Genomic DNA, 72,089 nt, shown 5'->3' with positions numbered 1-72,089 from the left:
ATAGTTGAGTAATTAGAACAATCAAGGCTAACAAGCTTGAACCACTCCCTGAATGGGGTATATTTGGGAAATGTTTGTAATGTCTTTTGGGGACTTACTGAATACTTGCTGAGAGCCTACTATGAAGATGCATGAGTTTAATGCAAGGAACTTTATGTGAGTTTTGTTGCTGGAAGTTTTATTGTGATTTTTTGACTCTGCTACTTAAGAGTAAATTTTGATTTTTTTCCCATTTTCCTGGCTTGTTTTTCTTTTGCTCATTGTGGATACAACAAAGGACTGGATAAGTCTGGACAGGACTGCACGCAGTTTGTTTTTCAACAAACCCGTAACACCTCTGAGTATTCCTCACCAAAGAAAGTCACAAACATGTACATAGGCTAAGTTGCATTCACCTCACTGGTTCGACTTTTAAAATATGACTGTCTGAATCCAACCCTACAATAAGATAGATCAACCATTATGATGCTATTGCATGAGAAAAGAACATTCATTATGGAACACAAAACTACAAGAAAAATTCTGTATCTTCTAGTAGCTTGTGCAACTCATGCTGATTTATGAACCTCCTGGAGTTTCTTTTCTTCCTTTGCACTTTCAAGTATGTTATAACTAACAGCTAATTTGCAAATAGTTGATACAAGAAAAAGAAACATGGAGAGGCAGACATTACATTTCCTTCATCTGAAGAAATTAGCACTGCTGAAACTGAAACTGAAACCAAAAGAAAATTCAACATACATAATCTATCATCTATACACATAATAAAAGTGAAAATCTGTATGTGTGTATGTGGCATGGTTGCCTGCTCACACAGACAGCCTCTGGCCTCCATAATCAGGCTATAGTTTCCAGTGCTGTGGAGCCATCAAGTCACTCCCTCTCAGGACATTGCAGGTTACAGAGAGCATGTTGCACCCCAAGGCAGCGTGAGCACTTGAAAACCAGACAAGAGCCAATATAACACACTATATCTTTATTAAAACAATTATAAATCCAAAGGAAATTATGTATAGAGTCTGAGTAAGGAATAGTTCTTTTTTGAAAGTCAATGATGGTTCCAAATGGGTGAAGGGAAAGGTCCGATATTATAATCCACAATGAGAGCTCAATAGCTCTCCCAAGGAAACAAAGTCCAGGAGTTAAAACAGGGAAACAAGGCTGGCAGAAAATCCACTGGAAATACTCTGTAACAATCAAGGCAGCAAAGTTGTCAAAGCTGATAACAGGAAACAGGAACAAGAATAACAACTGAAGTCAAGTCAAGGTCTACTCGAGAGTCGTGGCACGGCACTGCCCGACTGGAACTGGAAAACTTGTCTTGGGAACAGGAGCTGGAGACAGAGAAACCTCTCTCCAAGAAAGCAATGTTGACACCGCAAGGAAATCTACTAAGCAAAACACTTTTAACAGATTCTGGACTGTTCAGAATTTAGGGAGTATAAACTCCCAAAACTTTCCCAAGGGAACGCTAACCATTATCCCATCTATTTGCCAGTCTTTGGCTCCGACGGATTTCTTGTTTTGCAATTCTTTCTCTAATTACAACATCTCTACAATTAAAAACCCCGTTCCCAGGCGTCTCCTCAACATCTGGCTCTGTCTGCGAGGGAGGAATAGAAGAATCTTCTCCAATTAGCAAGTCTCCAGAGTTAATATCTTCAGGCACCTGCAGCTGTAAAGGCCTCTCCGAGAAGGGTGAAATGTCAGTAAAATCTTCAGCATCATCTGTGCCAAAGTGCATGTCCTGAAACACTGCAGGCCTTGGTGCCCTGGCTAGCTGGGATCTAACAGAGCATATCCTAGTGTTCCATTCTCTTGCCATTTCCATGACCCCACCCACTGCCTCTCCTTTAACCCTTTCCTACCCTTTCCTATGGCACACAGCAAACAGGGAAATTGATTAGCAACTGAACATACTGGAAGGTGTTGGGGAGAATTCACCATGATTTTAAGAGTTGTAGGTCCTAGGATGTATAGTTCATCTGCAATCTAAGATCATCTGAACCCCACCAACAATGAACCTCGAATTAACTTGGCACACAGACCCAATATGGCCAACTTTGAATACTGGCAGACTTTAGGAGTGATTGACCTTGGCATCAGAGAGTTATAGTTCACTCGTATTCAGAGAACACTGAACCCAGCAAGTGAGAGATCTGGACCAAACTTGGCACACAGACCCAACATGGCCAACTGTGAATACTGGCATGGTTTTGGGGTGATTGCCCTGGGAATCTAGGAGTTGTAGTTCACCCTTATCCAGAGAACACTGAACCCAGCAGATGATGGATCTGGACCACATTTGCCACACAAACCCAACATGGCCAACTGTGAATGCTGGGGGAGTTTTGGGAAGGTTGACCCAAGAGTTTTTGAAATTGTAGTTTACCCACATCCTTATGCATTTTCTAATGGGAGCATTTCCTAAAAAACAAAAGCAAAGACTGAGTTTTTTCTAAGAAATAGCGTAACATATGACCACACTTATATTACCTAACAACCAAAAACAAACAAGGTCCTTTTCAAATAACCCAAGTACCCAAGCTAGTAAACAATAAAAGTCCAATCCTCAAACTTCAAGAATATTTTTTTCATTTTGTTCAAAGATCACTAATTGTTTTAAAGACAATCTGCTACAATTACTCCACAGTATGTTGTCATTATTATACTGCCACGATTATGCATTATGCTCTTTCATATGATGAATTTGGATCTGAAGGTTGTGAAAGAGCCTGCATTGTGTTGCTACTGTAGGACACCCGACTCCACTATATATTTTTTTCTTTGCTCTGTGTCTCTGCATAGCAGCTAAGCATAATCAACGATGCCTCCGGGAATGCACTGAATAATTGTGCTAATTTAAAATTTAGTCAGCAAAGGACCTTAAAAAACTTGATACCTCTTGGTAATGATGCATCATTAGCACTTTTCATTCATTTATATTTTGTTGTGTTTAGGGACTTGGGTATTCAGGAGAAGAAAGGTAGCCTGACAAGAGTGTGATTGAATCAGGCCCCCTGATACTTGGAAGTGACAGAAGGTGAAGTACTCTAGCTGTAACTGACAACTACTTTAATGTGAATGACTTATAAATATTTACAACTCAAGAAGTAATTGATGAACCTATGCAGGACTCCTAAATAACATCAAGTTTTCTTATACACATATATAATTTTAATTCTATTTTTCAATTCAGTTAAGAGGACGAGTTGGTTTTTTTAAAGTCTGATATGGTATATCCTATGCTAAATATTTTTCTTCATATTCACATGAGAATAATTTGACTCTAGACAAGGTGAAGGCAGGTATTTGGCTTTATCCCCACTTCCATGGAAACCAGTAGATTCATCATGAACCTCAAGAAACTGTAGAAAATATTAAATCCAAGATAATTCTCAATGCACTTCACCCCATACACAACAAAATTGTCTTACAGCAAGCAAAGATGTGTTTATGGGCACTGTTTACTTTGGGTGCTTGTTTACGTTTACAGACTTTATACATCAATCAAAGCTGCTATCCAAAGACATTCATACTACCATATTATAGATAGTGGATAGGATACATACTGTGATGAGTACCTTTGACATCACGCCTCTCCTCATTCATGCAATTGCGCCAATTCAACAATCCATGGTCCTGTAATCATATTACCACATATCCTCTTAACCTTGCCTTCTTGCATTTCTGCTGTTCAATACATTTTTAATTTTTTAAAGAGCAATTTTGCAATTTCAGCAATGAAACACAAAAAATGCAAATATAACTGCCAGATATTAAATAGACATCTTAAGAATAATGAGAGGGAGGCTTTACAAGCAGCATGCTGGCACAGAAGTGGACTCGTTGCATCAAGATAGGTGATGGGAACATTTATGGATTTATAGGTATTGACATGATTTCCCATCAATAGCTAGGGATGGGTCTAGTTTCAGGGAGGAGGCAGTCCAGCAGTCCAGCTTCAATGGTTTGCTTGCCTCCTGCAATGATGTCTTTATATCTCCTTTGGAGAGCAATGAGTGGACTGGGAGCATCTGCTTCTGTATCACTGGTAAGGCTAAGTTATAGGAGACAAAATCTAATAGAAAGCAGCTGTGTATTGAATGTAAAATTCACACTAGACCCCAAGGAAACACTTTTTTTTTTACATTTTGAAGGATTTTGGTGTTTAACTACATGGAATGTTTCTACCTAGCCACTTAAAAATCCTAAGTATTGCTTGAGGCAAGTCCCTATAACCTTTGCCTCATGGAAGAAAATGCCTGGTACTTTGTTTCCAGCTCACTTCCTGACAAATACATTGCCACTTTTTTAAAAAGTGCATTGTGTTGATTTGAAAGGCAGACTAACGTAAAGAAAACACATCATTGTGATATTATGCAATGTAAAAAGCAGGATTAGGGGAAAATGTTGCTTTGATCTGATGTCAAAATGCATTAATTTTACAGAGTAGATGGAACTTCAGAGCAGTTGTTTGGAGATAGAGAAGAAAAGAGCAACTGCTTCTGTGTGTTTATGGGAAACCTATACAAACAATGCAGATGCCAGATGCTATACTCCACTTTCTGCCTGCATATACTGGATTGTCCAGGCATGGTAGTCTAGTCTACCATAACAACCACCTGTCAGGTTAGATAAAGGAGGGCCACTCATCTTGGGATTGTGATATAAACAGAATGACATTTTTACTCCTATACCAAGCAAGGCCAAAACAATTGTGACAATAGGGTTGTTGTATGTCTTTCGGGCTGTGTGGCCATGTTCCAGAAGCATTCTCTCCTGACGTTTCGCCCACATCTATGGCAGGCATCCTCAGAGGTTGTGAGGTAGCTCACAACCTCTGAGGATGCCTGCCATAGATGTGGGCGAAACGTCAGGAGAGAATGCTTCTGGAACATGGCCACACAGCCCGAAAGACATACAACAACCCTGTGATCCCGGCCATGAAAGCCTTCGACAACAAATTGTGACAATAGTCTTTCTTCTGATGATCACAGAATCAGACACTGGTGAGAGGGCGGTGGAACTATCATCTTCCTTGTGTCCCAACTGAATGGACCTCTGATTTCCAATACAGTGGGTGTTCTTAAAATGGGTTGGGGGATTCAGGCTGTTAAAACTGGCTACGATTGTGCAGGATAAGTGAATACGGAGCACTTGCAGATCCATAACTCTAAATCTGACTGATGGTTCCACTCCCCAATATAAGCAATCTCCAGCATGAAGAGAAATTACAACTGGGAACCTTTTCTAACTGTTCAAATGGGAAAGACTCACAGAAAGGGTTTGAAAACAGCAACCTGCTGTTTCCCATGTGACATTAGAAGAGAATCCTGTTGATCTCAGCAGCTGCTGCCTGGTAACTGGATAAGGTAAAGGTTTCCCCTAACATTAAGTCCAGTCATATCTGACTCTGGGGGTTGGTGCTCATCTCCATTTCTAAGCCAAAGAGCCGGCATTGTCCATAGACACCTCCAAGGTCATGTGGCCGGCATGACTGCATGGCGCGCTGTTACCTTCCCGCCGGAGTGGTACCTATTGGCATGTTTTTGAACTGCTAGGTTAGCAGAAGCTGGATCTAACAGCAGGCGCTCACTCCGCTCCCGGGATTTGAACCTGCGATCTTTCGGTCTGCAAGTTCAGCAGCTCAGTGCTTTAACACACTTCGCCACCTGGGTATTGGGGGGTTAATCCAGAATTCACTGTATAACAGTGGTTCTCAACCTGTGAGTCCCCAGATGTTTTTGGCCTTCAACTCCCAAAAATCCTAACAGCTGGTAAACTGGCTGGGATTTCTGGGAGTTGTAAACCAAAGACATCTAGGGACCCCAGGTTGAGAACCTCTGCTGTATAGCATTTTAACTATACTGCTTACACATATCTAAAGACCATACATGATTCTGACCTACATTTTTAAATATGCACAAACTTTATTCATCTCAAAAATGGGTACAAAACTTGAAATGTTAGAGAACTGTCAAGAGAACTGGATATACTGTTATAATCTGAAAATGTATTTTAAACAGAAGAAAATGTATAAGAATATATATGTGCTTCTGTGGGGGGTGGAGAGACACTTACAAGCCCATATAGAAAAAGGATAAAATAAGAATCCCAGGGGGAAACTGAAAAACCCAAGAGAATGAGACACATTTTCACACCCCTAATCCCAGGAGAGTCGGACCACATGCTCTACTAGATTGCAGATCAAAACCATATGTGTTTTAGTACTAAGTTCGGCTCATGGGAAGCCGTCATGTGGATGTGCATTTAAGATCTTGTGCAGGTGACCATCTAGCACAAAAGCAAGAAATTAAAATTGAAAATGGATGGGAAAGGCTCCTTTTACTGGAGGTACTCAGCAGCAGCACATACCAACTTTCCTTTTGGTTGCTCTGATAAAGTGCATAATAACCTATTCGCTTTGTGTGCCTAATTTTCCCGTTTCCGTTGATTTCTTCACTGTTTCTTTAATGTAACAATGAGAATTTAAATGACCACTGGGGCTGGAGTGGATACTCCTTTCTTTCCTGACCTGGTGGGTAATGAGATAGACAACACCCGGAGCCATTATCCCTTAGTGTGCTGAGTGGGAGTGCAGTTAACTTTGATAGCATAGAACTAAGTACATTTTTAATTGCAAGGGAAAAATGAGAATAACCCATTCCGTTTAACATTTTTACGGAGTAATTACACATAAAATTAGCTAACTATCAAAGTTCTTAGTTCCTCCCCCACTCTGCACATATCATATTAACTCAATATGTGCATGTTTCAGTTTTAATAAGATTTTAAACAAGCAGAACCAAGAAAATGTGCACTCTGCAGCTTTGGTGGCAGCTCTCTGTATATATATGTGTGTGTGTATTCTATATATATAGTTGATAAGTTTGTGGTGCTGATTTAGTAAATCAGGCCCCTAAGATTTTGCCTTTGTTTCTCCATGCTAGTAAAGCTACATCAAAATGATAATATCTTGTCTATTAAATTTTTTAAATTGCCTTTCAGTTTTTACACTGACAATGTTGCTGGAGTAGCTTTCTCACCATGTGGCTCATATTTCAGAATGTAAACAACTTTACTGGCATGATTGAGTGATAGTCGGTCTCCTAATTTTTAATCATAAATTGGCATAATCAAATAAAGGAGCTAAAGCATGCAAAGAAACATATTTTGGTCTTGTGTCGAATGGTAACCTGGTGCTGTTGAATTACCGAACTGTGTCTGTGAACTAATGAGAAAAAAATTCCCAAGGGAATCTTTAACCAATGCACTTGGAGAGCACCTTCGGGGCTCATTCCGTGTCTGTCACCTTCCCTGTCTCATTGACACGCGACTTCTTTGCCACCATTACACTGTGCAACCATTTCACTTTACACCTCACGATTAGAATATTAAAAGGAGAGAACGGTACACTACTTGTTCCAGATAGCAAGTATTGTTTTTGACACTTAAAATAGAAATTGTCACCAAGCTATCACAAGGACCTGAGTGCTTTCACCTTCTGTGGAACCTTCTAAATCTGGTGGTTTATTTTGCAGCTAATGAGCTACTTTCTGATTTTTATTTCCTCTTAATGGGGAAACTTCATTAGCAGGTCCCCATTTGGGAACAGATTTTGTTTTCTGTAGAGATTAATTGTTAGATTTTCTATATAAAACGGATTGGTCCAGTATTGTTTAATGTACAAGGAACCGCTCAGTGACCATTTATATATTCATGTAATCTCCATTTAAGAAGGGGAGAATTAAAGGGCAGGTGCCTGTTTGCTGAACAGGGAATGCTGTATAAGTCCCATTTATTGCCCTAAACAAATTGCTTGGAACATTTCATGCAAATCTTAGCAAATCTTTTAAAATATATATATATAAATATATTGTGTGAGATGTATAGAGAGAATGAGGCTTTGTTACAATGTTTCTATATATAGTGGACTCTTGGTATCCACTGAATTTTGGTTCCAGAAAATTTGTGTACGTTCAAGCTCTATGCCACGTTCAAGTGGCATAGTAAAATGGTGTCTCTTATGACAAAATGTTCACCATGGATAGTTGAATTTGTGGGTGCAAAATCTATGGTTACAGAGGGTCAACTGTATCTAGAGATGCCACCACTACATGAGCCAATAAATCACAAACTGATTATGTTATCAGGCCATATATTGCTGTTTAAAACTTTCTACATTACTTATAGAAAACGTTAAGTATATTTCAATTTAAACCATAATATAATCAATTTGTATCAGCACCTGCAGATGTCAGCATGCATGAGACAGTTCAGATTTTCCATTGGCCATTATTAAGAGATAACATATGAGCTCTTAGAAGCACCAGTGTTACCACCTCAGCAAAAACCTATACAGAGGTCTTGAATGTACTTTGGGCACATAGGCTTCAGTCACAGTTATGATGCATTCTGGACACTGTAGTTTAATGTGATAGACCAGCTCCCATCATTCATACATCTAATGTAGATAATCCCAGCTTCACTCCTGACATTATTGAGGACGACCCTTATCTAAAAGCCCAAAGAGCTATTTCAGTCCCTTCTACACTGCCATATAATCCAGTTCAAAGCAGATATTCTGGATTTTATATGGCAGTGTGGAAGGGGCTTACGTCAGTGTCAAAAGTGTTGAGCCAGACAGGCTAATGAGCTAAAACAGAAAGCTGCCCTAATTCTGCTTTACAACCTTTGGTTTACGGTCTGAGGATGGTCAATTATGACATTGCCATTGGGGTGAATGCAAACATTCAACACTTATGTGGACCTATTCATCTTTGCTTTGTTCATCCTCAACCTTTATATCTGCAACTACAAGCAATAATTGAAAAAGGGAGGGCCGTGTCTTATTTGTTGGCTGCTATGGTGCACATACAAAACAGCAAGCCAATGACAGTGTTGGAAATGTATACATGCTTCTGCACAGTCACAGTGTCGCCTACAAGGATCACTTGCACAGTATGAATTGACTCCACATAGCGATGGAAGCATTCAACTACACTAGCTTTTCTTAATTTTTTCCCCCAGGTTTGGCGATCATTTGATAATGGCATTTGTACACTGCTGATAAAATCTCCAGTCAGGGCTTTTGCTGGTGGCCAGTTCTCACAATACAGTATGAACCTCATATCCATGTGGGATACCTTCTTCAATTTGCAATGGAAGTAGGAAATGTTAGATGATTGTGATCCCTATTAAAATGAACATATTATTTTTGGAAGTTACCACAGAGTAGACTGGAGAACCTAGAAAATTCTAAGAGAGGATATATTTTACTGGATGTGGGTAAGTGCAACCATGGGTTTGGTCCTATGGGCAATGGGTTTGTACTATACTTTGATAAAATGAAGGTAGAAAAGAAGATGGGAGCTGAAGAAATGCTTAGAAAGCCACATGACATTGAAATCTAAGTAAATATTTGATACAATAGACCCCCCACTCCCACCCCCCATAAAAATACAAGCCCCATTCCCATTCCTAGCAATAAAAGTATAATAATAACAAATGCAACATTGCATGATTTATTTCCATTTCATAACACTACTGTCTGTCTACCTCACTCTACCCTGTGGTATGTGTGGTCCTGCCATATTCTGCTATAGGCTCTAGTTTTCTTCCTACAGGCTTCAGGCTGGGGCATGGTACCGAGATAGCCTTGGTCGCCTTAGTCTATGATCTTAGATCTATGCTGCAATCTGGACAGAGGGAGTGTGTCCCTGCTGGATCTGCTGGACCTCTCAGTGGCCTTCGATACCATCAATCACGGTATTCTTCTGGGGCGCCTTGCCGGGATGGGTCTCAGAGGTGCTGTTTTGCAGTGGCTCCGGTCCTTCCTAGAGGGTCACTCCCAGATGGTGTCACTGAGGGACACCTGCTCAATCCCACAGCCATTGACTTGTGGGTCCCCCATGTTGTTCAACATATACATGAAGCCGCTGGGAGAGATCATCTGGAGTTTCGGGGTGAGGGGTCATCTGTACACAGATGATGTCCAGCTCTGTCACTCCTTCCCACCTTTCACTAAGGAGGCTGTTCAGGTCCTGAACCGGTGTCTGGCAACTGTGTCGGACTGGATGAGGGCGAACAAATAGAAATTGAATCCAGACAAGACAGAGGTCCTCCTGGTCAGTCACAAGGCTCAACAGGGAATAGGGTTACAGCCTGTGTTGGATGGGGTCGCACTCCCTCTGAAGGCACAGGTTGGCAGTCTGGGTGTTCTCCTGGACTCATCGCTGAGCCTGGAACTCCAGGTCTCAGCGGTGGCCAGGGGAGCTTTCGCACAACTCAGACTTGTGTGCCAGCTGCACCCTGTCTGACTTGGCCATGGTGGTCCACGCTCTGGTTACATCCCATTTGGATTACTTCGAAGACGGCCCGGAAGCTCCAATCAGTACAATGGGCGGCAACCAGATTAATAACTGGGGCAGCATACAGGGAGTGTACCACCCCCCTGCTAAGTCAGCTCCACTGGCTGCCGATATGCTACCGAGCCCAATTCAAAGTGCTGGTCTTGACCTATAAAGCCCTAAATGGTTCTGGCCCAATTTACTTGACTGAATGTATCTCCTCATATGAGCCAGCTAGATCCCTAAGATCATCTGGAGAGGCCCTGCTCTTGGTCCCACCTGCCTCACAGGCGCGGCTGGTGGGAACGAGGGACAGGGCCTTCTCGTGGTGGCTCCCTGGCTGTGGAACACCCTCCCTGGAGATATCCGACAGGCTCCTATCCTTCTGGGTTTCAGAAGAGCCATAAAAACATGGTTGTGTGCCCAAGCTTTTGATGAGTAAATGATAAAGTTGACATGGCCTGATTTAAGGATGAAGCATGAGGATCTTGGATGTACTGAATTAATTATATATATGTTTTTAAGGTTTTTATAATGTATTGTAACAATGTCATTAACGGATCTATATGTATTGTTTTGCTTTTATGACTGTATTATTTGGGCATTAAATTTTGCCAATATTTTTAAGCTGCCCCAAGTCCCCTCAGCTGAAAAGGGCAGGGTATAAATGTTGTAAATAAATAAATAAATAAAGACATAGGAAATGCGCCACATTCCATTCATTGATGTTTTTTTCTGGTATGGAGAGTTGGGAGATATGTAATAACCTCAAATGCTTCAAAAACATGGAATTTTCACGAAACATCCAGCAAATTGGATGCTACCTGTGATAGGGCATACAAATTTCACACCATTGTACATTAAAAAGGGGGAGAAATATGGCAGTGCAGAATACGGTTTCTGACTGAAATTACATTAGGAGACTTATGTCTTAATAACAAGCCCTAAATGCATCAAACGTTTGTTGACAGTGGGTTAACCAGCAGGGGATCATAGATTACAGTCAATAAGAAGCTGTAGTCTCTATTCTAATCATTGATTTTGGCATCCAGCGTGGTTATGCATTTTAGTTCCCAGGCACATTTTTCAAAAGAATTATACACATTCCATTTGAAGGAGAACTTAGGAAGTCAGAGTTCACATGGAGAGAAATATTCACTCCTATATGATAGAGACTAATCCCAAGGACAACTTTAAAATAAAGCACCAGCCAAACAATCTATTCCTGTCAATATTAATTTTGCACTTATCTGGGAAGAGTGGTCTCAGATACCATTTGTACATCATTTTATGCAAAATTTCTTTCAAGTCATTACACAGTGAAAATGTCAAACTCTTTATCCAGACTCTTTCCCATTGTTCCATGTGTATTTGTTTACCAAAATATTGTGTCCACCTAACCATACAATCGTTTACCTGTTCCTCCTCCATTTCACATTTTAACAACAATTTCTACAACTTAGCAATTATGTGATCATCTCGAGTCTAAAACAGCTTCAAGTTCAGGTTTACAAATAACAAATCCAAATAAGTTTTATCAATTTTATATTGTTCTACTAAATGTTGTAGGGAAACAATTATAATGGGAAGTGTTCGGACAGTAGTTCTCTTTTCGTCTTTATTCTATACTGATCATTATCCAGCACCATCAAGTCTTTATAAGTCAACTGTTTTCCTTCAAAGAAATTTCAATTTTCCTGAAATGTCAGGAGAGAATGCTTCTGAAACATGGCCGTACAGCCCGGAAAATTCACAAGCCAATTTCCTTTTTAAACAGAGCTTCACATGGAAAGCACAACAATGACTTTCTGCTGTAATATATTTTCTTAACACTTCTTCCACACATTTAATAACAATCTCCTTATATAGTGGTATCCACATTAGAGTCCGCCTTTATTTTATCATATCAGAGATAGGCGTGAATCCCAGACCTTCTCCTTCTAGTTGTAGTAAACATTCATTTCTCAAGAATAATCAGTTCTTCAACCAAGTCAAACATCATTCATGATAGTAGCTTTTGAAACCTAGTTCTCCACTATTCTTATCATTCTGTAGTACTTTGAATCTGATCCTTGGTCTTTTTCCTTGCAAGATAAATGCTGATGGGTCTTTTTACCTTTGCTTTACCGGAATTTCATTCAACATATTTGGCAAGGCTTGAAATAGAAACAGCAACTTCGGTAGTACATTCCTCTTTATATCTCAAATTCTGCCCAGAAGAGATAGCTGTGAACCTTTCCACATATGTACATCTTTTAAAACGTTTTCCTTATTAGATCATAATTATCCTTAAACAACTTTGAGTTTTTAGTAGAAATGTTTATATCTAAATATTCAATATTTTGTACAATTTGAAAACTCAGTTTCTCAGATGTGATTTTCTGTTCCATTTTTTCAGATTATTGGTCAACATTGTTGTTTTCTCCTTATTAATTTTAAATCCTAATACTCTTCCATATTATGTCATGATAAGGTTCAGACCTCTACCTATGTTCAGAGGGTCCTCTAAAAAAATCACTAAGTCATCTGCAAAGGCTTTCAGCTTATAACTTTCTCCTTTTATCCTTATTCCTTTGATGTTCTTCCTTTCTTATGGTATTCTTTGAAACCTTTATTACCCACAAAAACAATAATGGGGAGATGGGACAATTTGGTCTCTTTTTGTATTTTACAATATTTTATAAGATGGTGCAATGGGTCAAACACTGAGTTACTGAGCTTGCTGACTGAAAGGTCAATGGTTCGAATCTAGGGAGCAGAGTGAGTTCCCACTGTTAGCTCTGGCTTCTGCCAACCTAGCAGTTCGAAAACATTCAAATGTGGGTAGATCAATAGGTACTGCTCTGGTGGGAAGGTAACAACACTCCATTCAGTCATGCCAGCCACATAATCTTGGAGGCGTCTACGGACAATGCCGGCTCTTTGGCTTAGAAATGGAAATGAACAGCAACTCCCAGAGTTATTATTATTATTATTATTATTATTATTATTATTATTATTATTATTATTATTATTGAGAGGCTGGGTGGCCATCTGTTGGGAGTGCTTGGATTGTGTCCTGCATGGCAGAATTGGGTTGGACTGGATGGCCTTTAGGGGTGTCTCCTAACTGTCTGATGCTATGATTCGATGTGTATTATTATTGTGCAGATATTGGATGGCCATCTGTCAGGAGTGGTTGGATTGTGTCCTCCTGCATGATATAAGGAAGTTGAACTGGATGATCCTTAGGGGTATCTGCTAACCTTAGGATTGTATATTATTATTATTATTATTATTATTATTATTATTATTATTATTATTATTAAGAGGCTGGCTGGCCATCTGTTGGGAGTGCTTGGATTGTATCGTCCAATGGCAGTGTTGGGTTGAACTGGATGGCCTTTAGGGGTCTCTCCTAACTGTCTGATTCTGTTATTCGATTTGTATTATTACTGTGCAGATCTTGGATGGCCATCTGTCAGGAGTGCTTGGTTTGTGTCGTCCTCCATGGTAGAAGGAAGTTGAACTGGATGATCCTTAGGGGTGTCTCCTAACCTTATGATTGTATAATATTCTTCTTCTTCTTCTTCTTCTTATTATTATTATTATTATTATTATTATTATTATTATTATTATTATTATTATTATTGAGAGGCTGGGAGGCCATCTGTTGGGCATGCTTGGATTGCGTCCTCCATGGCAGAATTGGGTTGGACTGGATTACCACAGTCATTATTTCATATTACAGTAGAATCTCACTTATCCAACATTCGCTTATCCAGTGTTCTGGATTATCCAACGCAGTCAATGTTTTGTAGTCAATGTTTTAAATTCATTGTGATATTTTGGTGCTAAATTTGTAAATACAGTAATTACTATATAAGCATTACTGAGCATTGAACTACTTTTTCTGTCAAATTTGTTGTATAACATGATGTTTGGTGCTTAATTTGTATGATCATTACCTAATGTGATGTTTAATCGGCTTTTCCTGAATCCCTTCTTATTATCCAACATATTCAGTTATCCAACATTCTGCAGGCCTGTTTATGTTGGATAAGTGAGACTCTACTGTATATTGATAATCTTATATTATCTGCTTAGAAGTGGATTATATGAGGCCCCTTCTACACAGCTGTATAAAATGCACACTGAAGTGAATTATCTGGCAGTGTGGACTCAAGATAATCCAGTTCAAAGCAGATAATATAAGATTATAAATGGGTAATATAGCTGTGTGGAAGGGCCTTGAGTCTACACTGCCATATAATCCAGTTAAAATCAGATAATCTGTATCATAGGCAGTGTGGAAGAGGCCTGAGGCCTAACTGTGCCTGTCCCCTGGGCTGAGTAGGTTGCTAGGAGACCAAGTGGGCAGAGTTTAGCCTTGTAACTGGCAGCAATTGGATAAAAAAACAATTATTCCTTTCCCTCTAATTAGGACTTTATTTTTCTTTTCTTTTTGCTGTATGAATGTAGAGGCATGAATGAGGGGTTGTGTTGCCAAGTTTAGTGTTTCTGGGATGTGTAGTTTTGTTGTTTTGTCCTAGGCCGAATTTTTTTTATCCTTTTATATATATAGATTGGGCCATTCTGGTGACATATGTTGGTATGAACCAATAGCTCTACAGACTCTTCAGCAATATGGTGGGACAATCCTAACCATTCTAGACAAACATACAGGTGTAAGTTACCATTTGTGCACAATTTTTAAACACTTTCCTTCCTGTCGGCTGATCTGGATTTGTAGAGGAGAGATGGCAGATATGATTCCAATTGAAATCTGTAGTATAGAGTCAGGTCAGATTGCCATGCTGATTGCCAAGTAATGCCTTCATGTTTGAGTCTGTCATTCTGAAGAATTAATAATTTCTCTGCTTTCTTCAATTCCACACATTTTGTGCTGTAATGTGATAGCTCACAGGTCCCCAAACCTTTCAAGCAGAGAGCTAGTTCACAGTCCTTTAGACTGTTGGGGAAGGAGGGCTTCAGTTGCATGCAGGCATGCATGCAAGCTGTGTCACGTACTCACCGCCATGCACACATGCACCCTTCTGCTGTCAAAAACCCACTGGCACATGCATACACTTGCATCCGCCATGTGTGTGTGTGTGTGTTGGCCATGCATGTGTGTATGGCGGTAGTAGTGGGGGCTGAAAAAACAACTTTGGTGGGTTGGATTTGGCCCGCAGGTCATAGTTTGGGGACCCCTGTAATAATTGGTTCTTTTGTTTAGGATGCTTGTGTACTACATATTATCTCTGGAATTGCTACTCTTTGACCAACATCCCATTAGTGCTATATGCAAGCACAAACCCATTCTGACAGCTTCTTTCTTTCTTCTCTCCCCCCCCCCCCCCCCGCCCTCTCTCTCTGTCTGTCTTTCTTTCCAATCCATTCTGCACCTATCCGGACCAGACCAGATCTGCATTCGAGCTCTGGATAACATTCAAGAATCCCATTCGCCATTCTTCTTTTTCATTCTGTTGGGAAACTGAAACAACTTCCAACTCTATTTATGAATGAACTTAAAAACAAACAATCAAACAATTACCTGGTGTTGTCTGCATATTGGATTTTTTTTCTTATTGAATAAATAAGGCTGTATGTCTTACTTGGCTGTTGTGTTAATTCAGGACTGCCATGTCATTTAATTGCTAAATTGCAGAAAGAGAGAAAAATGCCCTTATATGTGTGTGTATAAAGGTAAAGGTAAAGGTTTCCCCTGACGTTAAGTCCAGTCATGTCTGACTCTGGGGGTTGGTGCTCATCTCTATTTCTAAGCCGAAGAGCCGGCGTTGTCCATAGACACCTCCAAGGTCATGTGGCCGGCATGAATGCATGGAGTGCTGTTACTTTCCCACCAGAGCGGTACCTATTGATCTACTCACATTGGCATGTTTTCGAACTGCTAGGTTGGCAGGAGCTGGGGCTAACAGTGGCACTCATTCCGCTCCCGGGATTTGAACCTGGCACTTTTCGGTCCACAAGTTCAGCAGCCCAATGTTTTAACACACTTCACCACCGGGGCTCCCATGTGTGTGTATAACTTTAGCATCTTGCTATATCTTCAATCAACAAGTAGTGTATCAAGTAGTTGTGAGTATCGGGGGGGGGGGGGGAACGTGAATTTTAGTGCAGGTTACAGCACACACACTCACCTTCCTAAATGTTTGTTGTTTTGTTGTTGCTGAGTACCTTCAAGCCACTTCTGACTTATGATGACCCCCCAAGTGAACCTATTATAGAATTTTCTTGGAAATAATTGCTCAGAAAAGATTTTCCCTTGCTTTCCTCTGAGGCTGAGAGAATGTGATTTGCTCAAGGTTTGTGGAAGTGGCTTTCCATAGCTGAGTTGGCATTTGAACCTTGGCCTCCAGAATTGTATTCCAACTCTCAAACCACTATACCATGCTAGCTTTTCTGGATAGTAGCGTCCTCTTTTTCAAAACATGTGGCTATTGTATCAAAATAGTTGAATAAATTTCAGGCTAACAAGATGCAAAAAATGTACCAATATAGGCATAGCACCAGAACAATGCATGCATACACAACTCCCAAACAAAGAATATTACAAAAAATGTCTCTCATTCCTATGGAAATAACAACAAAAAAATCTCCCAATGGGGCAAAAATAGAGAGTTGGATTCAGATTTGATCATACAAAACAAAATGAAATGAGAGTGACTACATATGGAGATAATATTTGTTCCTGTTCATTTCCCTGCAGAATAACAGGTTTCTGGACACCTGAGAAAACCCTATAAGAGCAATAGAACATTGGCAGAAATAATGTACAATTTGTTAAGAGTTTTGGAGACTTATTCTACACAAAAAGTACACATAGTTTCCCAATGAAAAATATATTTTTGCACAGATAAAATCACATATATTTCTGAGCCAAATAATGCCTAAAAAATACAATAGCAAAGGAATACAGCACAGAGATCCTTAACTTCTCTTGCAGCTGTGAGAATAGTATGATGACTATTCATCCTTATATGTGAGAACAAACTATTTTCATCCTTAATGTGACTAGACTATTGATTTCAGCAAGCCTACTCTATGCCTACTAGGAGTGCATTTACATCATAGAATTAATGCAGTTTGATACCACTTTAACTGCCATGGTACAATGCTATGGAATTGGATGTGTAGTTTGAAAAGGCATTAGCCCTCTTTGGCAAAGAAGGTTAAAAGTCTTGTAAAACTACAACTCCTATGATTCCAAGGCACTGAGGCAAGAGAATTAAAGTGGAGTCAAACTGCATTAATTCTTCATTGTAGATATAACAGAGGATTTAACCAGTTCTCAGAGATTTTTTTTAAGTGTTACTAAACACAGTGTGTTAAAGTGCTGAGCTGCTGAAGTTGCGGACCAAAAGGTCCCAGGTTCAAATCCCGGGAGCGGAATGAGCGCCCGCTGTTAGCCCCAGCTCCTGCCAACCTAACAGTTCAAAAACATGCAAATATGAGTAGATCAATAGGTACAGCTCCGGCGGGAAGGTAACGGCGTTCCATGCAGTCATGCTGGCCACATGATCTAGGAGGTGTCTACGGACAACGCCGGCTCTTTGGCTTAGAAATGGAGATGAACACCAACCCCCAGAGTCGGACATGACTGGACTTAATGTCAGGGGAAACCTTTACATTTACCTTAAAGCAATTTACTAAAGTGATTCCCCGTTCACAGATTTAGCACAGTTCTACTATATTTCTTGTTACTGGGTTGCTGTTTCCCAGACTTTGTTTGCACTGACAGCTTAAAAGTTCTAAATGACTTTAATGGTGTCACATGGAGCCATAGCCAATATAAACCAAGAGGATATGTTTACAGTCTGCATTTTAGATATGTCTGGGGCAGAGGAGCTATAGAAGCAAATTACTTCTCACCCCTGGAGAGGGTAGTCCTTCAATGTCACTTTTCAGAGGTTGCCGACAGGTCAGACCAGACAGGAGGGCTATGGGAGATCTGGTGGAAAGTTTAGCACACTAGATCTTTTTTGAAGTAATCATAAGACTAAAAAAGAGAACATTATATGCATCATTTATTTTTATTGTGGTGGATGTAACAACACCTAAGATTATGTTCATATATGCAGTGCACACTCTCAGAATACATCTAAAGTAGAGTCTCACTTATCCAACACTCGCTTATCCAACGTTCTGGATTATCCATTTTTATAGTCAATGTTTTCAATACATCGTGATATTTTGGTGCTAAATTCGTAAATACAGTAATTACTATATAGCATTACTGCGTATTGAACTACTTTTTCTGTCAAATTTGTTGTATAACATGATGTTTTGGTGTTTAATTTGTAAAATCATAACCTAATTTAATGTTTAATAGGCTTTTCCTTAATCCCTCCTTATTATCCAACATATTCGCTTATCCAACATTCTGCCGGCCCGTTTACGTTGGATAAGCGAGACTCTACTGTATTTTCATACATCCAGAAATGATAACACAGGGCATCTGTTGATTAAAATTCTATGCAATATGTACAGTGGCATATAAGTCTCATGTACTAATATTATGCCTAAAACGATCATTCTTGGTGCAGAAAATCAAATGATAAAACTTAAGAATTGAGAACACCATCTAGTCAAAGTTATGTTATATTGGTTTGGCACTATTGATTTCAATGGGAGAAAGTCAAACTCTTTTAACATTCCTGCTGACATTAAATGGTACTTACAAGTGTCTGGTTTATGGCTGACAGTTATTGCTAAATAATTAAATTAAATTGTTACAGAATGCATGTTTTTCCCTCTGTATATGAAAAGAGATTTCAAGGGAAAGAGTAAACCATTATATTTACAATGGTTATAGCTATGATAACATATGTAGGTGGACTTTGTGGAAATTCAACAAACATTTGTCATTGTTCAGGACTGAAATAATGAACTTTAAAATCTGTGTTATAAAATAGTGATTCGGGCCTGCTGGTAATTTATTGTGGCTATATAATTTCTTGTTGATGTTGCTATACTGACCTCTTCAGGATATGAAATTTGGGAACATTGTTGATTGTTCCCATACATCTGTCACTAAAGAACACAATGGGAACAGTGTACCAAAGCAATTAATGGAAGCAATCAGTCAATACATTTTGATTTATTTCTTTTTATATTTATAAATTTCTCATCCTAGCCCTTCGAAAAGAGCTTGGGAATAATGGTTTCAAAGCTTACGAAAAGCCAGTGAAAGTTGTAAGCAAACTTCCCTGACCCCTCCCTTATGCAACCTCTTAAAATGAATCTGGAGAAGTAGAAAACATATTTCCTACAGTTTAAAAATATTAATACTTCTCCAATTTGAGGGGTCGAGGTTTCACTTAATTATGAATGTGTAAATTAAGATGCACCACATCTTAAACATTATTCTCCCAAATGAGTGGACTTGAGCTAATCTCTTTTAAAATATTCTCCTCCATATATTTAATCCAGGTTATTATTGTACTGTAGCCTGTAGTTAAATTAAAAGTTCATTTGTTCAGCATAGATTTTATGAGTCTAACCTTGCTCAGCTAGGACAGACAAACTCCTCAAAGAATAATGATGCACCAAAATCTTATAAACTAAACTTGTTCCATACTGTGGTTTTTATATGAAGAATTAAATTAATTTCATAAATATAGGACAGCACCTCTAAAGGTTTAGTCTGGGTCATTTTTCTGCTAAATACATACTGCTCTCCAGAGCTCAGCCTATTTCCTATATTTGTCTGAGACCAAGTACAGTTTCTCAATTAGAGTTGACACTTGTTTTATACATATATATCATTTTGTAACTTATAGTCCTCTTTGGCTGACATTCAGATCTATGCCCTGTACCTTGTTTATGTTAGAAACAAAGGCTCTCTGAACTACAGCTCTGTTTGTAACTATTTATGGTTTCACAAATGACAAAATACAGAAGACTGAAAAATCTTGGCATGGAAAAAATGTTTCAGTCTGGTTTATGTTTTCATCTCCTCTCCCTCACGTTTATTGGTTTTGTTAGCTCTTTCAGCATTTTCTATGTTCATACTTTATTGCATGGTGGGCAGGTCATTTAGATAGGAGGAAAGAACATATTTTTAAAAGAAACATTTGCAATGCTGATTGTTTTTTTGGATCCACTCCCAGTCCTACAGAAGCTTCCTTAGATGCAAGTTCTATTGAGATCAGTTGGGTCTCAATGCATGTGTATAGGTGTTTGAGGTACACCTAGCTCTTCATATCCATGTTGTTGTTGTTTATTCATTCAGTCACTTCCGACTCTTCGTGACCTCATGGACCAGCCCATGCCAGAGCTCTCTGTCAGCCCTCGCCACCCCAGCTCCTTCAAGATCAAGCCAGTCACTTCAAGGATACCATCCACCCATCTTGCCCTTGGGCGACCCCTCTTTTTCTTTCCTTCCATTTTCCCCAGCATCATTCTCTTGTCCAAGTTTTCCTGTCTTCTCATTACGTGGCCAAAGTACTTCATCTTTGCCTCTAATATCCTTCCCTCTAGTCAGCATTCGGGCATTATTTCCTGGAGGATGGACTGGTTGGATCTTCTTGAGGTCCAAGGTACTCTCAGAAGTTTCCTCCGACACTACAGTTCAAAAGCGTCGATCTTCCTTCACTCAGTCTTCCTTATGGTCAAGCTCTTGCATCCATAGGTTACTATAGAGAATACCATTGCTTTAACTATGTGGACCTTCATTGCCAGTGTGATGTCTCTACTCTTCACTATTTTATTGAGATTGGTCATTGCTCTCCTCCCAAGAAGTAAATGTCTTCTGATTTCCAGGCTGCAATCTGCGTCTGCAGTAATCTTCTCACCTAGAAATACAAAGTCTGTCACTGCCTCCACATTCTCTTCCTCTATTTCCCAGTTATCAATCAGTCTGGTTGACATAATCTTGTTTGTTTGTGTGTGTGTTTAACTGCAACTCAGCTTTTGCACTTTCTTCTTTTACTTTAGTTATAAGGCTTCTCAGCTCCTTCTCACTTTCAGCTATCAAAGTGGTATCATCTGCATATATAAGGTTGTTAATGTTTCTTCCAGCAATTTTAACTCCAGCCTTGGATTCATCAAGCCCTGCACATCACATGATGTGTTCTGCATACAAGTTGAATGGGCATGGGGAAAGGATACAGCCCTGCCGTACTCCTTTCCCAATCTTGAACCAGTCTGTTTGTCAGTGGTCTGTTCTTACTGTTGCTACTTGGTCATTATACAGATTCCTCAGGAGACAGACAAGGTGACTTGATATCCCCATACCACCAAGAAGTTCCCACAGTTTATTATGATCCACACAGTCAAAGGCTTTAGAATAGTCAATAAAACAGAAATAGAAGTTTTTCTAACACTCCCTAACTCCTTCCATTATCCATTATATATGTGTAGATTTTGGGTTAGGGGGTAGGAGAGGAAGCAATAATACCAATGATTTGTTTTTGATCTTGACTAAAAATGTAATTTCTGAAATACAATTGTAAAAATAAAAACTTTTGAGACACAAAAAAATTCATCACAATATTCTGGGGAGTCCAAATATGGTGTTGTAGTTTGTTTGCATATTCCCTTGGGGAGTGTGCAGTTCTGAAATTATTATCAAAAGCAGTGCTGAATGCTCTCTCTGGATGCTTCCAGACAGCATGAGAATCTAGGTTTTAAATGGGGGTTAAAAAATTCCAAGACCTGACTGAGGGTCCCCACATAGACCTATCAGTCCTGAGATTGGGTCCCACGTCATCCTCACAGGTTTCCTCTTTATTGGAACAAAATGATAGCCAGACAGGAGAAATCCAGCAGAAGGTTTTAAAAAAAAAATCACACATTATGCACTGGACTGAATATGCACACACACTAGTATCTGAATGTAAAATGAACAGATTTGCATGTGCACATATGAGGTTCAGCACATAACAGAGTGAATTTTTATTTTTTAAATAAACCACAGTCTGATTTCTCTCTTCCCCAATTGTTTATTCAAGATCTGTGTAATACTATAAAGTTTAAAAGAAAGAGTTTCAGAGAGTTGTAATTGGTCTCTGCTTGTGCTTCCTTTAAACCAGCTGTGTGTCCATTTCACAGCCCAGAGCTGTTTGGGTTTTTTTAAAAGTAGATGTGTCCTGAAGCAGTCTCCACAGGGAAGTGGGAAGGAAATCATGTGTTTTCCTTGAGTGCAGGGATATACAGTGATACAAATACAGTAGAGTCTCGCTTATCCAACACTCGCTTATCCAACGTTCCGGATTATCCAACACATTTTTGTAGTCAATGTTTTCAATATATCGTGATATTTTGGTGCTAAATGCATAAATACTGTATTACTACATAGCATTACTGCGTATTAAACTACTTTTTCTGCCAAATTTGTTGTCTAACATGATGTTTTGGTGCTTCATTTGTAAAATCATAACCTAATTTGATGTTTATTAGGCTTTTCCTTAATGCCTCCTTATTATCCAACATATTCGCTTACCCAACATTCTGCCAGCCCGTTTATGTTGGATAAGTGAGACTCTACTGTATATGCATTTTCTGGCCGGAATCGGGATAAAGGGGGACATTTTTTCGTGTGCTTTTTGTCTATTGCAGCGAATCAGCATGGATTTATAGCTAGTGCATTTTGCCACACACACCCTTTTAACCCTGTAACTTCCAATTGTTGGTGCTGTGTAGAAGAGCCCTCCTATCTCTCCATGAAAAATAAATAAAATAGATGGTTATAAGCAGTTAAAAACAGCAGCATAAAAATGTATCATCATTCCAGAAAAAAGGGAGGGGGGGGGGGTTAAATCCTGAAGTTTGCCATTGCCTGCTAACATCTTTGTGGGATCCTGTCCAATTTGTTTCATGTGTCAAGTCAGCCCTCATTCTAAACAGAGACATATATAGGACCCTCTGAGTTTTGGTCACTCATTAAATACACTGGTGCCTCTTGCTTTATCAGTGATATATTAAACTGTCTGCTTTTTCACTTCAGCCATATATTGTCTCTTCAAAATTGATATAAATGTTACTGATGGGTCTTGACTTCCCAGCTCCTGAGAAGGATGTCATATAAATGAGAATGCTCAGGAAATTTGGGGCTGACACAGAATGGTATGATTAGGCGCATAATGTGGGCCTCACAATTTGCAATGCATCCTACAGAGAAATGGCAGACTTCCATGATTTAACAAGGATTGTGCAAATATGCAGCCCTCAACACCATTTATGAATTAATCAGGTCCACAAGCACCTCTTATGAGGACTTCATGCTGAGTAAGGCAGTCGCCTAGGGACATAATACTAAAAGACCCCTACAAAACTCATTAATAGAAACTACATCTCCTTATTTTTAATTTAAATATATAATAGAAAAAGAAACAAGTTATCACTGGTTATCACTGGATTGGAATTAGAAAATCATATAATGCAAAAATTACAAAAGTTTGAAGGGGGGGAAACACTGAATAAATGCATATTTTAAGGGTATATCATACCAGTTCCAGTATGGAAATGTCAAAAACCTATATTTGTTCACTGATGAAAATATCCTTGCTTATTTTGATTGCAAAACTTCATTGCATTGCATCCATAGACTGAGACATTTTGTGGCCAGCACAATTCACACAGGTAACATTTAAATAAGAATTAAAGGCAATAAATATTAGTACCCAACCCTGACCATCTTCACAAACTAAAAGGGAGTGAGGGGAAGAGGTAAAATGTTTAGTCTAACCTTTTGGTGCTTCCTTCGAAGCTGCCAAAGTTGTGTGAAGTCACTATATTTTTACATAGCTATTAAGGAAGTACGTTTAAATGCTATCAGGCAGTTCAGATAATATAAAATTTCCAATACTGCCTTCGACTCGAGTCAAGGGTACACTTAAAGAGTTATTAGCACCCAGCAAAGTGTGTTAAGTCTGACATTCATGATGTCTCAGTTATTAAATAGATACCAGTACACGTACTGATTTTCTTATAAAACTTAATAATGATAATGACCTTTCCGTTTAGAATCAGGCTTTCAGTGCGGAAAACACTGACAGATTTATAGAATTTAATGCTAGACACAAACTGCAGATCATTGTCAGGTTTTCCCATATAGAGAATTTGAAATGTATTTTTCACTCTTGGTCTTGAACATTTCGTGTGTCATAATGACCATCAAATGTATATATTTCTATGCATAGCTAGCATAATCGACGTTACACTCAATTTATCATTTGATTTATTGCCCCTCTGCACCACTGCATTATTCCGCTGAGATTATCTGCACACTATAATGCCTCTTAATAGAAAAGATGAGGTGATTCTGTCAGAGAATTGACTACCATTACTAAACAATTAGAGATGTTTTGGTTTATGTCCTGTCCTCCTCAGATAAATTGGTTAGATTGCACACAGTGGTGACCGGGAAAACAAGATATGTTCCTGTTATGCTCATTTTCTTTCCACCATAGGAAAATAACTGTGGAGAATTTTCTCCTAAGACTTAGATGGAGCCAGTATCAGGTTCTAGCTACCAAAGCCAATCTGATACACAAGGCAGTTGCTGGAACAATTGCCTTTGGCACAATGCCTACAAAGATGCCAACTGAGAAGAAGTTAGACTAGTAGGTGCCACCACAAATTTTACATCCTATATGTATCTCTACCCAAAAGAAAGTAGTACTTTCAATGGGACATATTTACGTATTTCCAAGCAAATGGGAATAGGGTTGTATAGCAAATCTGCAGTCCTAATCTCATTTGTTTAGGGAAAGGAAATTGCAATCCTAAATCAAAATGAGCTCACTATGAGGGTCAGATTTAAACACAAGTCTCTTTTGCCATCAGAAATGCTCTTTTGCCAGTGGAATCTCCTTCTTTTAATATATAGGTAAAGGTAAAGGTTTTCCCCTGACGTTAAGTCCAGTCGTGACCGACTCTGGGGGTTGGTGCTCATCTCCATTTCTAAGCCTAAGAGCCGGCGTTGTCCATAGACACCTCCAAGGTCATGTGGCCAGCATGACTGCATGGCGCACCGTTACCTTCCCGCCAGAGCAGTACCTATTTATCTACTCACATTTGCATGTTTTCGTGCTAGGTTAGCAGGAGCTGGGGCTAACAGCAGGCGCTCATTCCGCTTTTAATATATACCGGTATATATATTTTAGTATTAATATTAATATGCTTTTTTTTTTTACCATAATTGTCGGTAGGCATTGTACATGTTTATATGGCAACCAAAATTGGATTCACATAACAGACCCAGGCTCCAGCTACACTTCCATATAATGCAGTTTCATCATGCAACTTAACTGCATTGAACTACATTATATGGCAGTGTAGATTCATATAATGCATTTCAATACAGTGTACAGTAGATGGGGTCTCATTATTGCGCTTATTTCCCCTTCCCAAAGGAGCTGTGGAATCAAGGGAATGTATTGCAGGGAGTTTTGCAGCCCGCCAGGCTTCAACCCTCCTGGCTTATAACAGAGCAGTGACCAGTTCCATTGGGCAGTAGGTTCTAAGAATCAATGGCTCTACTTGGCTTATATGAGAATTCAAGGGATTATCTCTAGAGCTATGGTTTCGCAGCTGGCAGTAAGTTATATGGAGTCTTTAGCAAATTATATGGGTTACCAATCCCTGCTAGGGTCTCTCCATGTCCTGTCCAGGCTGTGGCAGAATTCCTGGCTATATAACCCAAACTGTCTGGCTTTTGCTAGTGCATTTAGATGAGGTCCCTGTCATCAGATTCTAATTCATAGCCATGTTTACATTTGCACTGGCTAAGCTTGTTTGCCAGTTAAGGAGAACTGGATCACCATTGTGGCAACAAGGTTGGGATTTGAACCTCATCATACAAAACCATCAACAAATGGCATTTCAAGCTCTTTAAAACTTACATTCATCTAGGTAAAGGTTTCCCCTGACATTAAGTCCAGTCGTGTCCGACTCTGGGGGTTGGTGCTCATCTCCATTTCTAAGCTGAAGAGCCGGCGTTGTCCGTAGACACCTCCAAGGTCATGTGGCCAGCATGACTGCATGGAACACATTCATCTAGCTCAGAGCAATTCAATCTAACAGGGTGTTTGGATTTGTGCACTGAACAGGAAGGTATGTAGAATCAAATGAATGAGGAGAGGATCTGGGCCTGAAGGACTGAATCTTGATCAAGTAAGTGGTTGGGCCAAAGGTTTGGATATGTTAAGATAAGCTGAAGCCTTAGTTGCTGCACCAAGAAAAAACTAATGGCCTACCAGATGCCTTGATAATCCTGATAGGGAAGAATGGCTTTACAATGCGTCAGAGACTGGACTTGATAGCAACTGTCAAGAAGGATTTAAATTCACTGTGATGATGCTTCCTATAAATTGTATCAGCTTGGACTGAACTCCTTGAGTAGTGCTGCTGGACAGGAACTTGGGACCCAGGAAGGATTGATATGGCAAGGTATAAGGTCAACAAAGGGGTTAGAGAATTTATGACAGCAACTGGTGGGGTAATCATGCATCCACGCATAACATTTCATATAAAGACCTAATATTGCCTCGACAGAGTCAATGGTCAAATTGGGTAGGGTGACCAACTTTCAGCCATAAATTTAAGGGAGATTTAACACACTGGTGGCACAGTGTGTTAAAGCACTGAGCTGCTGAACTTGCAGACCAAAAGGTCCCAGGTTCAAATCCCGGGAGCGGAATGAGTGCCTGCTGTTAGTCCCAGCTCCTGCCAACCTAGCAGTTCGAAAACATGCCAATGTGAGCAGATCAATAGGTACCGCTCTGGTGGGAAGGTAACGGCGCTCCATGCAGTCATGCCGGCCACATGACCTTGGAGGTGTCTATGGACAATGCCGGCTCTTTGGCTTAGAAATAGAGATGAGCACCAACCCCCAGAGTCAGACATGACTGGACTTAATGTCAGGGGAAACCTTTAACTTTTACCTTAGTAATATCACTGCCTGGCAGCACAAGAGAAGGGCTAGACCCTGTAAGGTCTGCCCTCTTCTCACTTCATGGGCAGGGCTTGAACTAAACTGCTGCAGAGACGATGAAGGGGAAATCATACTGTGTTTTTCCCACCTTGGTGAAGGAAGGGAGGAGGTGCCATCACTCATGCGTGGAGTCTGTCCGTCAACCCGTCTGTCATTGTCCTTCACCGCCTTGGTGGCATCTATTTATCTCCCTCCTCTCCATAACCCGCTTTCCCAAAGTGCCTTCCCACCTTTCCCTAATCTTATGTATGTGTGCGAGCTGGGGTCAGGATACATGGTTGTTCAAGATTAATTTTGAGATCTACCAATGAATTAAATTGGTAGGAGACAAATGCACAAGATGTAGTTGTATCTGTCATTGGTAGTCGTGTGGTATGGGGCAAGATCCAAACTGAATGTACCAGATTACATCACACACTTGATCATAGGTATTTCTGGAGGAATTGTGACCAAATCATATTCTGTGTAATACACCACTTTTTCTTGGTGACTTCCCTGAATAAGAAAAAGTGACTCATATGATATAGACACTGAAAGCAAAGAATTAAGGTCTTTATTTATGAGATTATAATCTCGATTTAGGATTTTATAGCCACTAGGTATTCCATTTTATGGTTGTTAACTTGTTAATGACTTGAGCGGTCTCTCAAATGACCTTCAGTTCTGGTATTGCCAGAAAAAAGACAGAATTTTGCACTGATATCATCAAATGTAAATATGACAACAGAGCTCTATCACAATAATTTTGTCGGGTGGTGCTTGTTCTAGGTCGGGCTGTGGCGCAGGCTGGTTAGCAGCCAGCTGCAACAAATCACTCTGACCAAGAGGTCATGAGTTCGAGACCAGCCCGTGCCTGCGTCTGTCTCTGTCTTTGTTCTATGTTATGGCATTGAATGTTTGCCTTATATGTGTGCAATGTGATCCGCCCTGAGTCCCCTTTGGGGTGAGAAGGGCGGAATATAAATACTGTAAATAAATAAATAAAAAAAGGAATGGGGGGGGGTGTCACTAACAATCTTGAACCTTCAGTGTGGGTTCTTGAGGCTACAAGCATGTGGAGGCAAGGCTTAGCTTAAGGGCTAAGGGCCCGCCACATCTCAAGGTGGTAGGGACCACACAGAGGTTGTATGTTCATGTTGCTTCCCATGGGTCCCCACCCAGCAAGCAGGATAAGGCATTGGTGTGATCATATAACAGGTGGGTTATTTAATACCGATATCTATGCCACATGCCTTGCAGACATTCCTAAGCTATATTCTTTTAATGTGGTGACCAGTTTGCTCCAGCTGAGGTTGTTTGTCTGTTTTGTGTTTCCCGAAGATGATACTAAGCCCACAACAGAACAGAAAAAGGGCCAATGAATCTCCCATGGGAGGAAGTTCCACAGCTTGGGAACAACTACTGAGAAGATTCTCTCCTATTTCACCAAATGTGCACATGGTAGTGATTGAGAAAAATATAGGGAGATAACTGTCTTTTAGATAATATGGGTCCTAGCTTTTAAAATCATAGCCAGCACTATGAAATGTGCTTGGAAATTGACTGATAGCCAGTAAAACCATTTCAATAAGGAAATTATATGTTTCTTCTACCCAAATAAAAAAATAATCAAAGGCAATTCAGGCTTTCAAATATTGCTTGAATGGTCAAGGAATTTCTCAGTAGTGTTGTCTGGTATGTTAAATTATGGTTATTCTCTCGTATCTCATGAAATGGAATTGGGCCAATAGCAAAATACATAAGAATATACAGAGAAACCTGGAAATAATATACAGCTCAAATTTCCACTCTCACAAATGCCATGTTTCAGAATTAGACCCCTTTCTGTCTTTAATTATTACTATCTCATAATGCCAAACCAGAGCGTTATATTTCGAAATGCCAAAAAGAGATAGATACAGACAGAGGTGAGCACAAGGAAAAGAAAACAGGATCCTGCCTGTGTAGACTAAAGAATAAATTCCACTCATTTCCCAGAGAAGGTTTGCGTTTAACGTGGAACAAAAGTTGCCGAAGATAAGTGCTAAATAAATAAAGGGCCATAAAATAACATAAAATAACATAAAATAGAGCATCTCCTCGGATGGAATAAAAATCTCAATTTGTCATGTGTTATTAATGTCGACATTTGAATAGATTCCATATGATAATTCCTTCAGTTTAGTTTAACAAGACCAAAGATTAGAGGGTTTTCCAAAATCATCACGAAGTTCATGCTGCTTTTTTTCCTGGTTTTTAGAAACCAAAATATAATGCTGAGTTGTGAGCCAATTTAGCTCTGTGCATGAGAACAAAGGGTAATCTCTTTTTTCTCTTCTCCCCCCCCCCCCCCAAACACTTCTCAGTGGATATGTAGATGAGCTATGAGATGCTGCCTGGCTGAAATATTCAGAAGTAGATTCCCAAATGGGGGGTGGGGGGGACCTGTAATGTAGAACATATCATAGCTCCCGCCATCAGTGCTTTGACTAATTTTTAGCTTTGGGCTCTATTCTTTGAAAGATTGCTTCTCCAGCTGCTGATTTGTGGAATCTTTCTAGGCCCAGTTGGCTTCTTAGCTGCATAAGGTAAACCCCCAGTCTCTTTGCCAGAAGAATTAAGAACTGCCTGCAGCTCAACCTAGCCAGAGTTACACATATGGCGAGCAATTATAAGTGCTATCAAAGAATTTCAGTTGCAATTGCTTTGTTAGTTAATGAACTTTTCTCTTAAAAAAATCACAATCTGTCAGTGGATTTCTAGATCAGTGTGGGAAACAAGGCATTAGAATGTTTGCTACTTGATACAAGGTAGGGATAGCTATCAATTTAAGCGGGTTTAACAGATAATTGCATACATTCACGGATCTATCAATTGCTACTAGTCCTATGGACTAGTCCTAAGGAGCAGTGGTGGTGCAATGGGTTAAACCCTTATGCCGGCTGGGCTGCTGATCTGCAGGTTGCTGACCTGAAGGTTGCTAGTTCAAATCCGTGAGACGGGGTGAGCTCCCGTCTGTCAGCTCTAGCTTGTGGAGACATGAGAGAGGCCTCCCAGCAGGATGATAACACATCTGAGCATCCCCTGGGTAACACCAATTCTCTCACACCAGAAGCGACTTGCAGCGACGTGATAAAATGTCTTATGGAAACATGGGAGTGTGCCTTCTTGGTGGCTGCTCCCAAGCTTCCTATGGAGGTACCTTTCTTGCTGTTCTTCATTGGCAGGTGAAAATATTTTTATTCCAACATGTCTTTGAAAACTCAGGGGAAAGTTTTTTTCAAATACACTCTACATTTGTCAGCTGTTATTTAATACAGAACAGTCCTGTATCTGTGTGGGACATATTCCAAGGTCACCACCTCTTCTGTGGATACCTGAAACTGTGGATAATAGCAAATCCTATATTTTGATTATACTTGGGTTGGAAGCATACCATTGAATCACACTGGAGGGCCTAAAAAGACCCATAAAAACTTATGGGGAAAATGTTTTTGTAATGTGGGTTAGTGAAACAATGGATATGTGTCCATGGATAAGGAAATCATACAGTATTGCAGTTACAGATTCATTGACTAGAGTTACGGATCTAAAACTGTTGTGAAATCACTAACATGATGTAGTCTTACTAGGAGACTATGTCATACCATCCCTGCCCATCATAAAAGCCAATTACCAGATTGGCAAAATGAAGCCCCTTCAATAGGTCCCACCATCATCATCATGATCATCAATATAATTATATATTATTTCATTATGAGAAGCAGTATGTTTCTGTATACCATTTGCTTTGATGCATGGATGGGTGAGTATTACTGCGTTTTCATCCTGATGACAGACTTCCCAGAGGGAACTGATTGTCCACTGTGTGAATAGGATTCATTGGACACTGGACTACATAGAACTTTAGTCTAATCCATCATGAATCTTCCCATGGTGTCAAGATACATACAACACTGCTAGTGCAAAGACAAGTAAGTTGTATATCACAGAAACATGTTGACAGTCCCCTCTGAACACATGATATAACTTGTAAATTTGTGTACAGATTTTGTATTGAATATAACACATGTGCAAACTCTTGTATGGCAGGGCCATTGATTTTTATTCCACTCTGAACATCATTCAGGGCTTTAAAGGAGCTCTCCAAAGTGCCAAACCCTCACCCCAAAATTGTGGCACCATGGATAGCTCCTTAATCATCAACTCCCCCTGCCCCCCAAAGTAGATTCATTTTTGTTTAGCCTTTGTAAGTGTCTCAAACCAACCAATATAAGCATAGCAGTAGACTGGTTGTTCTTAGTTGGAAAAAATGAGACCTGAATACTAGAGACTTTTTCTGTCCTTTTTTTATCAGAACTGTTCAACGGAGGAATAGATTCCATCCAATGGTGTTTTCAGGGTTACTAACAGCCTTAGATCCTAATCTGTCTATTTGAGTTTCTCCCACATGTACACACGTACACACATATCCTTCTTTGCATCTGGATCTCAACAAAGTATGTAGTGTGGTGATTTCAGCTTCAGAAATGAAGGTTCAAACTATACTATGAAATCCACTAAGTGATCATGGACTAGTCAGTCTCTCTTGGCCTGATATATGTCATAGAGCTGCTATGAGTATAAAATGGAGAGGTGAGTGTGTGTGGAAAAATGAGAGGTAGAAAAAGCCATGTACACTATCATGGACTCCGTCAGAAACGTGGGAAACAAACATTACTAATAAATATTTTAAAAGCAACAGCATTGTCTCACCTATGGCCGAACATTGAAGGGGTTAGTGCTCTTTCAAGACCTTGATGCCTCACGTCCTTAAGATTTGAGTGCAAAACCCACACTTTCTGTTCCAGAAAGGAATAAGCTCATCTTAAAATGCCAGGCTCCTTTCTGTCAGCTCACAAGCTGCAGGGAGAAAAAGCAGACTGCGTTGTTCTAGTGATTGTTCATTTAGCTTCAAAAGGTGAATTTTCTAAACAGCGATTTTCCACATTGTTTTTTCTGTTAATTCATTTTAATTCCATACTGCATTTTCCCGGGTTTAGGCTGGGAGGTATACATGCATTGCATTTTGCAGGGTTTTAAAAGGCTGCTTTAATGAATTCTTAATTACATTATTCAAAAGATCCATTATTCAGTATTCATCTCACTTCTAAATGAAAGTCTTTACCTGACATATGAATGAAATGAGTCTAAATGCTTTGCATGCCACCTAGGGATTCATAATAGACTCCTTGCTGAATGGCACCAGCAGGTTTTTTTCTTTCTGCATTCAATTTACAGAGATTGTTTGTGCAGATGGACAGATATGAAATACTTGGCCAGGCTATAAACCATTTCAGGGTATGGCCGAAGCCAAATGCTTGGCAGAAGAAAGGAAGATTCTCAGTTACTGAGGATATCTGAGAAGGAGAGAAATAAGAATTGATTACACCTTCACAACAAACATTATGAATACATCTATTTAATCCAGTTGAATTCAATGGGGCATTTTAAGGTTGACAGGTACAAGATTTCAGCCTACGGACCTTTCCAGGTGATAACATAAAACCCAGAGTGCTTTTAAAATATATATTGTTAGTTATGGACCTTATTGCAGAAAGGAGGCAAAGCAGCATTGAAGCAAGCCATTACCTTTGTTGATGTTCCCTATTGCAGAATTCGCTTCTCGGCCTTTCGGCTAAGACCAAGTGTAGTATCTGTTCTTATCAGTTTAACCCTATTGCAAAATGCCATGCACATCCTGTTGCCAGTCTGATTCCTTCCCTGATAAACTCATCCCCTGCTATTGATGTGAGAAGCCATCAATAGTGCAAATTGAGCCTTGTTCCCATCACCTACCTGGTGTGAGAGGACCATTCTGTTTCTGTGTTCATATACTGGCACTGGTGTGACTTCAGGGAACAGGATTCACCTTCTCTTCAACTTTCTTTTTCCTACTTGTTATTGCAGAAGCAATAATTTTGTGATTTTATTGACTTTTTAAAATACCCTTTACTTTAGGTCAATTTATCTATATATATAAAAATGTAATGTACGTTTGTAGGACCGAGTAAACAACAAAACCACTGAACCAAATCACACCTAATTTGGCCACAAAAAACATAGTCATCCAATCTATGTCTTTCAAACAAAAAAACCAAAAAAATAAATTCCAAATTAGAGGACAAAGAAGAGCCATTTTCAACCCTGGCTGCTGGTCAGAAGGGTTGCCCTGCTCCCTTTAGGCCCCGCCCACTTGTCTCAATAGCAACCCACTCAGCCACAATGGTTCCAGGGGACAGCCAGGGTTTAGTTAGGCCTCTTCCACACTGCCTATAAAATACAGATGATCTGATTTGAACTGGATTATATGGCAGTGTAGACTTAAGTCCTTTCTACACAGCTGTGTAACCAAGAATGCCAAGGCAGATGATCCACAGTATCTGCTTTAAACTGGATTATCTTGAGTCCACACTGCCATGTAATCCAGTTCAGTGTGGATTTTATATAGTTGTGTAGAAGGGGCCTCATATAATCCAGTTCAAAGCAGATGATATAAGATTATAAATATAATATCTAAAATTACTGTGATATAATAATACAAATCAGTATAATCTCTGAAATCAGGACAGTAAATAAAGAGCAACACTCTGAAAACAGGGAAATTCCAGACAGGAAACAATCAGGGCCAGCTAACACCTCCCAGGCAGGAAGCAGCCAGGCTTTGAAGCTGCAAGGTCATTAAATGCTAATCAAGGTGGCTTATTGCAGCATTCATACCTGCCGCACCAAGACTATTAATTGCTATACAACCTGGCCAACCAAGGATTCCGCAAGGTAGAAAGTGGCCAGGCTTGCAAGTAGCAAGGCGATTCAGTGCTGTTCATCCTGGCCAACGAAGATTTCCCCTAGGTAGAAAACCCCCAGGCTTTGAAGCCACAAGGCTACTCCATCCCATTCAACCTGGCTTAGCAAGGATGCCCTATGTAGAAAGTGGCCAGGCTTTTAACCTGCAAGACTATTCAGTACAAGCTGGCCAAACAATGATTCCCCTACAAAGGAAGTAGCCAGGCTTCAAAGCAGCTCTTTGATTGTGGGTGCTACTCCAGCTCACCAAGCAAGGATTCCCCTAGGTATAACACAACCAGGCACTGAAGCTGCAAGGCTGTTCAGTGCAATTCAACCAGACCAGCACAGGATTAACTTTGGTAAAAGGCAGCCAGGCTTTGAAGCAGTGATACTACTCTGTACTATTGAAGCTGACCAACCAAAGATCCCCCTAGATAGCAAGCATCCAGGCTTTGAAGCAGTCAGGCTATTCATTGTAATTCTAGCAGCCCAAAAAACCATTCCCCTAGAACGCAAGTACCCAGGCTTCCAAGCAGCAAGCCTATTCCACTGTATTCCACTTCACCAAACAAGGATTCACATAAGAAGAAAACGGCCAGGCTTTGTGTGTGTGTATACATACATATACACAGAGAGAGATAGAGAGAGAACAACAAACATGCAAGAGGAATTATGGAATTACAAGGTTATGCAGAAGTACAACAAGAGCACAGATGGGCATGAATGCAGAGATGTACGCTAGCATGGGTGCTTATTTTGATATGTTGTCACTGTTGGTAATTTCATGACTGCTGTGGAATAGTGGCTTCATGTGATGAAGTCTAAATCCATTTTAAATTTTTAAAGGAGCTATCCAAGATAATGATTCTAGTGTGGGGATATATTCATCACCTTAGATAACTTCTTTAAAGACTGGGCTAACTTCCTAGAGTAGTTGCATTGCTTCATAAATTTATAGTCTAGCAGTTTCCTCTAGTCATTTATCTCGGAGTAAATGTAAAAAAGGGCTCAACTTTGAGTAAATATACACCTCCTCTTTGTGATAGCAAAGTAAGGCTGCAACCCTATATCTACTTACCTGAAAGTAAATCTAAATAAAGTAAGGACTTGCACTGACAACACATCTGCTTGGTCCCAAACTTACTGAATGCTTGTTTTACTATTAGATAAACTGGCACAGTTTTTGTAGCAATCCACATGTTTCAGCATCTGTCACAGAGACATGGCATTTCCCCAATACTCAATCAGAGAGACAATGAAATCAACAGTGACTTTACTGTTAAAGAAAACAGATGGCAGAAAACTGAGTACTCACTAGCTGAACAAGTGTAATGTTTTATCTGGGTTTTTTGAAAAATAATTCAGTACCCTGTGATACTGGAGCAGAAAGAAAAATGCTTTTATACGAGGGCTATCCAGAAAGTAGATTACCTTTTGGAATTAAAAATGAACAAAGTCCTTCCCCACCAAACTTTGCTGCTTGGCTTGCATCCTCAAGTTGAATATATTTATTGTCCCAATCCAACTGCTGGTTCTCAAGGTGGGCTGAGGTCAAACCAGGAGACATTACTTAGTTACACAGATATAGCTAAATAACCCATGTAGATTATTGATAGTTGTGGATTATATGATTTTTGTACGAGGGTTATCCAGAAAGTAGATTACGTGTTGGAATTAAAAATGAACAAAGTATAGGAGAAAACATTTACCGTATGCAGTTGAAAGCCAGACCCAAATACCACTTCTCAACATAGTCCCCTTTGAAATCTAGGCAGTTATCATAGTGGTAAAAGTTTTTTGAAAGTCCTTCCCCACCAAACTTTGCCGCTTGGCTTGCATCCTCAACCAGGCGGACATCCCTTCCCGCATCTGCACATGTGCATGCACTCAACTTTCCCCCACGCTCGTCTTGGATCGCTCTTTCTGTTTTGAAAATGCTTGCAAGGAAGGTTATGGTGACCATTTTATGGAACAGGAAAGTTGTGCTTTTTGCAAAACCTTAGAAGAGCGATCCAGGATGTGCGTGAGGGAAAGTTGAGAGCATGTACATGCGCAGCTGCGGGAAGGGATGTCCGCCTGGTTAAGGATGCAAGCCAAGCGGCAAAGTTTGGTGGGGAAGGACTTTCCAAACTCTTTTACCACTATGATAACTGCCTAGATTTCAAAGGGGACTATGTTGAGAAGTGGTATTTGGGTCTGGCTTTCAACTGCATACGGTAAATGTTTTCTCCTATACTTTGTTCATTTTTAATTCCAACACGTAATCTACTTTCTGGATAACCCTCGTACAAAAATCATATAATCCACAACTATCAATAATCTACATGGGTTATTTAGCTATATCTGTGTAACTAAGTAATGTCTCCTGGTTTGACCTCAGCCCACCTTGAGAACCAGCAGTTGGATTGGGACAATAAATATATTCAACTTCCAAATGAGATGCAAGATCCTCCTCCCATGAGTGAGTGCGGCTGCAATGAAGACCTGTGAGCCAGGTCATGCTTCTGATTGTCACAACTTCATTCATTGGCAGGAAGAAGTGGGAGCATCCTCTTCTTGGACCTCTTTTGTCCAATCTAGCTGCTATGGACTGAGTTGACATTTGCATAGTTTTACAAGTAAGACTATCTAATCCTATTGGATACAGAGCAGTTATACAACTGCAACTCTGGGTTATGTATCTATAGCTGGCATACTGAATGCTAACCAATCATTTTAATGAGAGTACAGTAACATTTAAAAACATTAAGACTGCCACCTTACATGACAAGGGTTATATGATTCAGAAAAAGATGTATGGCCTAGAATGGTGATATGGGAAAAAATACATGCTTTGTATCTGAAGAAGCACACAGGGCAAGCTAAAATTCTTAATTCATCCAATAAATATGATGTCCAAAGTAAAGATCAATATGGGGAGCACTTAACCATTCAGATATGTTGAACTACAACTCTCATAAACCCTTACAATATGCTGAGTATGGCTTCTGCAACATGAAGAGCCAAATAATAATAACTTTACAATAATTAATTTATTTTTATACTTCGTCACCATCTCCCAGGGGTCCCTGATGGCACAGTGTGTTAAAGCGCTGAGCTGCTGAACTTGCAGACCGAAAGGTCACAGGTTCAAATCCCGGAGCGGAATGAGCGAACGCTGTTAACCCCAGCTCCTGCCAACCTAGCAGTTCAAAAACATGCAAATGTGAGTAGATCAATAGGTACCGCTCCTCCATGCAGTCATGCCAGCCACATGACCTTGGAGGTGTCTATGGACAACGTCGGCTCTTCGGCTTAGAAATGGAAATGAGCACCAACCGCCAGACTTAACGTCAGGGGAAACCTGTACCTTACCACCATCTCCCAAGCGGGACTCAGGGTGGCTTACATATGGGACAATGCCCATAGACACAATACAACCAACCCATCAAGGTAAAAATATAAATCAAAATAATAACAGTACGAAATAACAAAATAAAACACATTTTCAATAAAACATCAGAATATCAAACACCCGCATACACAATACTCAGAGAAATCAGTTGCCGTAGTACAATAAGCATGATCAGACTATACAAGGGCCGGACAAGGGTATGGGGTAGTGCAAGCAGCATAGATAGGACCAGGTATAGCATAATATGAAATAGCAGCATAATCTTGTGGAACCTGAGGACTGGGCATTGGTGACTAGGGACTAGGCGTTGTAAAAAGCAAGCAGAAACAACCAGGTTTTCAGGTTCCTACGAAAGGTGTTGGGGCTTGTCTAAGTATCCAGTGAATCAAAGATTCTCCACCTCTAATCTAAAATTACCTAGTTGTACTATTGATCAGATTGCTCCAGAACATAGCTACATTTTTAGCACATACTTAGGACATTTTTAAAATAAAACATTGTCATCTCATCCGATACTATTTTGCTGTGCTGAGGTTTGGGATGTGCTTGGGCCTCTGCAGTGGGAGAATTGTACATCTTACAACTACTTGCCCCCATGAAAATTTGGGGTCACTGCTGGCATGTATATTTTAAAAAATTCAAACTGAGAATTAATGATGGTTATAAAATTACCCACTCAGAAATCATCTAACCTTCTTAACTGGTTAAAAGAGTATAATCTGCTCAAATATTATGCAACCTTTGAAGTGAAACAGTGAAAGCTGGTTTTGCTGCCAATCTCTTCTCTGCCACAAGATTCAGTGACAGAGAAGTTTGGGTCATAGCTCTGCTTCTTTCTCACCCTCCTCTGAATACCAAATAGTGGATTACTTCCTTGAACTTTGCTCCAGCTAGAACTTGTGAAGTTTATAAATCTTGAAACCATCTTGAGTTCACCTTAAAACACACATACACTCTAACTAGAGTATTCTGTGGCCTCTGAGCATCTAGAAGCCAAAAACACTGCTTGCCTTCTTTTCTACTTTTATTTAAAATCTGATTTCACATATATCCCTCACACACATCCCTTAGCATTCATAATAAAATAGAAGTACTAAACAGAAGCCATTATGACAACAGAAGAAAATGCTAACAGTTTAAAAAGGAAATATGAGATTATTTCTAAAAATTGTTAACTCTACTTCATTGCACATTTTGAAATAGGGGTTTGATGACCATATCTCAGAGATTGAACTAGATGGCCTTTAAGATGTCATCCAACTCTATGATTCAGCCAAGGGAAAGAAAATTGATATTATAGTGGAACAAGGCCATTGATTTTGTTCTATTGCGATTTCTCAACAGAAGGCAGCACTGAGGAATGTGAACCTCTAAATGTTGAGAGGCATCCTCTCTCACCATTTATCAAGCTATCTGTTTCTGAGAATCTAAATTCAACTACATCTGGAGGGTGAAATGCCTCTCATTCTTGGTCTAAAGCTTCCCACTGCTTTGCTATATTCTTGCTGGACAAGAAAAAAAAACCCCTACATCTGATTTCTACAGACTTTTACTTTATCATGCTGTTGGCAAGTGTCTGAGACAGGTGTCTGCAATCACAGCAACATCCATGACAACGTCACTTGGGATTTTGTGGAGCTCAGTTCTGAGAAGATATGTGTAGGATCACACAATGAGTGTTGAGTAATCTCTCCATGTGAGCCAGCTCAGTGAAAGTGTGACAATGCATCCCGGTTTCTATTTTTACAACAACAAAAATAGAAGAAAACAACAGTTTTTCAAGGCACCTTTGACAAAATTTTCACCACATGTTTCCGTTTAGCAGACACTCCGTTTTTTTTTCTGCTGGTGCCCTTTGGGGATGTTTATTTCCTAAAGAGGAGAATTATTTTGACTGTCTTGCTTTCTGTATCACACAAGGCAGTACGCAAATAATGTTTTTCACATATGGAAATCTTTATGGCAACTCATACATATTCTAAATCAACACTCTCTTGCAAACATTAATACTTTGCAGATGAAAACAGACTACAGTTTTTAAACATCATCTCTTTTTCAGTGTACTTTAGTAGGCGATATATATATATATATATATATATATATATATATAAAAGAGTGACGGCATCACGGCGACCAACAAAACAACAAAACTACAGGCTCCCCAACCTCGAAATTTGACAGCACAACCCATCATCCACGCCTCAAGGTTGATACAACAAAAAGAAAAGAAAAATAAAGTCCTAATTAGAGGGAAAGGAATAATTGTTTTTATCCAATTGCTGCCAGTTAGAGGACTAATCTCTGCCCACTTGGTCTCCTAGCAACCAACTCAGCCGAGGGGACAAGCAGATTTAGGCCTCACTTAGGCTTCTTCCACAGATTATCTAATTTGCACTGGATTATATGGCAGTGTAGACTCAAGGCCCTTCCACACAGCTATATAACCCATTTATAATCTTATATTATCTGCTTGGCACTGGATTATCTTGACTCCACACTGCCATATAATCCACTTCAGTGTGCAGTCGGACACAACTGGACTTAATGTCAGGAGAATGTCACCCTTTACCTTAACTACCACCAATTCCTCAATACTTTATTTCCCATACCACCAGACTTCGCCACAGCAACGCGTGGCCGGGCACAGCTACTATATATATATAGTAGTCTCTCACTTATCCAACGTTCTGGATTATCCAATGCATTTTTGTAGTCAATGTTTTCAATATATCATGATATTTTGGTGCTAAATTCATAAATACAGTAATTACTACATAGCATTACTGCGTATTGAACTACTTTTTCTGTCAAATTTGTTGTATAACATGATGTTTTGGTGCTTAATTTGTAAAATCATAACCTAATTTAATGTTTAATAGGCTTTTCCTTAATCTCTCCTTATTATCCAACATATTCACTTATCCAACGTTCTGCCGGCCTGTTTACATTGGATAAGCGAGACTCTGCTATATATATATATATATATATATATATATATATATATATATATGGGGGATATTTATAGAGCTAGCATACTTGGATGTATTAAAATTGTTCTCAGTACTATAATTAAAAATGTTTTACATTTTTACAGACAGAATTATTTTTTAAAAAGAAAAACCAACTTAAAAAAAATTTTCATTATGAAATTTTCACTACTTCACCTGTTACCATCAAAATCGTAGCTATTTCTAATTTTTTCTTATTGTTGTCATTACTATTAGAAGCAGAAGTACATTATTGGTATAGTAATAATAAATTATCATTCACCACTCAAGTAATTGAAGGAAATCATCCTTCTCATAAATGTTGTCTTTTATTTTTCTGTGCTTATTCTAGATGACATACTTTGGATCCACGCACCATTTTTTCCCCACAGAAACACTTGCATTTCTAACCTTCCCATCATTGGGGTTCTGATTTCATAAAGGGAGGGAGGAAGGTCAGTTGATCCTATAAGGGTGCTTTAGATGTTGTTGCTGTTAACTGATCAAATTGACTTCAATCTATGATGAATCATTGAATAAGAGATTTCCAATGACTGTGACTTCTTTGATTCTATCTAGACTGTGGTATTTCTCTTTTCCTGATGCCTCCTACCCTACAAAGCATTATTGTATTTTCTAGTGAGTTATGCCTTTTCATGATATGACCAGATTATGACAGTATCAGTTTAGTCATCTTGGCTTCTAAGGAGACTTCAGGTTTGATTTGCTCTAGAATTCATTTACAGTGTAAACTTTAAAGAAGAGCATCCCAACTTAAGAGTGATTTAAGTTAAGAGCCGTCACTCAGCTTGGATTTCGCTTTGACATAAGTGCAGCATTTTGAGTTAAGAGCTAGTGTCAGAGGAAGCACTAGTGCCAGAGGAAGTGCCAGCACCAGAGTCTTTGGGCCTTCAATGGAGCATCCTCCATGCCTCATGCTCTTGTCTGCTTTTGAAGATTGCTGTCTGCTTTGCTCTTGTTCGCGTTAAGGAACTTTGGGTTACTTGGTTTTGTGTGATTTTTATTCCTGGTATGTTTGGCTTTATGAAAAGAGAGAGGATGAGAGAGCAAGAGAGGGAAGCTGGAATGAGGACAGTATGAAAAAAATGATGCTTCTACCTCTTCACTTTGTGCTTCCTTGACGCAACTTCGTGCTTCTACCATTTTAAAGTTGATCTTTCTTTTTTATTGTTCCATGTGAATGTGCATTTATACATTATTTATAAAGTACACTTTCTTATTTAAAAACACATAACAAAAAATAGGGGTTGTTTAGGGAAGGGCGGAACAGATTAACAGCATTTCAATGAATTTCAATGGGAAAATTCACTTTCAGATATGAGCATTTTGAGTTAAGAACTCAGTCACAGAATGAATTAAACTCTTAAGTCAAGGTTTCATTGTATTTGTCTTTTCAGAAGTTCACTGGATCAACCAAACTTTTCTCCAGCACCATATTTTAACTGAGTTGATTCTCTCCCTCTCCGCTTTTTTCACTGTCCAGCTATCACATGCATATATAGAAATGGGAAATATGATGGCATAAATAGTCTCATTTTTTAAACTGATTGGAATGAGGGCATTGTCATCATCTTAATTTGGCTTTGTAACATCTCTACCTGACCAAATCTGGTTGACTGCATGCTGAAACATTATCAATATGCTACCTATATCAACACCAATTAACTGAATTACAGATACACAAAGAAGCAGAAGCTCTTTTTCACAAAGACTATCTGAAATTGGGAGGAACAATCAACAGGACTAAACCTCTGAAAGAAAAGATACTTCCTTAGTACAGTGTATGGGGTTATGTTTCCTTTATATCAATAATAGTTCAAATAAGACCTGTTTCTCTCTGAAACTACAAGAAAGCTACTTTGAGGAAATTCAGTTGCATTTATACTGTATCCTATAGAAAATCATTAAAATCATTTGGGCAACTCAGGACATTTATTTTATCTTCATAAAATTAATTTAATTTGATGCAATTAATTAGAGGAAATTTCTTATGAAGAAATTTACAGCAAAGCATATTCTGTGGAAAATTCCATTTTTATATTTTAATTAAGATGATGAAGCAAAATTAGATACTATAGACAAATGAAAACACAGGTCTATAAAGGAAAGGGTCAGCAAGCATTTACCACTTGAAAGAAAAGCATATGTTCCAATTTGACACTGGTTAGTATCTTTTTTGTCATCAAAAATGAATATACAAACCCATTCCAAATGCAGAAAATAAGACTTGCATGTGAAATAATCAGGTAATTTCAGGATAGGATGAACTGGAGAAGAATCACTGATATCCTTCAGATTTTATGGACTACATGTCTATTCAACCACAGACCAAACCGTCAGTGCTCAGAGGATCTTGAGGAAGGCTGTTTACTTCTGGTCTAAGCCTTGAGGGTAATGAAAACGAGCAAACTAAAATTTTGCCAGAATCTTTCAAATATTAGACTATAGAGTGATAGTGTTATATCATATCCCAACAGCTTTTCACCCTCTATTTCATGTACAGCTTTGAAACCTAGAAATGATTAACCCCACCTTCCTTTAAATAAAAATCTTTTAATAATAAATGAAAAATTCAGAAAACAAAAGGAGCCTCCACAGAATAGCGGGGAAGTTAAATATGAAATCAGGTGACTGCTCTCAATTGTAGGGGCCATCAGGGGCTTTTCAGCTCAGCTTCAACTTTGTCCCTAATGAGGGTCCTGTGGAAACGTTCATTCAAAGATCAGAATAGGCCAGACTGTCGTGCGTTTCAGCTCCTTCCAGGGTGTTCATTTGAACAATTTCCCCTTGTCAAATGGTAGCAACAAAATTCCAGTGATCTAAAACTGATCATTTTAATTCTGCCATTTAAGTGTAATTGTAATTTTATTTTATTTGTTTTTATCTTTTCTAAAGCACTCCAAGAGGTCCAAGGAAAGGTGTTTTACAATTGTAAGTGCTGGAAGTGATTGACAAATTATTTTACAACTGGCACTTATTATTCCTTTTATTAAGAATAAAGTGGCTTTTAGAGCAAAAACAATAGGGTGAAAGGGGGATCTTTTATGCGCAAATTACAAATAGGGAACTGGAAATGAAAAGTTGTAATAAAAGCTAAGGACGTGCTCCACCAGAAAGTTCTCACTTGAAATGAATGAGAACTTCATAGAGCATTTAGTGCATTAGAAAACTTCACAGTGGATGGTGTGTGGCTGTGTTCAATGATTTTTGAAGTACTTGTAATACAGTAAAGATGGGAGAAACTCATTCGGCTCATATCATATTAACTTTACTCTAAATTTGTATTTTCAGATCTACAGAGCACCCCAGAATTAGTTAAGCATGAAATTTATATTCCTCTGAATGTTGTTTAAACATGTACACAGAAATGCATAGATGAGTTTATGTGTATGATAGAAGTAACATTTAAAGGGCACTTGATGAGGTGATTTGTTTGCAAAACTGCACACAAAAATGTATATAATAGGGGAAATGCGCATGAAAGAATGTATACATTTCCTTGTGACTTTTTTGAAAAGACATATTTCAGTATAAACAAAACTGTAAACTGAAGAAGCAAGAAACGTTACTGATAATAGGAACACATTTTGGAAAAAAATGATTCTTAGGTGGACACAGAGAAAAGTAACAAATTAAAAATGGAATGCAAAGATACAGAATGGGGGACGCCTGGCTCGACAGCAGTACATGTGAAAAAGATCTTGGAGTCCTTGTGGACAACAAGTTAAACATGAGCCAACAATGAGATGCGGCTGCTAAAAAAGCCAATGGGATTTTGACCTGCATCAATAGGAGTATAGTGTCTAGATCCAGGGAAGTCATGCTACCCCTCTATTCTGCCTTGGTCAGACCACACCTGGAATACTGTGTCCAGTTCTGGGCACCGCAATTGAAGGGAGATGTTGACAAGCTGGAATATGTCCAGAGGAGGGCAACTAAAATGATCAAGGGTCTGGAGAACAAGCCCTATGAGGAGCGGCTTAGAGAACTAGGCATGTTTAGCCTGCAAAAGAGAAGGCTGAGAGGAGACATGATAGCTATGTATAAATATGTGAGGGAAAGTCATAGGGAGGAGGGAGCAAGATTGTTTTCTGCTGCCCTGAAGACTAGGATGCGGAACAATGGCTTCAAACTACAGGAAAGGAGATTTCACCTGAACATCAGGAAGAACTTCCTCACTGTGAGATCTGCTCGGCAGTGGAACTGTCTGCCCCAGAGTGTAGTGGAGGCTCCTTCTTTGGAGGCTTTTAAGCAGAGGCTGGATGGCCATCTGTCGGGGGTGCTTTGAATGCGATTTCCTGCTTCTTGGCAGGGGGTTGGACTGGATAGCCCATGAGGTCTCTTCCAACTCTACTATTCTATTATTCTATAATAGAGATCTATGTAACAACAAGTCTTTTCTTGTAAAGCTGAAGATCATAATCTAGATAAAGTAGGCATGGGCAAATTTTCTTACCTTGGAGCCCCATTGTGGGCCTGGCTCAGAAGACCGGGCCAGGTGGGAGGGGCACAGGCTTGGTGGGAAGGACCCAGGAAAGGATGGGGCCAGGAGGGAGCAGGGCAGGGCCCTGGTCATCCTCAGGCTATCCTCCCAGCATAAGGACAGGGCTGCTCATCCCATCCTGATGCTGGGAGGAAGATGAGACATGTGGCGACTGCAACAATCCTCCTTTCTATCTTCCTCCCCGAACCCTGGGCTGTCTTCTTGGCATTATGTTGGGAAGAGGGCAAGACAGGTGATGGCTAAGTGTGCTCCAGTGGGCTCTTAGCCACTGCGTGCCTTCCTCGAGCCATCCTCACAGCGTAAGAATGGGATTGCTTGCACCGTCCTTATGCCTGGAGGAGATCGAGACACACATTGGCTGAGAGCGCTCCAGAGGGTTCTCAGCTGCTACGTGCCTTCCTCCCCCATCTTTTTGGCATAAGGATGAGGCAGGCCACCGTGTCCTTATGCCAAGAGAACAGGAAAAATGAGAAGGGCCTGAGGAAAGCGCCTAAGGGGCCGCATCCGGCCCCCAGGCCTTAGTTTGCCCATGCCTGAACTAAAGTCATAATTAAAGTTTCAATAAATTAATTATGTCTAATTTAAGCCCTACAGGTTTAGTGGGAGTTAGTCATGATTAACTTGAAAAGGAACAAAAAACTTTACTCTTGTCAGCAAAGATACAAAATCAAATAGCTCAACAAACTTACATAATCCTTGTAAGTTGCACAGGGTAAGGCTTCTTCATCCAAAAGAGTAGAACATAAAACAAGTAGCTATTCCATCATAGCAAAGAGCATTGCTGTTAAGTCCTTGTTCATTCAGCATCACCCACTGTATTCTAAAAACTCATACAGTTATACCCCACCGGGTGTGGCCCAAGCTTGGTTGCTGACCTACATCAGCAGCTGCTCGTAATAATTAACACCATATGGTTTTCTTTAACACACACATATATACCTGATCCTGTTACTACTTACTGTAACAGGTAGTGTAAGTAGAGTTTCAATCGTTTCCACTTCTGGTTGAAAGGATCAAGCATATATAATGCTTCTCTATGACATCGCTTTTTCCTCAGAAAACACAATGAACTTCTTCAGAGCCAGTCTTGTGTTAGTCAGAGGAAAATGGTCACCTTAGGTGACAAATACTGAGAGTGGCAGGAAAGCATAGGAGGAGACAACTATTAGTCATGAAGACAGCCTTCTGCCCTCCATCTCCCATCTAGAATATTTCTTTTAGATATATTGAAAGATGCTGCCCAGTGACGAAGAAGTCATTCAACCTTGGAGTGGGGTGCGAGCAAACTCTCTTCCTCAGGGAACAAAATGTCTTAGAAAAACCTTAATAGCTTGTGCAGGGCTGTTTCTCACATTATATGTTCTTGCATATGTTGCTTTCCACATCAACCTAACAATTAAGTTTAACACTATCAGTAACAATCAGTATAGTAATACAATATCTCTATCTGTCATAATGATTTAAAAACAAACCAACAACACTTCTAAGTTTATTTGCGATCTCAGGAAGATATAAGTACAGTAGAGTCTCACTTATCCAACATAAACGGGCCAGCAGAATGTTGGATAAGTGAAAATGTTGGATAATAAGGAGGTATTAAGGAAAAACCTATTAAACGTCAAATTACATTATGATTTTACAAATTAAGCACCAAAACATCATGTTTTACAACAAATTGACAGAAAAAGCAGTCCAGTACAAGGTAACATTATGTAGTAATTACTGTATTTACGAATTTAGCACCAAAACATCACAATGTATTGAAAACATTGACTACAAAAACATTGACTACTAAAAGGCGGACTGCGTTGGATAATACAAAATGTTGGATAAGAGAAGGTTGGATAAGAGAGACTCTACTGTAATTAATTACTAATCTATATTTGCTACTTAGAAATATATCACGCGAGGCAAGCAAATTGCAATTGCAGCAGGACAACATTTATGCCTTGGATTTATCACATGACATCACTCATTTCCTGCTGCTTTCTCAGTGGCAGACCATCAAAAAGTGTTTCTTTTTCAAAAGGACAACATTAACAATTTTGTTGTTGTTGTAAAAGGAATGCTTTTCTAGACTGTTTTGTACCAAGAGAATAGTGGGAGAAAAGGCCTTGTGTGTTAGGTCCCAAGCAAAGATGTCCTTCTGTAATTGCAATTTGCCTGTTTAGTGTGATAGACTATTTAGTGCAAATATGAATAAGTACAGTAGAGCCTCACTTATCCAAGCTAAACGGGCCAGCAGAAACTTGGATAAGCGAATATCTTGGATAATAAAGAGGGATTAAGGAAAAGCCTATTAAACATCAAATTAGGTTATGATTTTACAAATTAAGCACCAAAACATCCTGTTATACAACAAATTTGACAGAAAAAGTAGTTCAATACGCAGTAATGTTATGTTGTAATTACTGGGCGCCTGGCCAGCTCAGTCTCGCACGGCGGCTTGAGTGACAGGCGGCGCTGCGGCCGAAGGAGGGCTCGCCCACCAATAGGAGGGGAGGAGGACGGGAGGGGGCGGGTTTCCGGTGTGCCAGAGGGAACCGGAAGAAAGGCGCCGAGGCTGCATTTGGAAGGGGCTCTGAGGAGAGAGAAGCCGAAGGATGTCTTCAGGGGCTTTATTTCCAAGCCTGGTGCCAGGCTCCCGGGGCTCATCTAGCAAATACCTGGTAGAGTTTCGTGCAGGAAAGATGTCTTTGAAAGGCAGCACTGTGACACCGGATAAAAGGAAAGGTCTTGTGTACATCCAGCAAACGGATGACTCCCTGATTCATTTCTGTTGGAAAGACAGGACTTCTGGGAATGTGGAGGATGATTTGATTATTTTTCCTGATGACTGTGAGTTTAAGCGAGTTCCTCAGTGTACTACTGGCCGTGTATATGTGTTGAAATTCAAAGCTGGATCCAAGCGACTCTTCTTCTGGATGCAGGAACCGAAGTCTGAGAAAGATGAAGAGCACTGCCGTAAGGTGAATGAGTATCTCAATAACCCACCAATGCCTGGAGCTCTAGGTGGCAGCAGAAGTGGAGGCCATGAACTTTCCGCTCTTGGAGGTGAAGGTGGCTTGCAAAGCCTTCTAGGAAACATGAGCCATAACCAGCTCATGCAGCTGATTGGACCAACAGGCTTAGGTGGACTTGGTGGCCTTGGTGCCCTCACAGGCCCCGGTCTGGCAAGTCTTCTGGGAAGCGGAGGGCCCCCAACTAGCAGTTCCTCTTCAAGCTCTCGCAGCCAATCCGCAGCGGTGACGCCATCTTCCAGTACTTCTTCCACCCGGATTACGCCCACGCCCGTGGCTCCTGCTGCCTCTACCACCGCCTCTGCCACCAGTCCCAGTCCTGCTCCAAGCTCAGGAAACGGAACCAGCGCCGCCACAAGCCCCACCCAGCCCATCCAGCTGAGCGATCTTCAGACCATCCTGGCAACCATGAATGTGCCAGCAGGTGCAGGAGGGCAGCAAGTTGATCTGTCCAGTGTGCTTACTCCTGAAATAATGGCACCCATTTTGGCAAATACAGAGGTTCAAGAGCGTTTGATGCCTTACCTCCCTTCAGGGGAATCTCTTCCACAGACAGCAGATGAGATTCAGAATACGCTGACTTCACCACAGTTCCAGCAGGCACTGAGTATGTTCAGCGCAGCCTTGGCTTCTGGGCAGCTGGGGCCTTTGATGAGTCAATTTGGCTTACCAGCAGAAGCAGTAGATGCAGCAAATAAAGGAGATGTGGAGGCCTTTGCAAAAGCAATGCAAAACAATGTGAAATCTGATGAAAAGGAAGGAGACTCAAAGGAGAAGAAGGACGAAGAGGAAGACATGAGCTTAGATTAGGCCTCCCAGCTGTGTCTTATGGGTCCTCCCAGATACTAACTATAAGGAAAGTAGGATCGCTAGATAATGTCATGTACTGAATTACTGTATTTACGAATTTAGCACCAAAATATCATGATATATTGAAAACATTGACTACAAAAATGGCTTGGATAATCCAGAAGCTTGGATAAGCGAGGCTTGGATAAGTGAGACTCTACTGTAATGTCTTTTGATCTGACCCACTGTAAGAACTGGCAGCCAGATCAGATGAGACAGGGTCTGTACAGCTTCCAAATGAGGCATAGAAATGAATGTTTAGACAAACCAATGATCAAGTGACAAGGCCCCTGTTTGTGATTATTGAAGTTTCACTTACTGGAGGAAGAGAGTGGAAATGATATCCTCCTTGCACCTTTTTCACCAGCTGAATTGATCTTTTTCACACAATCCAGCTGTTGGCTATGAAGGTGGGCTGGGGTGGCATTTGCATAGTTTTATAGTAAGATTAAATACAGAGTGGTTACAGATTTTTAACTCTAGGTTAAGAATTCATAACTGCAGTACTGAATGCCAACCATTGATGATAAATCACCCTGATGCCAGCAGAAGAGGCTAAGAACAATGTTTGGAAAAGAGAGATGGAAGTAAGCAAGACATAAGGAGGATCAATTATGGGTATTGTGATGACAGAAAAACATACAGCAGAAGCCATGATGCACACACACACACACACACACACACACATATATATGAAACACATCAAAAGACAACCATTGTGAAAAGACAACAGTATTCACAACTAGGAAGAAAATGCTGCCATTTGGAGATTCATTTTAATATGCTACAGGAATAATTTGTCTCACCAAAGACAGTGATTTGTCTGCCATGAGCCAAGCTAAAGGCAACAGTGAAGGAACAGAGGCACTTTTAAAAATATATATGCCATAAGAGAGCTTCATTTGGAGTGGTGGTATAAATGACATTAAAGAAATAAAAGGCGCATTTGCAAGATAAAACATAGCTATCTTCCTTGAAGGGGGTGGGGGAAATTGTATGTGAAAGGGCACTTTCATGTTTGTACTACTACTTAAGAGATGACTTTTTGATGATGATTAGAGAGTAAATGAATGGTTTTCTAAAGGTAGGTACGATGGATATGTGCAACCTATGGATAAGCAAGAGTGATTTGAAACTAGGGGAGGAGACAGGTTGTCTCTTGAAAGAATGTCACAGAGCAGACAGTTGCTGAATGGGAAGATGAAGGTGGTAATTATTTAAGTGTTTCTTAGATATCAAAGCATATTAAGTGAACACTCCCACCAGTGATCTCAGAGCTTACTTCAAATAGTTTTGAGATGCATTGTTGCCTTATGGATGAAGGATCCAACTGTATGCTTTGCAAAAAGGATAGTCATTGCAGAGCGATCTCTTCCAGAGAGAAGTTCTTTTTAAGCTTATCTTATACAATAAACATAACTGGTACTCATTGAATGGGGGGAAAAAACGAACATCTGATATTGATGATCATGGCCATATTGGTCATTTATATGCTACTAGCTGTGCCCGGCCACGCATTGCTGCGGCGAAGTATGGTGGTACGGGAAATAAAGTATTGAGGAATTGGCGGTAGTTAAGGTAAAGGGTAAAGGTTTTACCTTACATTAAATCCATTATAAATGGGTTATATAGCTGTGTGGAAGGGCCTAGAGTCTACACTGCCATATAATCCAGTTAAAATAAGATAATCTGTATTTTATAGGCAGTGTGGAAGAGGCCTAAGTGAGGCCTAACTGCCTGTCCCCTGGGCTGAGCGGGTTGCTAGGAGACCAAGTGGGCGGAGCCTAGCCTTCTAACTGGCAGCAATTGGATAAAAACAATTATTCCTCTTCCTCTAATTAGGACTTTATTTTTCTTTTCTTTTTGTTGTATGAACGTAGATGCATGGATGAGGGGTTGTGCTGCCAAGTTTAGTGTTTCTGGAATGTGTAGTTTTGTTGTTTTGTCCTAGGCCGAAATTTCATTACCCTTTTATATATATAGATGTAGGCTACAACAATTGGGATGTCTTTACTGTCATTTTACATATATTGTTCTATACATGAGATAACATTCCAAACTGGCATTTGGTACAGCTCTACATTCTGAAAAAAGATAGATAAAATAGAATTGAAAATATGACCTCCTGCTAGTTAGAAATGCTGAACATAACAAATGGAACCAATGTATTTTTTTCATTTTGGATTGAGTTGCAAAAGTAATTATAAATTAGAACTGTGGAAATTTGCAACATAGTTCTACAAGAAAGTGGGATTTAATTTTATGTAAGAGTACCAGTATTTTTGCATATAATTATATTGCAAATATATAAGGAATTGGAAGGGGCACAAGAGTGGATATAGAACAGCCATTTTTAACATCTTACATCTTCATCTTCCATTGCTGTCTGGTTTTCTATGACGTTAAAAAAGAAAAGAGAGGAAAAAAGGGGAAACATTTCTTTTCTAATCTAAAACAGAAGAATAGAAAAGCAGGTATTCAGTGTTTGGAAACAAAGGAGATAGCAAAGTTGAGAAGTGGAAAATAGAAAGTCCTAATAACTAATGCTTCAGTTCCTAGCCTGTCTCTGCTCTCCTCTTCATAATCAAAAAAGCTATCTTTTTGTCATAAATCTTATATCTGGTAGATTAACCCAGGATCCCTTGGATATCATTAAGGATCCTGTTATTCTTGTCACTAACTTCTGTATTTTTTTTCTTGTAATTCCTACATCCTTGTACTACTAATTTTCCCTTGGTGCTATAGAAAACTCAATATTTTTGTTTTCTTTTCTCCTTTTAAATAGTCAATAAAAGGCTGCCATCCTTTTTCAAATTGGTACGGATCTGGTGATTGTATTAGCCTAGTCAATTTGTCCATCTCTAATTATTATATTTCTTCTTCACATTTGGGAGGGTCTGGCAATTGTGTAAACCTGATCAGTTTGTCCATTTCTGCCAGGTCCATCATTTTATAATCCATAAATCTTGAATGGGAATTTCCTATTGAAATAGTAGATTATCATCTAATTCTTCATCATGTGAAGTGGCCTGCTGCCATAGTTGAACATCTTTATCCATCATCTATTGAGGTTGCCATCTCCTGCCTGCCTGCCTGGATGTTCTCTTTCTCCTTTGTCCTCTAATCTTTCCTCTGAATCTAGGTCTTTTTTGAACCTCTCATAGAAATCTTGGGCCTTCATGACTGATGTTAGCCAACACTTTTGTCCTTTATAAGAGATCATCAGTCTTTCTAGATTTTCCCATCTGAATCTATGGCCTTTCTTCTTAAGTTTGTCTGTTAGGAAGAAGTAGTCTCTCATTTTTTATTGTCTGAAATGGAAGTTCACTGCAATCCTGGTATTTCCTATTTCTTGTAAAAAAAAAAAAGCAATCATATCTCTTATTGCATGTTGGGACAGGACCCTAAAAGTCCTGTCAATTTGAGTCTTGACCATTTGCTCTGGTCTACCAAGAATTCCAGACACAACTTCTGATATTGCCATATCAAGTTCCTGTACAGATTCCCTCTCAACCTCAAAGAGTATTCTCTTTATGCATATTGTAATCTTTGGAGTTGGATTGAATCTCTTTGGAAATCCATTTGCATCTTCTTTTGTGCATCTTCCAATTGTCTTTATTTTCTGTTTTTGCTGTTCCTGCTGCTTAAAAATACCACTCGTTGTATCTGCCAACTGTTGCATATCGTTCTTCATCTTTTGTTGCCCTTCCTGTAAATAATCTTCTGCCTATGTGATTCTCTTGTCAATCCTGGCCTCCAAATTTTTCATTCCATCTGTAATGGATCGAGGGCCTCCACCATCTTGATCCCTGGGGGAGCAGGGAGGGTATATAAAGAAAGGGTGAAACTCTATGGAGAGGGAGATGGTGGTGGGGGAAGAGAAGGGATCTATGTTAATTGCTGTAATAGCATGTTTTATGCATATGTCTTTGTTTGATGTTTTTATAGTTTTAATGGTTTTAATCTACAGTTGTATGTATTTTATTTAGATATGTGATATAATTTTATATATATGTAAGGCATTGAGAAAAGTGGTATAGAAATCCAGATAATAATAATAATAATAATAATAATAATAATAATAATAATAATAATAATAATAATAGTTCTTAATTTGGTCAGGATTTCCCACATTTCCCTCTTCTTCTTGCGGAAGAGGTCCTCTCCTGGAAGCTTTTTTTTTCTGGCCTTTCTGATCTTTGAATCATTGAAATCTGTATTTCAAGTTGTATTTCAAGCTCTGTTTCTCTTTCATTTTATCTATGGTTTTACCTTATGGTTCATCTCTATGGTTCATCTCAGTGGTCACTACCTTTCTTATTTGCTGTGTGGAATTAGTCCAGAGGCTACAAACGGTCCCAGGATGTTCTGACTATCGAGTTCCTATGTGTGTTAAATAATTTTAATTCCCATTGTCCTTATAGCATAATCTTTAACAAATTAGTTCACTTTCACATTTTGTAATTGGTCTCACTAGTTAGTTTAATCATGCAGACTTAAAAAATCTTGGTAGAATACTTTCACTCATTAGATTTTTAAAATCCTTTAAAAAAATCTCTACATTTTCTCACTGAGGAAAGAAAAATACCGTTTACCTCTCAAATATGTTTTTGTCCATGAAGCTGGTACATTTACAGCAGATTTAAGGACATCTTTTTGTTTATATTTTCAGCATAGTATTTGAAGAGGTGAATCAGAACTGTTTCTGTCTGTGTCTGCTTGCATGACAACATCCCTGGGGAACACAATTTCTCCTGCTCTCCCACGTTCTCCTTTTTCAGTGAGGGAGAGTTTGCATCTGTCCTTTTTCTTTCTGAAAAATTATTTCTCAACTCTATACAGTTGATAAACCCCCAGTTTGATGAAACACTGCTCACATCTCCATTTTCTACACCAGAATTCAATACCAGTATTTTGTTGGGTAGTGTGAGCCTGCTTTTGCCTGAACAGTGGGACAACCTTGATGAGATAATCAAGTTAATTAGGATTGTTGTTGTGTGCCTTCAAATTGTTTCAGACATAGGGTGACCCAAGATCTAAGGTTTAGGGTGAGTGCTGGGTAAATGACTTTGGAGGGCCGTATCTGGCCTGTTTGCCTTAGTTTGGGGACCGCTGTCCTAGACTGATGTGTGGTATTATAGTCTCTAGTGTAAATCTAGAAATTCTTTATTTTGTCCAAAATGCCCAAGGGAGAACACTTCAATATAACTGTAACTATTATTACTGTGTGTCTGCATATGTGTGTTCAATGATTACCTGCTCCCTTCTGGAATCCAGGATAAACTTGGAATTAATGCCATTAGATTTTGATGGCACACACATGCACATTTATATTGAGTTGTTGTATGTTTTCCAGGCTGTATGGCCATGTTCCAGAAGTATATACAGCCGGGAAAACATACAACAACCCTGTGATCCCAACCATGAAAGCCTTCGACAACACACATTTATATTGTCTGCTGGTTTTCCTAATATACACATTCAATATGCAATGTTCCCTAATGTGCATATTTTATATACTATAAGAAAAAGTTCAAATACTACCTTGCTAAAATTAGGTAAGGTGCAGGAACCAAATAATAATTATATATCAGGATTGCTGTATGTCTTTCAGGCTGTTTGGCCATGTTTCAGAAGTATTCTCTCCTGACGTTTCACCCACATCTATGGCAGGCATTCTCAAAGGTTGTGAGGTATGGGTAAATTGATTATATGAGTATAGACAAAGTGATTATATATCACTTTGTACATTAATTCAGGAAATGTGACATGGGTCAATTTGTATATGCAGCAAAGACATATGAAGCAAAACAAATGAATTCCTCCAGATCCATATTTGACAATATGGGAAGATATGTGCTAACACAAAAACAGAAAAATATGTGCTGCCTGAAAGAGTAGTATTCTTGAATTGAATATAATGCATAATTATGGAATGGAGTTCTGAAAATAACCAGAATTCTAACTATAGCCCCTTTACATTTTTTGAAATTAAGGTTCAATTGATCTCAAGACTTCCGTTTTGAATTGCCATGGACCTTAAGAAGGGCAAATGGAGATCTGTTAGTTAGACCTTAATGTCACATTTAACGTGCCATTTAAAGAGTCATACTTTCTCCTTCTGCCCACAATTTGGCCTTTTCTCCAGGTTGTCACATCATGTGACCCAAATTTGTCTGCCCTTAATTTAATCTATTTATACACACAAAATGTTTTATATTTTATTGGATATCTCAGTTACATTTGCAACTGAAAATGTAGCGGAACCTTCGTGCTACGGTTCTTGTTGGCGCAGTGGAGGAATTTGAAGACGGACAACTGAAGGAATTTCCCAGAAAGCAGTTTTATTTCGCTAATGGCCACTAGGGGTCCCCCTAGCACAAAGTAAGTGCTTCTCCAGGGGAACCGACCAGTGGCATGCTGAGTGAACATTTATACACACTACAGGGTTCGGGTTATGCCCGCCCACAAGCAAATTCATTGGCTTAGAGTTGTGACGCTGCCCAATCAGTGCTGACCAGCAGGCCGGCTGCACCCTTTTTGTGCCGTGCTCACAAATTACAAACAGCGCCTGCGTACGCATGCGCTGTTTGTTTATCTTTAGCTTTCATTTCTTCAGAAACACATGATTTCCCAGAAGTCACATGTTTCTGTGAGTTTATGCACCCGGGTCGCTAGCTGTCGCCATCTCTGCCCATATATGGTATTTCCTGGGGTTCCTTAACCCCCCCCGCCTCACTCCCCCATTTTCTTTTTGCGAAGCGCATGTACAAAAGCTGAAGCAAAGCATTATGGTTCCATCCAATCCCGCTTGGCTTGGAGTATGGCTATCTTTTTTTCAGGTAAAGATTGTGTGACACACCTAGTACACATTTGCATCATTATTGGAGTGCAACACATAACTATGAGAACAATGAACAATCCTAAAATCCCTACCAACAATATGTTCTTCAACCATTCTATTGAGGGTAACCAGCTAGTCACCCAGGAGAAGGGAGACCAACCTTCTATCTCCTGGACATTATTGTAAATTAACTTTTGTAATGACTCGATGTCATCTTCAATAGTATTATTCAAGTTATGAAATTTCACTACACAACGTCCTCTAACCATGGCGCATAACCCCCCCCCTGGCCGCCAGTAGGTAGTCAAGGGCCAACTTATGCTGTAGGGCCATCTGGCTGATTTCTTCTACTTCAGACTGGATTTCCCGGAAAATTTTACCAGTGGCATTTATGGACTTTTCAAGGCGGCAAGTCAGGCCTAGAACACTTCTACGGTTTGCTTGAGCTACAATCCCTGGGTAAGCACCCAGTGTCAACAAGCCTGTGATCAGGCCTCCTCCTACACGGGAGGCTTCTGAACCTGACAGGGCCTTGTTGATAATGACCTCATCCGAGCATTCTGGTCCTAGAGGGCCTGTTTGCACAATGTCCCGTTTCAGGCGCTGATGCCCTTTGTGTAAGACCTGAACTGGGAATGTCAAATAACCCACACCGACACACTGGTAGTTGCCGGGGTGATAATTTGTGGCCCATTTATCAAAGAAAAACCATAGATTTGGATCCCTAATTTGCCATAACGGACAGAGGCTTTTACCTAGGCTCAGTTGGGTTAATTGTTGCAGTATGTTCATATAAGATTTTAGGCCCTCAATAGAATCATTCACACTAAATGTGGGATAATCTGGATACATGCTAGCCCACTCGGTTGCGGTTAGATTTAATCGTGAGACATAAGATGTATTAAATCGTCCATGTAGATAGAACCGGTCTCGACAATGGGAATAATTGCCTAATCGGGAAAAGAACGCCTGCCTAGTTCCCCAGTGTTTCCACTCAGAATTCCATATTCCCGATCCTCCACAACAGAAGCACAAACCCCTGGTGGAGGTATGGTATCTAAACCGTCGAAACCGAGTTTTATTTATCCTTTGCGGTATGCTAGAAAACACGGTAGGTGGACCCTCCTGAGCCTTGGACAATCCCTCCAACACAATCTGTGGTTCATCAATTAAATCGGGAAGAAATGAAAAATCTCCTACGGTGAGGGGGTGTTCATATATTAATGCTACCTCTTTCCCGTGCTGCTCAAACATATAATTGGCATGTTCTTTTATCCAATTCCCATGTGCTCTTTTTCCAAAAGAGAGAATAAAACTCAGCACAAATAATATACCAAACACAGTGCGCTTTCCTCCCCTCCTCATAGCTTGTCTCCCACTTTTTCCTCTCAAAATGTCTAGCCACCATCTCCCGGAGAGCGCCTTTGTTGGGCCATGCTGCGACATACTTGACCACCGACGCTCCGTTGCACCCGAAGGGATCAGCTTCATGGCCTTGTTGACCCCTTAGGGAGTTGCCGGATGATCCTGAGTCTCAGGTCCTCACCAGGAACTCGCTCCGTCCGCCACTCCTCAGGTGCTAGTTTTACACGGGTGTAATGTATCCACGGCTTAATCTCCTTCACCTTCACTGCAGTGGGGGTAGACAGGAGCACAACATAGGGTCCTCGCCACTTGGGTCCCAATGGCTCAATCTTCCAATCCTTGACCAGAACCTCATCACCTGGTGAAAAACAATGTAGAGGTGTGGTAGGGAATGGTGGGTTCAATTCAGAAATGTATTTTTCTAACTGCTGCATTTGTCTGCCCAAAGCCTGAACCTGGGCCAATGTCTGTTTCTCTCCTATGAGGTGCTGCTCAGCTCCTGTCTCTAAGGCTCCCTTCAAGTTCAAAGGGGGTCGTCCATAGAGTCTTTCAAAAGGGGAGAGTCCTGTCCGTTTGTGTGGTGTACATCTGATTCCTAATAATGCCATGGGCAAAACCACCGTCCACGGCAATCCTGTCTCTTGGCAAAGTTTCCCAAGCTGAGCCTTTAATGTCCTATTCATTCTTTCCACTTTTCCAGAAGATTGGGGTCTATATGCACAATGTAACTTCCATTTTATGCCCAAAATTCTACATAATCCTTGCACAGCCTGTTGAATATATGCGGGGCCATTATCTGATCCAATTTCTAAGGGTATGCCAAATCTGGGAATAACATCTTTCATTAGAGCTCTTGACACCTCTACAGCCTTCTCAGTTCTTGTAGGGTAAGCTTCCACCCATCCTGTGTATGTGTCCACGAACACCAGTAAATATTTGTATCCTTTGTATGGGGGCATTTCTGTAAAGTCAGTGACTAAAGCTTCAAAGGGTACCCCACCCACATGTTGGACTCCTGGTGGCTTGAGGGGTCCTTCTCTGGGGTTATTTTTGATACATGTCCAGCATCTTCGGGCTGCTGCTGCCGTTAGGCTATGTAATCCATCGATATACAACTGTCGTCCTAGCAGATTTGCCAATGCCATTTTTCCTAAATGTGTGTTTTGGTGCATGTGTTGGACTAAGTGCCATGCCAAGTCCTTAGGGACGTAGACACGGGCGTCTGGCATCACTATGAGTTCTCCTGACCACTGACCCTTCTCCTTTAAGGCCCATTCTTCTTCCTCTGGTGTATATGTAATGTTATGTTCAGTTAATTCTACCTGTAGGGCCATTACCTGATGTTCAATATAGGGCAGCCTAGCTGCCTCTTTGGCTGCCAGATCAGCCCGCCTATTTCCTTGCACTACGGGATCGTCTCCACGTTGGTGCCCTTTACAATGCATCACAGCCACCTGCCTTGGCTTCCAAACCGCCTCCAGGAGATCCACAATCTCTCCAGCATGTTTCACGCACTTTCCTCCAGACGTGAGGAGCCCGCGCTCCTTGTACAGTGCTCCATGTGCGTGGAGGGTGGTGAAGGCATATTTTGAGTCTGTGTAGACGTTAACCCGCTTTCCGCTTGACAATTCCAACGCTCGGGTCAGGGCAATCAATTCGGCCTTCTGGGCAGAAGTCCCCGGGGGCAGTGACTCTGCTTCCAGCGTCTCTCCCCCCCACCGAACAACCGCATAACCTGAGTGTCTTTGATTATTTTCCATAAAGGAGCTTCCATCTGTGAACAGAGTGTCGTCCACCTTAGTTAGTGGCACATCCTTCAAATCCGGTCGACTGGAGAATACCTCATCCATCACCTGGGCACACTGATGGATCGTGGTGTCTCCTGGAGTCGGGAGCAAGGTGGCCGGATTCAGAGTGGAGCAAGTCTCCAGGGTCACCAGTGGGTTGTCACACAACAATCCCTCATATTTCATTAACCTCTCACTTGTGAGCCAGCGCGGTCCCTTAATGTCTAACAGTGCCTTAACGCTATGGGGCACCTTAACTGTCAGTGGCTGTCCTAGGGTCAATTTATTCGCTTCTTTGATTAAATCTACTGATGCTGCCACAGCCCTCAGGCAAGGTGGCAATCCACGAGCCACTGTGTCCAATTGCTTTGACAAGTAGGCAATCGGCCTTTGCCATGAACCTAGTGGTTGGGTCAATACTCCAACCGCTGTTCCTTCCCGCTCTGCAGCGAACAGAGTGAATGGTTTTTCCAAATCGGGCAGTCCTAATGCTGGAGATGACATCAATGCTTCTTTTAATGCCTTAAATGCCTGTTGACATTCTTCTGTCCACTCAAATGGATCTTCTCTTCCACCTCTCGTAGCCTGGTACAGTGGCTTAGCCAACACGGCGTAGTTGGGGATCCACTGTCTACAATATCCTGCTGATCCCAAAAATTCCCGCACCTGTCGCCGGGTACTGGGAGTGGGGATGGCACAAACAACTTCCTTTCTTTCAGCTCCTAACATCTTCTTTCCTTCGGTCAGATGGAACCCCAAATATTTCACCGTGGGACAGCACAACTGGGCCTTTTTCTTTGACACTTTGTAACCCTTTTCTTCCAATGTCTTGAGAAATCTCAAAGTATGCTCTTTACAGCCCCCTAGTGTCCGGCAAGCGATAAGCAGGTCATCTGCATATTGAAGCCAAATTCCCTCTTCCTTAGGTATTACAAAATCCTGTAAGTCTTTGGCCAGGGCTTGACCAAAAATGGTCGGGCTGTCCCGGAACCCCTGAGGAAGGCGTGTCCAAACATACTGGGTCCTTTGCCCTGACTGCTGAGATTCCCACTGGAAAGCAAAGATCGGTTGGGATACAGGGGCCAATCGAATGCAAAAGAATGCATCCTTTAAATCCAATACAGTAAACCATTTGGCAAATGCTGGTACTAGACTCATCATGATGTATGGATTTGGCACTACCGGGGTTAGGGGAACGGTGACTTGATTTACAGCCCGCAAATCTTGGACTGGGCGATATTCTCCTTGTCCTCCTGGTTTCTTGACTGGGAGCAGGGGCGTGTTCCATGGGGAACTGCATGGTACCAATATCCCATGCTGCAGAAGTCGCTCTAGATGCTTTCTGATCCCCTGCACTGCCTCTCGACTGACGGGATACTGTGGCTTGCATATGGGCCCCATTCCTCTTTTCACTTCCACCACCACCGGTGGAACATATTTAGCTAATCCTGGAGGATTATCTTCTGCCCACACTAAAGGAGTCTCATGCCATGGCCATTGTATTTCTTCAGTAAAAATCCTAACTTGAAACAGTCTCCATTCCTCTTCCATGGGAAATGATAGCTCCACTTGTCCATTCTTCATGAACTGGAGTTGTGCTTGTAATTTTGATAAAATGTCCCTTCCCAATAAAGGGACTGGGCAGTCTGGGAGATATAACATCTTATGCTTGACCTGATGTCCGGCCAGATTGCAGGTGCGTTCCTTAAGGAAGGGGCACTTCTGGGTCTTCCCAGACACCCCTATTACTTTCGTAGTTTCCCGAGTTGGTGGACTAATTTTTGTATTTACTACTGATTTTTCGGCACCTGTGTCCACTAAAAAGTCCAATTGTTGGTCCCCGATTTCAAGTGTGACCATCGGCTCCCCGGGGTCCAACAAAACAAGAGCCTGGCTTCCTCATTCCTCTCCTCCATCCATATCTTCCCATTCTTCTTCCATCACAGCTGCTGCAGCTATCACCTCTCTTGCAGGAAAAGGTACGTAGTTCCCACGTCCTCTTCCCCTTCCTGGGTTTCTTCCTCTCTCAGGCCTTCCTCTTTCTCTCGGTCCTTCCTGACTTCCTTCTCTTCCTTCTGGGCATTCACCTTTCCAGTGTCCAAACTTCTTACATTTAGCACATTGGTCTCGACCTAACCTCCGAGGGGGCCCCCTTCTTCCTCCTTGTCCCCCTCTGGCATATCCTCCTCTTCCTCTCTGTCCACTTGCACTTTGTTCCATCATGGTAACTAATGCTTGGTATTCCTGCTTCTTCTTCCTGTCCTTCTTCTCTTCTTCTACCTGGTCCCTCGCCATATAAACTTGATCTGCGAGTGCCAACAATTCATTCATAGTCTTTCCTAGAAATCCTGGTTGCTTTTGAATCTTTCTCCGGATATCAGGAGCCGCTTGACTGATAAAAGACTGTTGAATCGCCCTCCTACCGTTTTCATCCTCCAAATTATACGGGCTATACTTTCTATATGCTGCCTCCAGCCTTTCCAAAAAGGCTGTTGGTGACTCAGATTTTTCCTGTACCACTCCCTGAATTTTTACAATGTTGACGGGTCGCGGCGGGCCCCTCTTTACCGCTTCTACCAATATACGCTGGAATCCTTTCAGTCTCTGCAAATGTCCTTCTTCTGCGGTGTCCCATTGGGGATCTATTTCCACAGGAAACCTCTGTGCTCCCCACTCGGCTGCATCACCATCTTGTGGGGCACCAACCTGGGCTATGGCTACCCCATTATTCAACACTGCTCTTCTCTCCTCTGATGTGAACAACATATTCAACAATTGTCTGCAATCTTGCCAGGTGGGATTATGGGTTGCCATAATCCCTTCCAATAGCCTAGCCATAGCTTGGGGTTCTTCACTATAAGGTGGAGTATTATTTTTCCAATTCAAAATGTCACTACTACTGAAAGGCACTACCTGGTATGCTTGAACTATCTCATTCCTGTTGTTTATCACAGGCACCGTTCTCAAGGGCATCTGGAGGGCCGGTCCGGTCGGTGAATCACCAGACCACACCGGAGCTCCATGTCTCCGAGTTTGTGCCGGAGAAGCATCACTGGGCATCCGTTGTGACTTCTTCTTTTCCTTTGTTTCCTCCTGATATTTTTCTAGGCTAGGATAGTGTTTCTTGGCCGCTTCGGTTGACTCCGAAGAGTAGGGTGGGGGTCTCGTTCCTAGTGTAGGTGCACCGGGGGCTGTTCCCTGGGGTGGGGGGGGCGGTGGCAAGGGTGGCGGCAATAATTCCTGTTGTCTAGCCTGTACACTCAACTGTAAATCTGGGTAGTCCTCCTCATTGGATTGGAAAACTTCCTTCTTTTTTCCCTCCTTCTTCACCACCATACATTTGCCATTCCTGCACTGTCGAACCCAACCTGGATCTTCTCTAACTACCCGTTCCCACGTAGCAATATAGACCCACTGGTTCGGATGATTCACAGCACAATATTCTTCCACTGTTCGGATCAGTTTCAGATCCCACGTTCCTTCTACTTGCCAACCTAACCCAAAATCTGGCCATTCTCCCTGACACAAATTTCTCAGTCTATAATCTCTTAGGTCCCTTGGATTCCCTGCTACGGCTCTGCTAGCAAAAGAGCCAAAATTATCTAAGATGCATTGTAAGGGAGTGGAGCTCTTTGAATTTTTCCCTCCCATCCTGCCTAATAGAGGGGACTGTCCTGGCCTGGGCACCCGGCCACTCACGGCATGCGTCAGGAAACACAAGACAGAACCCCTTTCTACCTCCCTGGGAACTTTTTTTGTCCCTCCCAGCGCTGGCGTTCCCTTAATATCTCATGCAAACCCCTATACTTGCCAGATTTCTGTAGACGTCGGACCAACCTTCGCCCCTGGGCTTTTTTCCCTGGATCCTTTTCCTCCTAGCCGGTTTCTGTGGAACCTCGCTGATGTTGCAGCTCTCACCGTCAGTCGGCGTTGGCATCAGAGGCAAGCACCGCAGCCGGTCGTGTAGTATTCAGGGGCCCCTTCTCGTCTCACGGTAGTTGCCTCAGGCCCCCACCGCTGAGTTGAGGCCGTCCCGCCAACGGGATCCGTCTCCAAATCTCCTGGCCCGTCTTATAGGAAAAAATCACGTCGGGGTCACCAGAAAATGTAGCGGAACCTTCGTGCTACGGTTCTTGTTGGCGCAGTGGAGGAATTTGAAGACGGACAACTGAAGGAATTTCCCAGAAAGCAGTTTTATTTCGCTAATGGCCACTAGGGGTCCCCCTAGCACAAAGTAAGTGCTTCTCCAGGGGAACCGACCAGTGGCATGCTGAGTGAACATTTATACACACTACAGGGTTCGGGTTATGCCCGCCCACAAGCAAATTCATTGGCTTAGAGTTGTGACGCTGCCCAATCAGTGCTGACCAGCAGGCCGGCTGCACCCTTTTTGTGCCGTGCTCACAAATTACAAACAGCGCCTGCGTACGCATGCGCTGTTTGTTTATCTTTAGCTTTCATTTCTTCAGAAACACATGATTTCCCAGAAGTCACATGTTTCTGTGAGTTTATGCACCCGGGTCGCTAGCTGTCGCCATCTCTGCCCATATATGGTATTTCCTGGGGTTCCTTAACCCCCCCCCCCCGCCTCAAAAGTAAAAATTAAGGCTAGGGAAATTCCTGTAGCAATCAAAGGAAATGGATTTATTTCTATTTGAGGTTCTTTTTTATATATATGCCCTTACCTTGAATAATTTTATAAAATACTGGACACCTTCTCCTTGAAAAGGTTTAATTGCTCTTCAGGGGAGCAGTGTTGAGCAATTATACAAATGATACCATAGCTCAACGATTTAAGTTATGAGGAAAGACTGGGAAAGTTGATTGTATTCTCAGTGGAAAAGAAGAGACTTCATGTAACCCAATTGAAGTTTTTAAAAATTATGAAGAGGATTGATAAAATTGATCCAAGCAAGCTCCTTACACTTGCAAGACCAGAGAACTGAAAAGATATGATCTAAAAAATATATGGAAAGGTGGAAACAAGGGTGGTAAGGGGTGGGTGAGGGAGACAAAACTATTTTACACAAAAAAAGGGTTAGGAGCATATGGAATAAATTACTATAAAGGGGCCCTGAAGCAAGGAGTATCACTGAATACAAGAGGGAATCAAGTGAATTACTAAACAAAGGGAGTATAGAAAAGGACGGAGATAGTGGGAGGTAGGCAAATGGAAATAAAATGAACAATTGGGGTCAGGTAAGACATAGTACATGAAACCTTTTCAATATTCTGTTTTCTAGTGCTGCTACTTTGGTGATGCTCTGTACTTTAAGGCCCAACCTTAATATTTTACACACCAGATCATTTCTGCTTTTCTTATCCAATGGTTTAATGTGCTGTCAATTATTCTTTCAGTTCTTGCTAGAGTTGCACTTCATAACAGGAGTAAACAAAGTGACTCCTCACATCCATAAACTCTTCCCAAGTTTCCATCTGCCTCATTATGCACTTGCTGTTTGAGCAGGACTTCAGGTGAGTTGCTGAGTAGAACAGTAGGTAGAAAGTAGGGTTAGAAAGCAAAAGAATTTAAACATATGTGTCTTGTTTGTGTATTGAAAAGTGACAATCCTTGCTTCTACCTCTATGCCTCATGCCAATCTGAGCCATAAAAATAAAACCAATTAATCAACTAGTGGACATTGGAGACTAGCGTTCAAAACTTGTTGCAGCCATGGAAACCTTGGGTACTTCACACTCTTTAAGCCCCAGAGAAAAGCAAAAGCAAACCACCTCTGAACAAATTTTGCCAAGAAACTCTCATGATAGGTTTTTGTTTTAGGATTACCATTAATCAGAAACAACTTAAAGACACTGCAACAAGGCTCAGATGTCAACTGAGTCACTAGTGATCCATGTGAAGGATGAGAATTGCCACTATTTAAAAATCATATTTGTTCCAGAATAACTAAATGGCCTTAATTCATGTTGTTCAAGTGAATTGACAAATACTGTCCTCTGGGCTGGTTGGCAAAGTATCTGGATCAGTTTGCCAGCATTGATATGCCTTCTAGTTTTTGTGTAATTTCTGACTTTGAATGTGAGTTCAGGGCAATTAAGTGGATTTAAAAAAAAAAGAACTCTCTTGTTTTGTTATGATGCCCCATTTCAAACTGAAAGTGTGCAAACAACAAGCAAATTAAATATCATAGTGGATATATCAGAAAGAATTTCACAAGTAGCTCTTCAGGATGAATCAGGAACTAATAGTCAGGACCTAGGAAATCAATACTGAGAACCACATCTGTGTTAAGCCAGCAAAAAAAAAGTAATTGGGCATCACAGAGAACTTCCGAACAATACCAAAATCCATGTTTTATAATTAAGGCAAAAAATCCCGGGATCTGACAGAAGGTCTACACAGAGACCTGTCAGTCCTGGGAAATGGTCCCTCGCCATCCTCATAGCCTTCCTTTCTAGTGGATCAAGATGGGTGGGGGACACCTGGCGGATATTTTTTTAAAAAAATCCACTCCATTATGAGCTGGATCTTATGTGCATGTGAAATATCTTAATGTAAACACAAGCAGATTCACATGTGCACGTATGAGGTCCAGCTCATAACAGAGTAAATTTTTATTTTAAAAGAAAACTTCTGCCAGATTTCTCTCTTCACCAAATTGTTAGTTCAAGCATTTTCTATTATTATCAAGTTTAAAAGAAAGGATTTCAAAGAGTACTAATTCCTTTCCCATTCTGCTTCCCTTGAGCCACCTGTATGTCCCTGGTTCCATGTTTTGACAGCCCAATCAACTGATCCAGCTTTTAAAAAGCACACATACACTGAGGCAGTCCACATAGGGGAGAGGAAAAGAAAGCACATGTTTTGTATAACTGCAGGGATATACAGTCATACAAAGGTTCACATTTTTGGGCGGAATCAGGTTTTAACCACTCCCTTTTAACATGTGCTTTTCAGCTGTTAGCCCGATTTCACCTGCACTTTGGCTAAACAGCATTTAGTCACCCCCCTTTAAACCCAGTTACTTCCAGGTTTTTAGCCATATGTAGAAAGGCTCCCAGTCAAAGACACAAGAACAAAAGAGTTATCTGGAAGTCTGAGCTAGAGGCCTGAGGTACATCTATAATGGCCACTTAAGTTGGTGTGCATGCAAATGAGCCTCACAAGTAGATAAACACCATATGTGGCTGATCCAGCTTAACTTGGGGGAAGGCCATCTTACACGGTTTTGCTCTGGGTTTAGCTAACTCATGGAAAATCTGAATCTTGCACTGGATTTGGGCTCTCTCCCCAAGTCAGAAGCAGTCAAGACAGCAGTCAGGCAGCCCAGGAACACAAAAAGGCAGTCCCCTGTCATCTGTTATCCCTATGTCATTGATGTTGTCAGCTGTGATACCCTCACCTACCTTCTCTTGGATGCTCTGGCAGATGTCAGCCAGAGCACCCACTTACAGAGTCAGATGAGAGGAGAAGAGGGGTTTTCCTCTCTTTGTCTCCAATCTTCGCCAGTAAGTGGGAGCTCTGGCTAACATTAGCCAGAGTGCCAAAAAACAAGTTAAGTAGGGTGTTACAGCTGGGGATAACAGTGACATTGGGGGCAGGGGAGTCCTGTAGGGTGGCTGCCCAACCACACTAAACTATAATCAGCTGGGCAGTTGGGACTCTCTGCTGCCTCTGAGATAGTTTGGAGAGTCCCAGCCAAACTACCATGTGTGGCTAATCTGGCATGCAGGACACCAGATCAGCCCCACATTATCAGTTAATGTAGAACCATCATGATTATACACAGGTTTTATTAAAAATATACTCTCTGAGAAATTTTAGGTTCTCCAAATGTTCTGAAGGACTTAGAGTAAACCTTTCTACAAATTTCTAGATTCTCCAATGTAATTCTATGGTCACTTTCCAGAAGCAGTTAACCACAGAGTTGTGCTAAAAGACCTATACATTCCTAGAGAGATACTCTCTAGGAATCTAAAAAAAAACCCAGCAATTTTTACCTGCAGTTTTTCATTTTTACAGAGGTTCTGTGGAGAGATTATTACAGTAGAGTCTCACTTATCCAACATAAACGGGCCGGCAGAATGTTGGATAAGTGAATATGTTGGATAATAAGGAGGGATTAAGGAGAAGCCTATTAAACATCAAATTAGGTTATGATTTTACAAATTAAGCACAAAAACATCATGTTATACAAAAAAATTGACAGAAAAAGTAGTTCAATACGCAGTAATGCTATGTAGTAATTACTGTATTTACGAATTTAGCACCAAAATATCATGATATATTGAAAACATTGACTACAAAAATGCATTGGATAATCCAGAACATTGGATAAGCGAATGTTGGATAAGTGAGACTCTACTGTATAGTGAATTCTTGAGTTTGTAGTTTAGATATATTTAGAAGTATCAACTAAAGAGCAGTTCTAATGGCTAACCACACTACACATCCCAGGATTCCATAGGAAGTTGCCATGGCTATTCAAGTGGGATATAATGTCATAACTTGCTAAAATGAAAGGGTCTACAATAGAATATAGTGTTATGATTCGGTATATCCATGATCGCCTATTTTTAATGGGTTTTTTTAAGACTGCCATTGGAGCATCTTGAAAGGTCTGTGATTTTGTGAACTGGGTTCTGATACCAGGGATAAGGTTGAGACAAACAATAGGAAGATAAGCCAAGACCAGAATCTGTTAACAGAGAAAACCAAATTCTTCAGCTTTTGAAATTCCACCCTGAATAACAGAAATACAAAACACAAATTGATGAGTGAGCCAAGCCAATTTCCAAAATCCAATTAGATAAGTCAAATCAAAAAAGTACAGAGTCAAGTTAAAAACAAATAACAGCCAAGATCATAATCCAATCCAGGGTCCGAAATGCTGAGAGTCCAAAGAGCAGCAGGGTTCAACTAAGAAATAATGATTGTGGCCAAGTCCAGAAGTCAAATGCCAGGAGTTCATTAATATCACAGAGTTATATCCAGAGCCATTCCAGAGGCCTCTTTATTTTGAAGTCTCAACGGGTGCTCACTACACAAAGGCTTCACCGCTAATTTCTGAAACCTGGGATACTTTCCTTTTTCCAAAAGTATGAGGTACAATTAACCCTTCCTGAGCTTGCTCAAAATACTGGGGAGTGTCCACTTCAGCTAAAGGCTTGCCTTCAGCTGAGATAGGCCAGACAGACTGACGACCATGACATGGAGCACAAGCATTTGATTCAATAGTCACAGAGGAGCATGTGATTCATGAGTGCACATGTAGTCTGTAGACCACAAGATCATCACTCCTGGTGTTGCCTAATAAAAATGCTACCAAAATGTGGATAACAGCACCATTGGTGCAGAAGGAGGCATTACTGATGTACTACCTTCAATAAGGGAAATGTGTTTTGAACTTTGGAAATCACCTACACATTTGTTTTTAGCATCGGCAGTCAAGTAACCAGAGCTTAGCTAAATGTAGACACTTGAGTGGTGTAAAAAAGAAAGAAAGAGAAAGAGAGAGAAATGAATCAGTCCAGTCCAAGATGCTATATGAGTATACATGACTCAAAATAAGACTTAACATTTCTTGGACTTACTTTTCTTATTTAATGCATCATGCAAGTTATTTGTAATAGTCTATTTTTGTAGGCACCGGTGAAATGTCATTGACTTTCTAATATTTGTGTATCTCTCTCTAATTATTAATACACACACATACACTTAATCCTGAATGTAGAGCAACAGCACAGTAAAATAAAATAAAAATCAATGCTTATTTTTTATTAAAACCAATTGTTCTTCAAAATAATGGTGAAGCTGAATATACAAGTATTTTGTGTGTATGCAGAGATTAATTTCCAATATGCCATTTCCCTTGGGATATTTATATTCTTCCAATCAGCACAGAACTGTCCATCAAAAGTAACAGTGTAAATATGTACATTTTAACTTGCTACTGGAAACTTTGGGATGTGGAGCGGGGTTTTTTTTTAAATGTAAGAAATGTAGTAAGATTAATCATATCTTTCTGCACAAATGACCTGCGCTGCTAGATTGGCAGTTCATTACAATTTAAAGAAAAGGATTTGTTGGTCCCAGTGGTTAAGCAACAGCAGTAGTGCGGGTGTATAAATGCGTAGTTCCATTTAAAACTAGAAATTGATGAGAATTTCATTTCAGGTCAGTTTTGATACAATTTTCCTGAAATTCACAACTTTCTTCATATTTGGGGCAGAGATAACTTTTATTATTTATTTATTTATTTTTATCCCACTTTTCTCCCATGGGTAGAATTCAAAATGGCATTCAATGGTTAAAAACTGCAGCAATTTCATAACACAAAAAATCAGCATAACCAAATAAACAGATAAACAAATTGCACATTACATAAACAATATATAATAAATTTAATGAATATGACATATACCTTTAAAAATACCCTGAATGTTTAGCTCAGCCTGAGCTGGAGTCAGAATCCAAGCCTTTGACTATAGGCCTGTAATGCAGTTGCAGGCACCTGAATTCCAATGGCCAGTCAAGGACAGTTCAGCCAGATGGACTTGTTGGGCCAGAGGGGAAGATTGATGATTTTGATAGACAACGAATGTTTACGCAAAGCTGAAGCAAAAGGGAGGTTCTGAGACGGAACCAGCGTTTGGTTCACAGACGTGCTAATGAGCAACTTTCACATGAGAAGAACTGCACTCCCCAGCTCCCATTTGAAATATAGCCTTGAATTCTCCTTAAATATTCGTGGCTCCCTGTGTATTGCAAAGGTGTCAACTTTGCTATTCAAGTGAGAAAGATCTCTGTCTCTGTGCTCTTGTTTCCATGATATTCCAGCCAAGATTTTGCCTTGTGGATTTCAAGTATCTCTTGCCTTGTTTCCAGTTGGACCTTGCTGATTCCTTGCTGTGTGGATTACAGTTCTTGGATTGCCTTGAGTCCTGTTCTTGTACCTTGTGGCTTCCTGCTGTTTCCTGCTGGGAAGTGAACTTTGTGTGGACTATATTTGCTGCTTTGTGGGACTTAGCACAGTTCCTGTTTGGATTATAACTTTGAGAGACTTTCTTGGACCTCCAATAAGGACAGATAAGTGCATTGTTTGGGGGGTTCATCTATTCTATTCACTGAACTTTATTTGCTTGTGTTTGCATATATTCTTCAATAAACAGCTTGATTGTTTATATTCTGGGCTCCAGTGTGGTTTTCAAGGTGTTCATGCAGTCCTGGAGTGCAACACTGAACCTCAGGCCACTGAGGTTATCCATAAAAACAATTTATTTATTTATTTATTTATTTATTTATTTACAGTATTTATATTCCGCCCTTCTCACCCCAAAGGGGACTCAGGGCGGATTACAATGAACATATATATGGCAAACATTCAATGCCATCAGACAAAAAACATACAGTATAGACATACACAGAGGCAATTTTAACATTTCCAGCTTCATGAGGGTATGCTTGATTCCGGCCACAGGGGGAGCTATTGCTTCATCATCCATGAGTGACACAGAGTGCTGTACTTCCTCATTCCTTTCCATGTGATGCTGGCAGTTTTATGGTATTCTAAATTAGTTAAATTAGCCTACCGCATAAAGCATACCTAAATTTCCTAGTTGACAGATGCAACTGTCTTTCGGGCTACTTAGGTAAACAGCAAGCTGGGCTATTTAATGGTCGGGGGCTTAACCTGACCCGGGCTTCGAACTCATGACTTCTCGGTCAGTAGTGATTTATTGCAGCTGGTTACTAGCCAGCTGTGCCACAGCCTGGCCCAGTTGCACTAAGATCCTAAAAACTCCATTTCCTTTGGCCATGTAAACATTGCCAAGTCTGAGATAGCATTCAGTGACATATATTACCAGTAGCAGTCAGGCCATCACCTATTTCCTGTTATAGATCGTCAGGAAAGGCCTGATTCCACAAAAAGGTTTTAATTTGTGAGCAAAAGACCAGTAAGGAAAGGGTCAATTGCACCTCTCTAGGAAGGGAATTCCAGAGCAGTGGGGCCACCACCAAAAAAAAACCCCTCTCATTCCCACCAATTGCATTTGTGATGGCAATGGGACTGAGAGAAGGGTGTCTCCTGATGATCTCAAGGCTTGCATTGGCTCATAGGAGGATATGCAGGTTTAAGTAAGCTGGGCCCGAACCGTTTAGGGCTTTATAGGCTAAAGCCAGGCCAGCACCTTGAATTGCACCCAGAAACAAACTTTAGGTATCGTGTATTTTTTAAAAATTGATGGCTAAACTGCCTGATTTACCCATCAAGGCACTTAATTCTTAAATATCTAGGTTGAACCCCTAAATATTTGATCATTTTTGTGCTGAATTACAATTTATGACAGACATGTCCTATAAGTTTCCCATCACGCTGGAAATAGCTTTATGTATTAATTTTGCCCCACAAGTTTGGTTTTGAAGAATTTATAAAAACTTATGCGGTGGACCCACCATATTCGTGAGGGTTCAATTCCAAGACCCATTCCAGGGAATACAAAAAAAAAAGAGAGAGAATCATGCCTCATATTAGTAAATGCGGTGACATGAATTCACACACTTCAGCCTGTTCTCATTCATGTCATCATCATTTACTAATACAGGCCATAATGATTCGCAGTTGCTGGAAATTATGGATCCAGATCCTGCAGGGTCCATTGTAGGTCTGTTAAGTCTGCAGTGGAAACAAATTGAGGATTGAAAATGTATTTATTTATTTTGGAAAAACATGTAGGAAGAATGATCCTGAAAAATGTCTGTGTGCCTAGTTGGAACCTTGCTCCCTGCTTCTGTTGTGGGCACAAAAAGGATGTTAAGTGAAAGCATGGAGTCTAGAAATAAAGGTCAAGTTCTTAGAAACATGGGTTGGACTCAGTGGTTCTCAAGAAAAAATGAGATATCTGGAGCAATATGGAAACAATCAGCATACATCTCCATCATCCAGACCTGATTCATGTAAGCAGCCTCTCCCTTGAGTAGATGTGGTAGCATCTCACTTGATTATAGGGGCTCCTTTTCCCCCCTTTGTGACCTCAGTGATGGCAGTAGTCAGAGCGAAGAGTAAGAAAACTGCGATCTGATAACACTTAAGAGTCTCTGTAAAGTTTTCCCATTTGGGAAGTTATTTGGGACAGTACACATCTGCCATTCTTGTTGTAGATGTGAATCTTCATGAAGATAGAATCTTAAGAAAAGGGACATTTATGATATAATGAAGCACTTTTCTTTTTTTTAATCCTATTGATTTTTTCCT

The 72,089-nt window shown here is 40.4% G+C and overlaps 2 protein-coding genes and 1 pseudogene across 2 annotated transcripts; 2 read left to right on the top strand and 1 right to left on the bottom strand.

Annotated features, from left to right (window-relative positions):
* The first annotated feature begins 32,930 nt into the window (after positions 1-32,930).
* LOC134299797 (U2 spliceosomal RNA) lies at positions 32,931-33,076 on the top strand (annotated as a pseudogene).
* A 14,450-nt stretch (positions 33,077-47,526) lies between these two features.
* Positions 47,527-48,913, top strand: LOC100558941 (proteasomal ubiquitin receptor ADRM1-like). The gene has a single exon (XM_062982410.1). The coding sequence runs from the start codon at positions 47,611-47,613 to the stop codon at positions 48,835-48,837; it is 1,227 nt and encodes a 408-aa protein (XP_062838480.1). The 5' UTR covers positions 47,527-47,610; the 3' UTR covers positions 48,838-48,913.
* Positions 48,914-55,200: 6,287 nt separating this feature from the next.
* On the bottom strand, positions 55,201-63,455 carry LOC134299476 (uncharacterized). Its single transcript, XM_062982409.1, is given in 1 exon segment — positions 55,201-63,455. A coding segment is annotated over 1 exon segment (5,316 nt). The 5' UTR covers positions 62,524-63,455; the 3' UTR covers positions 55,201-57,207.
* Between the last annotated feature and the right edge of the window lie 8,634 nt (positions 63,456-72,089).

Source organism: Anolis carolinensis, chromosome 5, assembly GCF_035594765.1.
Source record: "Anolis carolinensis isolate JA03-04 chromosome 5, rAnoCar3.1.pri, whole genome shotgun sequence".
Classification (NCBI taxonomy): Eukaryota; Metazoa; Chordata; class Lepidosauria; order Squamata; family Dactyloidae; genus Anolis; species Anolis carolinensis.
Note: the sequence above shows the minus strand (reverse complement) of the source record. Positions and strands in the feature narration are given on the sequence as shown.

What these genes read in the sequence shown, in the direction of transcription:
- LOC100558941 (XM_062982410.1), top strand. Translation starts at nt 47,611, where the DNA reads ATGTCTTCAGGGGCTTTATTTCCAAGCCTGGTGCCAGGCTCCCGGGGC.